Source organism: Schistocerca americana, chromosome 4 (genome assembly GCF_021461395.2).
Source record: "Schistocerca americana isolate TAMUIC-IGC-003095 chromosome 4, iqSchAmer2.1, whole genome shotgun sequence".
NCBI classification, from domain to species: domain Eukaryota; kingdom Metazoa; phylum Arthropoda; class Insecta; order Orthoptera; family Acrididae; genus Schistocerca; species Schistocerca americana.
In genome coordinates, this window is record NC_060122.1 from 625,957,592 (window position 1) to 626,029,680 (window position 72,089).

The 72,089-nt window shown below is 41.7% G+C and overlaps 1 protein-coding gene across 1 annotated transcript; it reads left to right on the forward strand.

Moving 5' to 3' along the window:
• The first annotated feature begins 12,582 nt into the window (after positions 1-12,582).
• On the forward strand, positions 12,583-30,192 carry LOC124613665. Its single transcript, XM_047142381.1, has 4 exons — positions 12,583-12,602; positions 26,109-26,245; positions 27,313-27,749; positions 30,127-30,192. The coding sequence occupies exons 1-4, from the start codon at positions 12,583-12,585 to the stop codon at positions 30,190-30,192; spliced, it is 660 nt and encodes a 219-aa protein (XP_046998337.1).
• The last annotated feature ends 41,897 nt before the right edge of the window (positions 30,193-72,089 follow it).

Genomic DNA, 72,089 nt, shown 5'->3' on the forward strand with positions numbered 1-72,089 from the left:
AAAGTCTTGCAGATGTAAACCAAGAACAACGACAAGGAAGACTGCGTGAGGTGATGCTATTCCGCGATAATACCTGACCTCATACTGCTGTATTGACAAAAAACACTATACAGGAGTTGGGTTGGGAAGTCATCCTACATCCACTTCGTTCACTTGATTTTGCGGTCTCAGATTTTCACCTTCTCCCCTCTCTATCGAACAACCTTAAAGGACTTCCTTTCCCGCATAAAATTCGCCCGAACGTTACTGACGAGTTCTTCACCTCGGGACCACTTGATTTGTACAGGCGCGAAATCGAAAGGTTTCCCCAGCGTTTGCAGACTGTTGTAAATAGTGCAGAAGAATATAATATTGACGACTTAAGTGCAAGTTATGGGTCTCTTGTGTTTATTAAACTCACGGAAAAACGCTACGAACAAACTCACCAACCCAAATGATGCAGGCCTGTAATGTATCCACAATCAATCTAAACAGGATTGTTTCCGACACGAAATTATAATGTTGAGAGGACTATATACATTCCATCAACATTAGGCAGTTGTGACACATGTGGTGGATATGACGAACGTGGCGGACGTGTTTGAATATGAGCATACGTGTTCGGCTATGATGCAATTTGGAACTTAGGAAGTAAGTGCGGAACGGTAGTATTGTTCAAAGAAGGTGTACTTGACCCTGTAACATATCTTAGACCCTGGAACATATCTTAGAGTAATCCTTTTTATGCCTCATCGAAATGTACAATGACCTCAGGGGGTTAATAACAACCAACACTACAGCAAACATACTAAAGCAAAAATCACATCCTTAATGCGACAATGTACCCAGCGGAAATGTTCGAACGCGTTCTCCTATTGAATTGATGCAGGAAAATACGAAGACTATTCGATTATTAACCTCCGATCGGTCACAAAATGATACCCACAGAGAAAATCAAAAATGGTTTATTTCCACATTTATCTTCCAGTTACTTCTCTAAAATCAAATATCTTTTATTTGCAACCTTTATCTACCAGTTACTTATTTATATAGTCGCCGCTCCTACTTAGAAATTTGTTCTAGCTTTGTTCCAATTTTCCAATGCACTTGCTATAGAAGACAGTCACCTGTGCTTTTCGCCAATTTTCTACGCTGGTCTGCAGCTCTCCCTCGATACCAAAATGTTCTTTTCATAGTCCACTATTCTTGTGAGCAGAGATGAAACTTACAGGGAGACAAGCCTGGGCTATATGGTGTGTGATCAAACTCTTCCCACTGAAAACTCTGCAGGAACATCTTGCTTATCCCAACAATGTCCGGCTGCGAAATATCATGAAGAAGAGAATACGACAGTTACGTTATGGTGGCTGCATAAAATCAGGCTAAATCTCTCACCAGACAGCCTTACTTTGCAGAGGCACTATTATCTAGCATATATACGAAATCACTGTGCGCTCAGAACTGGAAAGTACAACGTGATGCGATCGATGGACATACTAGAGGTCCTGCCTAACACATGTGGTCATTGGATTTCCACTGTGGTTTCCATCTCGCGACCGGTCAGACCTTAATAAACGAATAACGCTCTTATGTGAGTAGACTACAAAACCAGGGAAAAAAATGCTGGCAATCAAGAGTTACTCCACACTCTCAGAGGCGAATCAGGGCACGAATATGATCAACAAAGAAGAACTAAAAAAGCTACTCTTACAGTGTTATCCGGATACTTACGCCGATTTGGCAACTGATTCGTTGGCAAGTGAACCCCCTTTATCCTATATTCAACACTTACTCAACCAGAATGGCATTGCTGACCCAGTAGCCTACATCAGCCATGAAGACGTCCGCCCCTGGTAGCTGAGTGGTCAGCGCGACGGACTGTCATACCTAACGGCCCGGGTTCGATTCCCGGATGGGTCAAAGATTTTCCGCGTTCAGGGACTGGGTGTAGTGTTGTCCTTATAATCATCATTTCATCCCCATCGACACGAAAGTCGCCGCAGTGGCGCCAACTCGAAGGACTTGCACTAGGCGAACGGTCTACCCGACCGGAGGCCCTAGCCACACGACGTTTCCATTTCCATTACCCATGAAGACGTATATACCACAATCAAAAAATCTGTTACAATAGACTCACCGATAGCCACGTGCGCGCTAGTCACAGATCAAATGCGCTCAGCAAATGATATGGGTGGCGTGCCAGGCGGCCTGAATGTCCATAGTAGCTGAATACTGATCTGGTTCCCTCGTTCTGCGTCAGTTACGCATTTCATAAACATATAGGAAACTTTCGCTCCCTTGTACACGAATAACACTGTACACAGACAATTGGGATATACATATTCGTTACTATGTGGTGGGGGGAGTGGAGAGGGGGGCTAAATGGAGTGGCGACAGGAAGGGCAGCCGGCCACCTGTTAACGATGCAAAATCCGTATATAGACATGCTGATCTTGTGCCGATGCAGGACAAAGGCGCAAGGAAAAGAAGAAGAAATCACCTAAAATATCATTTGAATAAAAAACAGTTTTAACGTTTTATGTTTCCAAGTCACACTAAAAGTTTGGACCAAAAGGTATAAAATAACCTCTCGTGGCACGTACAGATTCTTAACCACACACTTATAGTTCTGAATGCTTATACTTCTGAATTTTTAATAGCAATGACAATAACTGTAAGACATATAACGAAAAATGTTGGGGGAATGCAATACAATATTGATGCTTCTATAGTTCACCTCCTGTTATTTAATGCATGGGCCCCTTGTTTTCCAGTATAAATTTTACAAATGTTGTCATAGTTCTTACAAATTCACAAGCACAAATTTCCGATACTATCTACATGAGGTTAGGAATATGTACGCAGCAAAGATAAATTATTTTGTATGTTTTAGTCTCATTTGAAACTGTGTTACATTAAAAATTTTGTTTTCTTTAAATAGTTATTGCTGAAACAATGGAAGAAGCACGGGAGCAAATCCTTGAACTAAAGAAACAAGCAGCTAAAATAGGTCTTCACAAAATCTAAGATATTGACAAACACCAAGCACTCATGTAAATACCACAAAGTTGAAGAACAGACGATTGAAATAGTAAAAGAATTCAAATATCTTGGAGAATGGATTAGTTGGAATACTGGGGAAAGCAAAGCAATGGAATCCAGAAAAAATGAACTTGAATTGGCCTTCCAACTAACAAAAAATACATACAACAAAAAATCCCTTTCATGGGGGTCCAAAATTACACATTACAAGACAGTGATTAAGCTAGAAGCGCTGTATGCAGCAGAAACACTTAACATGAATTTCAAAGGCCAAATGGAGAAACTTGATCTAAAGGAATGAAAAAATTTAAGAAAAATCATTGGGCCAAAATTTCAAGACGATAAGATTATAAACATCAAAAATGAAACTCTCTACAAGAAAATTGAAAAATTTTCAGATTATCTGCGAAAAAGGAGAATAAATTTTTATTGTCATCGTGTCAGAATGAATTCAAATAGATTAACTTAACCAATCTTTGACTTCTTCCGTAACCGCAAAACGAAACCCAACTGGTTTAAAGAAACTGATAAACACCTAGTAGAATTAAAGATTTCAGAAAATTCACTTATTGATCGAACAGCTAAATTAATTACTAAAGATGAAAACATAAAATTCCAAGATAAATCTAGACAAAAGTCCAATCCCTTCATCTCGGAAGAAGATCAGAATGAATTAAGAAATACTGGGCCCTAAGGAAAGAACAACGCACAAAGAAATGATTGATCCAGCGTACCCCAAAGAGGGTGAAACGAAAGAAGAAGAAGAAAGTTATTTGCTCATCTTTAGTATTATGTGTATGAAATCCCGCAATGTATTTTTAAAAAACTTTTATGAGATTACTTTATTTCTTTTTTTAAGCAATTCTTTATATTTACGCCACCATTTTGATTGTCCAGCACATATGGGTGTCATGTGGACGACACGGGTTTGATTCCAAGTACTGCCAATGCCTTTTCCTTGCTAAGAGGACTGGTTAAGTGTACACTCATCCTTATCTGTCAAAACAGAGGAGCTACGTGATCGAATTGTAACGGCTCCACAACCTGGAAAATCTGTTAAACGGCTGGGAGAGCGGTGTGCTTACCGCATGCTGCTGCATACTGCATTCGTATGATGCTGCAAGGCGAGTATGATATGGTGGCCGGTACACATCTCCTGGGCTTGCACAGCGTGGCGAGGTGCTCTTTTTTTAATTATATATATTATGCATACATATGGGAAATGGTGTTCGGAGTGCAGCACTACCGGCTGTATGTACTGCAGGCTGCTAAAGAGCCGTAGATATGTTCATTAATCGGTGTGCTCATGGAGGTTGCTGAAGAAGTAATAGTTCCACTTTCTGCCACTAGGTGAAAATATGGCGCTGCAAGGAGTCAGAATTTTATGTTGGTGCAGGAAAAGGGCAGGAACGATCAAACACATGATACGGTAATTTAGGATCTGTTCTCTAGCTACAATATGTGTCCAATACGGTCTCGCAACTCAGCACCACGCAGCACCCGTGGTCGACAGTTGTTCGCAATAAATGTGATGTTAATCAGGGTGATATGTTGTCGTATGTCATCTTCAGATCAGGAAGGGTCCAGATACATCCTTGATCTTTCAGATATCGCAGGCAGGTTACATGACTTAGAGCGGGGGATCTGGAGAGCCGTGCATCATGAAACTGCTTAAAGATGATGGCATCATATCCGAAGGTTTCTCGAAAGAAATCTTTCATATGGGAAGTGACATGCTGAATTTTCTTGAAAATAGTGGTGTGGACACAGTTGCATTTTTGCAAAGCTGGAATCAATGGTTAACAAAGAGCTCCTTACAACGTGCACATCACTGTACACCTAATAGGCCCACGAGGTATCGTATCCGGAAAGAAAAATGGACTGAGGATGAAGGAGCTTGTTAAATCAGAACACACTATCACTTAAGCTGAGTGCTGTGGGTGTTCCTGCACAACATGTGTGGGAGTGGAACTCCATATGTGACGGTTCTTTGCATTTACGGCATCATGCAGAGCAAAATGTGCCTCGTCCACCCAAAGAATATTCTTCATCCATGTGTCACCTACTTCCACGTGCACCAGAAACTATCTTCGTGCTTGATTTGATGTATACTCTGAATGTTCTAGGGATACCAGTGCTAAATTATTTGATCTGTTGAGCAGCATAGAAACCATTCCCATGACACAGTTGAAGCACCAGCTGCAGAATTTGACGTATGTGCTGTATGGTTGGCTGCAGCTAAGGCATCTTAATCAACAACGCCATGGAACTGGCTACTTCCATCACCCATCTGGATCACCTAATTCGCTGGTTTCCTCAAACTTCTTGATCATATTTTTTAGCTGATTTATTGACATGTGGCGCTCTTCAGCTGTTGCCATCGGAGATACTTCCGCAACGCACTGTTGCTGTTGCTGCTGTTCTGATAAAACTTTTCCAGCACTGCAGAGCATTCCTTCTTAATATGTATTGCGTTTCGAATGAAAAGCTTCTACCTTTTAACCCTTGACATCAACACTCACTTCAGAAAAGAAATCAAAGTGCATCGTCAAGCAACAATCCGCGTACTAACGTCAAGAAAGGAAACGTTTCACGTTCTAGCTGCTAACAGCGCCATTGTTTCACCTGACGGTAGAAAATGGACCTATAAATATTTCAGTGTACTCCGCGAGCGCAAGAATTAATTAACACACGTATGATTTTTCAGCGTCCTGCGATGTATACAGCCCACAATACAGCGTTCTGTACACCGAGAGTTTAGCTTTAACCGCCCATTATATGCCAGCTTTTTACCTATGGCTTCACCTAGGTGTACGTGTGTCGCAGCTCCTCTTCCACTCTCATTCTGCTCAAGCATGCCATTCCGCATACATAGCAACTGGAACGCACTCCGAAACTACCAACACAACCTGACTGTGCTGCAGTGTAACAAGATGTCATGCATACCAATAATTTTCATCCAGAGCCCCGCCTCTACCGAACAGATTGACAAGATTGTGAGTCATCCTCTTGTGAGATAAATACAATAGTTCAGGTCTCTATTTAGTTAAAATTCATTGAAAAAATTGAACCAAACACACAGAGATACAAGAAAGTGACCCAATATAAGTGTTAAACATCTGGATTAGAAGGCTTCATTTTGGAACACCGTAGTAACGGAGTTAACCTAAATTTGCAATGAATTATAGGGGACTGGCAGCTGCCACCTCCTTTTATGGAAGGAGCTGTTTCCCTGATCCTGAAGAAAATACGTGGTTCGACTCTAAGGGATTTCCAAGGAATGATACATCACAACTCAAATGGGACAGATTATAAATTATCAGCTAGTCATAAACGACAAAATGAAATTGATAATTATAAAATTAGCTCCTCGTTATCAAATGAGTATGGTCCTAGGGAGCTTGCGGATCCGTTACAAATGCCTCAGGTGAATACGGGGGCATTATTTACCATGGATATCACTCAATAAGATAGGCCGTGCTACTTATCAGAACACTCATTTGTGCGACATCACATTTGAAGATTTTGACGTACATTTTGTTTTCTAGAAACTTAAGGAACAAAGTTATTATTATTTTCTTCGTTGCATTGTGTAGCTTAAGTTATTATCCAAACTTTTGCTCAGAATATAATCACATGAGAATGTTTATATGTATTATTTTTATTTATCATCAAGACAGTTTTCCCTCATTTAGTGGTCTAGGGTTAATGTTGGCCACAAATGAGACATGGTTTCTTGTTGTTTTCAAAATGGAACGAATAGTTCAACTTTCTATTTCTTGGAATATGTGTACTTACAGTTTATTTCGATGGTTTAACGTTTGATATATTCACTGTCATTTACACAGACCCATATTAATTAGAAATATCAGTGTCCTGTAATCTTGAGTAGAAATAGAGATACAATCTGATTCGGAAAGAAAGATTTTTTCTTCTTCACTTCGGTGTTAATATTACTACATTTTCTTCATTGGTGATTCTAGGTGGAATGAAAGGTTAGCACAGTCTACCTTGATCAGCTGTTGGCCTCATAAGTAATGGACTTCACGCTTCCGGAACTCTTCAATGGAATCTTCGTTCCAGGTTGGCAATTTTTCCTGCCAGCTTATCTCTTCAGACGAATCGTTCTCTCCTGACGTCCGAATATTGTTACGTTGAAGGTCAAAATGAGGATCTTCTATGCTGTCGTCGCTATGAAAAAGGAGTTTATAGTTATTGTTCTTTGGCTGGAACACTATCTTCTGTTTTAGAATTTGACTAGAGGAGAAGAGAATCAAGTTCTGCTCACTGACAGACCACAAGTTTTGAGATTACTGGTAACTGCATGAGTGCCACACATTCCCACTATCAATGAGCCTCTTAAAAATAAAGCAAGTATGCTTAATAGACCTTTTTTGCTTGGTTGCGTTTGTTTCTTTCATCTTCAGCAGTCGTTCTGGTTCTCTATGGAACTCAGTGTTTTGTCAAAAGAAAGTGTATACTTACAGAGACCATACTAGTTTTTAATCTATGATGTATATGTGCAGACAGAAGTGAGGTATGAAGATTGGTACCAAGAACGGGTTACCTACCAAAGTCTTCTTTCACTAGGCAGATGTGCCAACCACTACGCCAGCCTAACACAGTGGCTTTGCACAGCTGTACAGTCTACATTAGCACACCTCCGTCCTCAATCCAAAGTCCAATGCACGCCTCTGCCCAGTTGGTACTGCTCCCGAACTCGAACATCACTGCAGAAGATCTCTATGTGGGAACAGCAGCTCAGAATCAATCTAAAATCTAGGCACGGTTGCTTTAATCAAAGGAAACTACTTCAAAAGCTGTCTATAACCATATGGTTTCATTTGATTAAAGCACTTATGCCTTGGTTTGAAACCTAGGTGAAGGTGCTTTAATCAATTAATTCAGTAACTCAATTAATCAATAATTGCGCTACTAAGGATCTTTAGAGTGTCACCACAGTATTAGTTTACAGTAGTCACTTAAAATTTATATTTTTTTGGATGTCTTGCTACTTGTGCCTGCGTACGATATGTAAATATACCGTCACTCTGATGTTTTCAGACCTTGACAACGCATTTCACCGGACAAACCATTAATTTCTGCTGAACATAATGCGAACGATGAGATTCACTAATTCCTTAGTACAGATCATACATCAACGTATATTTCTAGTAAGCAAAGTTAATCACCAGCTGACTTAACCAGTCCCGATTAAACAATCTGCGACAGGTTTTCCCCCTTTCTGTGACTCTGTACGCAATCGATTTTAGCCATTAGTGTTAAAATTATACTAATGATAAGGGGTACAGATTCATGTTACCAAAATTGCAAGATATCCTTACGCCGATCACATTAGTGTAACATTTAACTCGCTCGAGTATGTCCAAATTGTATTTCTGGAATTTATGTTCAAGATATCCCACAGCAATTTAACACCAGGAAGACCTATTGCTACTTCATGAGAATACACAGACAAAATCCAGTGGAGGAGATATACAACGATAAACTAGAAAAATATTAACAACCCCCTACTCCTGTAAAACGTAATATGCACATAATATGAGACGGTAAATGAGAAGATCCCCACTGGTGAAAAACTGCCCAAGAGTAAATCAAATCAGAGTCCTTACTGCGATCACTGTCATATCGTCAACACTCTGGCACATACCCATATATACTGAGATTAATTCCAAGTATGGAACTGTAATATAAAAATTTCATGAGCATTACAAGCACTTCAGAGATTACTATAACACTTAAAGACGTAATTCAGCCAAGTTTTGTTTCTTCCTAGGACCAAAGAACTACAGCTAACCCTGGATTATAAGCCAATTCGAGTATTTTGCAACTAAGACTGAAGAAGGGAGTATAGATCAGTATGCACAATACAAAATGGAGGCGCAACTTAACTTTCGAAGCGTCCAAATTAAAAAGCATTGGTTCAAAATTTTTTATTTCACGCTATACCAAAAGAAGCGATAAATGTAGATTTGGACCTTTCAATTAAGAGTGTTGACAAGAAGGGCGTAATATTTTAATTACTTGGGTCGAAAAAATCTGTTTTTGAAAATCTTTCATACCTAAGAAGAATTCTAATTTCAGCAGCAGTTAAAAAATTAAAATAAATGAATAAATAAATAAATTTGCCTTAGGAATTTTATGCCTTTTGTTAAGAAAAGAAGATTTTTTTTTTAGTCGGTACAGCACTTCCCCACGAGAGGCAAAGGTTCCGTGTTCGATTCCCGTTCCAAGAGGAAGTTCTAATCAGTCCTAATATCTCAGATCATTGCACGCACTTCTGTAGAGTGAAAATCCACTCCGGGAACATTAATATTACGGAAATGTGACCTATAGTTTGAAACGTTGTGCGGTATTCTTAACGAGGAACCACTTCGTCAGTTATTAACGTTTATAGTTATTTATTTATGTACCTACTGCACATACCATACGTTTTAAGCTTTTACTGGGGACGTTTCGAGGCTGGTGGTGTTTGATCCTGGTTTTTCCTTTTTTATTTATTTATTTTTGGTTTCACATCTTCTCAGCCGCGCACTTGCGACTGGGAGCAACGTTAATTCGTAAGTGGTGAAGTTGGGGAAACCATGGCCCGAACAAGAGGACTGGAGCTATTTCTAATTTAATTCTGGGACAATAGGTCCAAGACTAATATTTGAATACTTGCGTATTTGACTATCTGTTTTGTGTGTACGAGATTCCAGATGACGTTTTCCTCACGTGCTATGTACATATTCGTGTGAATAAGTGTACTTCGTAATTTTAGTTAATTTTTTTTTCATTTTCTGCACAAAGACGTAAAGCGGGCTTCCTGAGTTCTGACTCATTGTACAGCATGGTCTTTCTAGTCGCATACCACGCTAGCTTCTATCCAGTGTGGAAGGCGGGTTTCGAGTTGCAAATAAATTCGAACGGGAGGAATTGACGCTTCAATCCTTCTGCAACTGCTGCAATTAGTTTAAAACTGCCTACGCAGTCCTTACAGGAACAGGATCTAGGGGTAGAAGTGTGCCCAGATTTCTAACTAAATATTGGTTCTTGAAATTATGTGAGTAGATTTTCGCGGCATAGTTGATGTCTTTCTTCAATATCTGCCACATGTGATATATATTCGTCCGATTGATGATATCTGAATAATCGTTTCTTATCACTGCTACTTGTTATAATCAGGGCAAGACTTTGTAGTCACCTTGTATTTTAGGTCATATTTATGTTAATATGAATCAGTAAAATGGCTTGGACTGTTGGTATATTTTATTTCTACAACTACAAAATAAGAGGCAATAACAAGTTATTGCCTTTCATTTAGTATAAAACAAAGATTGAGAAAAGTTCTCTAATGGACTGTCATCCTTGTGACTGAGGAGGTTCTGCTGATGCTTCTTCTTCCTGTCTGCATGAAGCTTTCGAAATAGTTATTAAAGTATGTTTTACTAGGGGAAGGTAAAGGCCAGCACAAGGGATGTAGTGTGGAAGGGGAACGCAAGAGTAGCACAATAGCAACACCATCCACAATTAAGAATTTTTAATAGAAAACGTATTTAAAAATGGCAAGCTTAATTTGCTATAGCAATCTGAACTAATTTCATGTATTTATTATAATGAAATCTCAAGAAGGAGAAAAACAGTTATTTTCAGATCTCACTCACCTTGAACAGATATAATTGAAGTAATACTCTCTTAAAAAGTGTTATAAGTAATGGTTTTATTAAAGAAGGAAAAAATTTCTTAAACATTGTTATCATATATAGCTTTCATAAATCCCAAGGAAATATTCAGAATAATGGTGTTTTAAGTAAAATGTTTGCTTTCATATCTAGCAATCAGCATATTGAACTACTAGCAACTGCCTGAATTCGTGCCAAAACATAAGACTAACAAATACTGTCGTTAAGAAAATGACTGGTTAAATTTGTAACATCAAGAATACCAACAAAAATAAGGCCATTAGCCACTTGTTTTCAGAAACAATCATTTCACAAGACAAACAGACAGCTAAAATCGTAAAACCAACATTCAGTAACTGCCTCTTAATAATTTACAGATATTAAAACATGATTACAAGAATTTCACTCACTCGCACAGAATGTAAGAAAATACTGCTCGCCACACACTTAAACACAGTTCAGTTGCCAAGGGGCAAGCAAATTTAGCGATGCACTTTAAGAGGAACCTTTAAACATAATAACTTTAACACATCTATTATGAATATAGCTTAGTCCATAATAGTTTAAGAGCTAGGCGTCAACCGCTTCTCGTTTGTCACAGTAATATTACAAGTATGGTTACTGTACTGGGCAGTTTCCTTCCCCCGTCATGGCAAGCACGACACAGCAAGGAAGTGTTTACAAACTAGTCCAGATAAGTCAGCTGACCAAACTAAACCACGAAGTCAAATGAAAACGTTTGCTTGACTCTACTATGCTTATGACACTTTTAACCAGCGCGCAAAATTCCAAGCCTTAAGCTCGATTCATGTGAAACATTCAAAACCAGCTTGTGATCCAACTCGCAACTTTATAAACATTTGTTACACTCATATTTGTCTGAAGTGCACCAAGGCTTACCGTTTACAGTCGCCGGAATTCGTCACATCGAAAAAATCTGTTTTTGAAAATCTTTCATACCTAAGAAGAATGGCTATAATTGTCTTCCGCCGAGTTTGTCCATGGTGGAATTTGGTGGAATGAGGAAATCGATACTCTGTCATAATACCTGGCTGCCCTAAAGTTACTGAAGCATACCGCAGATTTATTACCCTGTTGACACAGACTAGTTCACCACTGTTCAGTTCTATGAAGTTGCAAATCGAAACATCTGATACTGCAAAATGTGAGTGAAGATCTTGCTACTTTTAATGTTAACACGAATGAGCAGCAAATAAAACCACGTGCAGTAATACAACACAAGCCCGAATTTTACAAATTTTTGTTAGACGATTTCTCTAAAATGAGTTTATAGATTAATTTATAATATTGACTTTTAAAGGTACTTTAACTATGTTACATCACTTCAGGATTATTCGCCAAATTAGGTATCAAAATAAAACTTCTGTTATAGTCTATATTTTATACTTACTGTTTTATACATATATTAAAAATACTACAAACAATTTTCTTACTCCGTTACTTCATATTTTCAGTATTTCTCTTTATTTATTTCCTTGCAGAACTTCCAGCTTAACAACCTCTCTTCAGTATCCATCTGTATCCAACCACAATACTTTCTTTCTTTGGTAGAAGGGTTCTCCTCGCTCTTCACCATAATGTTCCAAATTTTTACGGAAATAAAAGAATGTGAGTGAAGGTAGTGGACTTATACACTCGTTTTACAATCTGCTGTCTTGAAATTTCCAGCCTTGTTTTGACAAAATTCTTGTAAATTATGTGTTTTTTACGCTAGAAACTTTTCATTGACAGATCTCAAGAGAGTTCCTGTATATCTTTCTCTAACATTCATTGCATTCACAAATTCATGAGTGTTGTCGATCTGTGACTTCGAGGATCAACAAAAGTTCCCTCTTTCAAGTTTTGTTGACCGATCATGGGAAATTCCATAGAAAGGTACTTGGAAAAGGATCTTGTGGAACAGGTTTAACAATCGAATTCCTCAAGCCCAGATTCCTCTATAGTGCTGGAAACTATATTTTTGTGGTCTATAAGCCGTTCATTCAAGATGTTTTTAGTTGTAGACACAAAATTCTCCAGTTCGGTCGAACTTTCACAGTATATTGCTTGAGCCCTGTCCATCTACTCCACTTACACATGAAGCAGGGCATAATCACGTTTCTAGTCTGTGTCATAACAAAATTGATTCAACTAAAAATAAAATAAACTCTATTCAGTTATAAAACACTCACTCGAAAGAGGTGTACTAGAAATAATTTCAGTAATCTACATAATAAAGGTTATTAATAACACGTATTTATTTTCAATAACTTGATATTCGTATGTATAGAATATATTCCTTAAATTAATTAGTCAATGGACACCTGTCGCTGATGCCGAGTTGCTTCTTAAGGGACTGTTAGAAACGGGTTACATGGAGCAGCAATTCCTCTCATGACTAATTGCAATTCTGAAATCAGTCATCTGGTAAACAGAGACCAACACATGAGTATCTCTGATCATGGTGTATCAAGGTACGCCAGATTGTCACATCGACGCCATAATTTAAACATTTCATGACAGAAACGTTATTTAAAACGAGAAATAAATTTCTGTACCAGTAAGAACTCATAGCACAGAGGATATGCTATATGGGGTAAGGCTTTATTACTGTGGAGGAATGTAATGAATATAAAAACTGTACTATAATAAACATCTAACGGCCGTGTATCTTTCAACTACTATTTTATTTTGATATGTAGGTTTTTGAATTTCATTACTTCGGGATGCTCTGTTGGCCTGTACGCGATAGGGTTGAAACTCCTGTAATATCCAGCCGTTAAAAAAATAAGAAAAGTTTATCGCCAACAGAACATAAAAGCCCATAGTCAAGCAGCGTTACGTGGCCCCTGCTCTTGTTCCCTATTTTCTGATGTGCAATAATACTTAACTTGTGTTGGCTATGTTGTGAGGTTGCACAACATTTCGGAACATGATATAAACCTTTTGATATATACTGCGGTACCCGAAACAGACGATGCCGTCAGTGTGCAGTACTGACAACATCCACACCGGTCATTCGAAATTCTCTCTTGGCTTCTTTGTGTTCGTTGTTCCGTTAAGAACCAAAATGAGTTCGGAACAAGAATAAAGATAGTCCACAGTAGAATCTACCGAAATTTACAAATTATCTGCAATATGATGGAATGTCAGCACGGTTGATTGTATATTACAGCCGGAAAATTTAGAATGATTCTTATGAGTTGTTGCTCAACAAACATACAGACGGTTAAGTTATAGCTACGAGGAAGGAATTCGTTTCTCAATACTTCATCGACCAGCTTTTGTAGAAATTTTTGACACGCCTTACAGCAACTATTCACTGATCTTTCTGACTTCCGCTTGAAATGAAGTAGAGCAATTCCCACATCAATAGCGTCTTGGTCGTCCAGAATTTCGAGTGAGACCGAATACCGAACATTGTTAGTGAGCTGTCTATGAAGAACGTCAATAGTATTACGCAAGACAGTCGTATAGTAATACTGCGCTAATGTTCTAGGCCCTGCTTTAGAATGCCCACGTTCGTAGTACTTAGCAGTGAGTCACCATGCACTGTAGTCGTGGTAAAGAGCTAAGTACGTACACGTGTTGATTCCTCTGGTAACCGGACAGAGTATGACAGTACCTAGCCATAACATGAAGTCGAGCATTCGTAGTAGGACCAATCAGCCAATCTAACATTTACACTCTCAGATTTTTTATTGGTGCCTCGCGGCACACAGCCTGGGTAACAGCGTCATCCTATCTGTGTTCAATCGTATTTGTTTGTAATTATTCTAATGAAATGCATAGTAAGACGGTAATACTATATGTAGGGCAAGACTGATTCTTTCCACCCGATCAATCGTTTTTCAGTAGCCCTAACAGCTACAGATCCAATCGCAACGTACATGAGGTACTGCAAACACAGTACCGTCAGCGCGGCCTTGTTTTATTTTCGTACAGTATCTGTTAAACAATATAGGATTACATCACGACCTCTCTTATTGTTACGGCGTGTGGAATTTTAGAAAAAGTCGGAAAAAAGTTCTTCGGTACACAGCTATTCTGGAACACGCTTTCAGCAAAGAGAGTCGCACGTGCTTTTACAGCTTTTCATCCACTGCAGCGCACCTGCAAGCGATTTTTGTCCTCACAAAACTATCCTCTGTAGATTTTCGTTCCCAAGATCTGATACCGGTGGAAATAACACAAAGAGGTATAGAAAACATACTAGGAGGTCCTGGGTTGCGCCTAGTAACCTGGAAACACATTCGTGAAAGAGAACACAAAACGTAAAAGATATTGTGTTGACCTAGTTACGTGTATTCTTACTGTGGGGACTAAAAGGAATGAATAAAAAGATGAACTAGAAAAGATGCGATAGAAGATGTCACACGACTATTTCACAACTATAGAACATTAGAACGAGATATGTATACGTCCTCAGTCGCTACTGCACACAAAACTGCAGAGTGCCTTACGAACAATGAAGTCAAAGAGATTCACACATAGGTGCCTACGCATCACTACTGTTCTATGTATATATGTGACTCGCATAATTAACCTCTAGCTTAAGAAAATAGACTCAGTTTGTTGTAGAGCAGTAATCCTTAGCAGAGCAGGTATCCCAGAAACGCTGAACTACCAGGTGGTTACAATTAGAATATAGCCACTAAGAGAGGTCCAGTGCACGTTGTAAGTATCGTATAGCACAGAAAGTTGGCAGATATTCTAATATGGAAATGCAGAAGTGACTGACACTGAAAAAAAAATTTGTTGGAATTATGGCCACTAGGTACAAATCTAGCGCTGTAAAGCATCTCCTCGACGTCATATTGGATAAACCGTGTATGCCGTGATTAATAATAAAATTAAAATTATTCCTTTCTCACTTGTTTCACCTTTCCTGCACACGTTCAGTTTCTAGTCCATTACATAAGGAAATAATTATACGTCTTTATCTCATAATAATTACACGTTTTTCTTGCACTCACAGCGCCAGATTTGCCACTGGTGGCCAAATTTGGAATTATTTTTTCCCTCCTAAATCGGTTCCGCCTTAACATATTACAATATCTAAAATGTTTCGATGCCGTACGATAACTGCAGCCCATGCTGCACCCCTATGAGGAGCTGTACTTTCATTATAAACAGCTGGTACCTTGTTATCACTACGACCATAAAACAATGACCGAAAATTTTGCGTATTGGCTATATCTGCACCTTATGTGAGTAACTTCGACTACTTTGTCCGTTGTATATTAGAAAAGGAAGAAACAACTCATCCTTTTGCCAAAGCTGGTAGTCTACTTGTCTTTCTGAAACTGGTGTAAATTCGCTAGTGATGTCATAACATTTCTCGTTCTTGCAGCCTTGAATATGTACTGTCATCCAAAGCATCTTCAGTATTGTAGCAGGAAGTTTACGTCTTTAAAAGTACCGATAATTGCTTACGACAAAGGAAAGCTGCCACATGGTAATTTTCACTTGGTAATACAGTTCTATCAGCACCGGCATTTAACTGACGTCGGATCAGAGGAGCGTGCTACTCCCAGATTTGCTGGAGCGGTACTGTTTTCGCGCGAAAACCCTTTCTTCAGTACTGATTATTAGTGGAACAACACTTCAAACAGCCGGGACGACTTAGTGCATTTGTGAATTGTCACGAACAATACCTACAGAAGTAATGCGCGCTAGCAGTTAGTTGTGGTGTGCCGGCACTCGGCAGCAGTGAAATGCCGGTATTTTTTGTGTGCTCAGGAGCAATTCCTCGTTATTTATTTATCGCTTATTGTGCACGAATAGTACATGTGTGTGTTTTCTTGGTTGAGGACTATAGTCGCGGATTTGGGGTGGCACACTGTTTTGCGACTGCTGTTTTGTTACTTTTACCAGCGCCAACGTTGTGACTAAAATAACAGGGGTTATTCTGAAACTTCAAGTATGTCATCTAATAGTCTGCCTAAGCATGGATATCTGAGCCATGTGTAGTAGCAATTAATTTCAGACATTTTACAGAACTCTGGAATCCACATGGATTGTCATCTCAGCATAAATGAGGCCAATAACGTGGACACAGAGGAAACAACTATAAGGAAGTGTTTTCTTACAAATTCCCATCGTTTTCTACCTGCCTACTCACTGTAGGGTCTAAGTCTTGCCCATTAGTAGTTGTTTCTTTAAGGATGGTTCCACATCCAACACATCCTTACAACGGATACAATCGTTTCTTCTTCCACCAAGGTTGCATTATTCTCAAGGACGCCATTTTTGTTCTTCAGTACAAATAAACGTTGTGAGTGCACTAACTTTCTGTGTGAATAAAAACAGATTATGTGAATTTACGAGTATATGATTCTGTACAAGACTTGACTGTCTGCCTTCTGTCGCTCCTACTCGTGATACGTTGTTGTAATCTCCTCGCCATACGTACACTGATTCCTAGATGCACGTAATATTTGTCATAAAAGCAGATTGCTCCGCTTTTCTCTGAAGTTCTATACCCCAGTTAAATCCTCTGCATGGATCTCACGTTTCATAATCACAAATGAACTACTGTAAATAAATGAATTAAACTGAATTCCAGCATCAGCCAAATTTCCTTCTTATAAACTGTTTACCACATAGTGATACAGTGTGGAGGCACTCCGTTATCAACATATAATTTCAGAATGTAGCTGTCCTTTCACCAGTCCGGAAAACAAATTCCATCATCACATTAATTAAATTGATTTTCTCAGCCTTGTTTTCATGAACGGTAAGAAGGAGCACCTGGGCGACACTCGGCTGTGCCAGTTTTGATCTAGGGCAAGTTTTAAATCGTCACAAGACACTGAATGAGAGCGTTGACCATAATACTGGGACGTAACGGGTGTCATCAATATGGGATAGTGGCTTAAGATTGACTTGTTTAAATTTTACATCAGTTCAGAAAGAGATCAAGAATTTCGGGCACACATTTCTCACATCTTGGTTCATTAGACAATTCATCAGGAAAAGCGGCGTTTTTTTGTGTTTCAATAATTCTGGTATTCATCTTTCTGTAAGATATTTGAATCTTTCAGATTTAGGTTCTTACGATAATCTTTGGCTTTCTTTAACAGGTGAATTGCCCAGCCCGTCAAAAACTGAACACAGGTCAAGTATGAAAACAGAAAAAAGGTGCAGTCATCGTGGTTGCATGTTTACGATGTTGAACTGCAATCTCCCAATTTTTCTTTTTTTTTTCACAGAATTATGAACTTTCTGTATGGTCAGTAGACTTAGCAATAGTTGCACAGTTATAGAATAAGAGTCATATGAGAAAAATGTATTACCGTCGTTAGTAAGTGTGATGAACAGTGATAGCAGGCGAGATGCCGTATGGGTCTCTCAAAGAAATGAAAAAAAAGAATAAACGGGTGCGAACCATGTCACAACAAAGGATTTAAAGAGATGGAACATAAAATATGGAACGCAAGAGTCGTAACAAGCGGTACTTTTGTAGAACAAAAAGGCGGTACGTACGTCTGGAGGTCCCTGTCTTGTACCCTGTTGTTGTAAAGGGAAGTTACTAGGCGACACAAAATTAAATTTGAACACAGTGAACAGTGTAATGTTACCACCGTCCACCTTAAATGACAAACGATGCTAACGTTATACCTCTGCGAGGAATTTTTGAAAAGTTGACCGTGAGAGAACCTAATGGAAACAGAACAATGAAACTAGGAATCCTTTCCGAAACACCCCAGGAGAGTATAATCAGTAGTAAATGGTGGGTCTGGAACAGACGTTGTCCCAGCATAAAAGGGAGCTGTAACATTACATGATAAGCCCTGTCGCCAACCTAATTAATTCTTCTTGTGTCAAGCAAAATGATAAAGGAGAAGGTATTGCTGAGGCTAACCTAACCTTCCTTCACACACACACACACTAAACTTTTCCCTTATATCTGTCACACTATGACACAATAACTCAACCTTGCAGATAAATTTGTTACTAACTAGTAACAGATAAAAAAATGACCAGTGAGGTAATAAACAGCAAGGTATGCCTCTCAACAACATGTACCTTAAACGAGCTAGGTGCAGCCGTTAATAAAACCAGTTACCGACACACATGAATCTAGTAGCAATACTGAACATGGAAACGCTTGAAATGATTCCGAATTAAAATCAGGGGTCTGCTAATGGTCATGATCTACAAATTCATTGCTTAGCACAGGGTCTTTATGCCTGTGCATTAACCATCGTGCTTTAGAACAGAAAACACAATAAGTAGTTCTTTCAGAAAATTGTGTTGAAGCAACTAAACAGAATGCAGAGCCACCCACACTGGCTCTGAAGGAGCTTTTGCATTTCTTCATTAACTAACTAGCGTAACTCATGAGAAACCTTAAACTTTCACGATTTCAAGAGTCATGCTCATTAACAAAACTACACCAGTATGTATGAGAAATTGTAAGTATTCTTATCACTACTTATTAATTACGTATATCACTACAAGCTATAACTCATTAAATTACAAATGTTCTTTCATAAGCAGTCTTTCGACCAACTCAAAAATATAATTGGCTGTCCAAATGACAACATAACGTTAAATTCAAGTTCAACCACTTTCTCATAACATATTAGGACACTCGTAATTAAATTAACTAGAATAGGATTCCTTTCCAGGTTTCTGATTTGGGATAATCACGCGTGCAAGAGTTTTCAGCAACACCACGATTATTACTATAAAATCGACCAAATTTCTCGAACACCTGGTTCATTTACAGAGTTCCTAATATAAACAATTTAGTGGAAGGCTGGTGACACTGGTGGTGCAATTTGTAGTGGCAATTAGCTTGGAGGCGATGCAGTCATGGCAGTACCGTTTGCCTTGCCCTGTTACATATCTTCTTGGCGTCGGAACTGTGTTTATGGGGCCAACAACCATGCCATTATAATGGTATACCATATGCAGCATGCGAGGCCAATAAATACTGTCCTTAAGCTCTTCTGACCTCAAAATCTTAGGAATGTGAGCCACAATGATCCACTATTGTTAGCAAGGTGTTAACTACAGCACTGCTCAGCCCGGACTCCTTACCCGTCGCAAAGGACGCGTTGCCACTTGCGCGCCAACCATACCTTTTCCACTCCACCAGGATACTTCCATATCTGCGGGATTTCCCCACATCTTTCGCATTCAACCCTATGTTCAATAACTATGAACCTGCTTATTTACAGTATGAGATTGTCCACCCCTTGTATCTGCGCAGCGAGTGGACTGATGTGTACAAACTTAGCTTACCACTTGGCGTACAAATGGACAAAACATCTGAACTGTCTTCTGAAGCCCAGGGTGTTAAGCAGACATTCTAAGTAAATATGAACCAGTAATGCATCCAATATCAGGTGCGGATCGTAACAGAATTGATGAGAAATGCTGCTGTAACCTAACTAGAACGCATGAATTGATAAAAGTGAGAGTTTGGTGTTTATTCTAGAAATACAAAACAGCTACTCCTTTTTTTTCTACATATAATTTACCAACTGTCCTTTCAGGTGTCAAGTGATACACAACAATCATATTCAATTACTTTCACCTCTCAATTGCAAAATACTTAACTCTTGGACATTCTAACTGACGATTATTAAAATCGTTATCTCTACATATGAAAAAATTTTTATCACAGGAAAAAACGATTGAAATCTTCAATTGTTCATTTACATCTACGATGTCATAGCTGGTCAATGCTCTCAGTTGGTGGAGAACAAAACCTCTCATTTGCTCAATGTGAGGGTACGTTAGTATCCTAGCTATCGGTATTCAATGGTCAAAGCTCACGCAAGTTGGTGTTATGAGAGTTATCAAAACCAAGCTAACTAACCAAATTTCGTTGTCTTTTTCATCACTTCTTGACCAGCTTAAATTTCTGAATAATCAATTTTTTGTAGTTCTGGTTCTAAAAATATTCTTTAACTATTACTCCATTATAATCTCTTACTTACCACTGCAGAAGAGCATCACCAGCTTGAACAGTACACTGCTGACGTGCAGGATTGATCAATTCATGAGGTTGTCCTCATACCTGTACATATGCATTCACTCGATGCAATTTGAAATGAGACTCATGTCACCAAGCAACAAAAACAGAATTATTCATTTATTTATAAAAGTCTTTTTCAATACAATTGTTTGCTATCAATCTTATTTACCTATTTATGTTCTCATACTCTTTACCCAATTAGATTGTTCAATGTTTTAAATTTTTACTGTTATCCTCATTGCTAGGGGCAGAACTGAGGGTCAAACACTAACTCATCACTTAGAGCTCATGGATTTGTTATTTTCGCCATCTCCCCTTATCCCACTCATGCGGGCCTTAACCTCCTGTCCAGTCTAGATATTCTGTAGCAGGAAGTACACTGACATAAGCCACTCCGCAATTGTATATGGACCATCTGAAATGCATAAAAAGTTTGCTGTGGAACCTTGACTTCCTGCTGTAATTCGTTTGAGTTTAAATTTCATTTGTAAAGGTATTTGTTCCAGCAACTTACTGCCAGTTTGGATGATAATCTTTGAACCAACTATCCAATATTTTGCCATATTGCAAATTTTCACGATGTTTATCTTAATGTTAAATTTTTGGAGGGCACAGTCATTGAGTAAGTGCTGGTTATTATAAATTGAAATTCATGAAATGTACACATGCTCTCACTGTGCTCTGGGTAGTTTCCGCAGTATCCAGTTCAGCATCTGGAGGGTCTGCCAGTAACCAGCCGGAGGGCACAGACGATAACAAGATCCAGACTTGCTGCATCCGTCGAAACATTGATAGGCTATACGAAAACTGTAACCTTCCACCACGCCAGTATTCCTGCTCACGCGGATCCGGCTAGAGTTCCGTCTTCGCCAGCCAGTGTCTGATGTACTGTCTCATCACCGTATGGACACCACTTTGCAGCGGACGCGGCTTTCGCCTCCCGGACGACAGAGCACCCGCGACCTGTTGTCTGAACCCTGGTGACCTGTGCCGTGGACATGTCGTGCTGCTCATGAGATAGAACTTTGAATTTGTACTTTGGTTTGAAGACAGACTTTTCGTTGCCAAGGGAACGTTATCTATGCTCTCAAGAATCTGTCTTCGTTTCGTTGTAGGACATTTGTTTTCCGACGAGCTTTTCCTTCGCATTACTAAGAAGAATTTCTATAGAACGTTTATTTCCTTTTGTTAAACTGCATCAGAAATAGGAGACTGCTTGTGTTCGAAGTTTACCTGTTCAAATATAGGAAGCTCAATGACATCTACTTGTGATCTTGTGTGGGCCAGCCGCGGTGGCTGTGCGGTTCGAGGCGCTTCAGTCCGGAACCGTCCTACTGCTACAGTCGCAGGTTCGAATCCTGCCTCGGGCATGGATGTGTGTGATGACCTTAGGTTGGTTAGGTTTATGTAGTTCTAAGTTCTAGGGGACTGATGACCTCAGACGTTAAGTCCCACAGTGCTCAGAGCCATTTGAATTTTGTGATCTTGTGGAAGCATTCCCAGTCAAGAATATTTCAGAGCCCTTGCCATATCCTGTTGAAAAACGGTGAAGCTTCGTTGCCTTTCACTCAGTCCCTTAAAAGACTAATAGACGATTGCAAATTGTTTTGCTCATCTATTTCAATGTTACCTCTATCAGTAATAAATGTTGTCCAGTTATTCTGTCGCCACTATCTGCACCCCACACTCCTCTTTTCTGATCGTGAAGGGGTTCCTCATGAATCAGAATAGGTCTATCGGCGCACCAATGTGGCAGTTTTGGGAATTAACATACCAGTGTAAATTGAACGAAACCACGTCTGATAAGGGAATGAGGTAAAGGATCCATTTCACTGTCATAGACTAGTGTCAAAACCGATTCCCCAAACCTAATCCTATGCCTGGAATCACCGGGTTTAGGTTCTTGAACTACTGTTAGTTTATAGGGCCTTAACTTAAATAACATAGCAGCTCTCTGCACAAATGTGCAAGAAATTTGCGTTTGCTGTGAGAGACCACTAAGAGGCATTTTAGAAGAATTTTCCAGGCGGCATGCAGTGTCATCGATATGAGCTTCTATGGGCATCATTTACACTTCTTGCCAAGAATACTTCCAATTCACGAAATGTGTTCACTGATTGGTGAGCTGCATTGCGAATCCGTATTCGAACACTTGGAAACTTCTTTTCAGACCATCTTCGAAAAATGCGAGAGTTTCGCAGTCTACAATGCTACACTCTTGATGTTTGTTTCACCGTTCGAATGACACTGGCCGAAAAGGCGCGTAGTTCGGCATTAACTGGGGGTATGCGGGACCCGTTCGACGGGCTTACGCAGCACAACTTGGAATAACAACCGCGAGCCTGCGGTCATCAGGTAAGTGGAATATTCTTATATTTAATGGGGGAATAGCATTAGAAAAAAACGTCTCGAAGAATTCGTGACTGACTTTCTTCACATTTCTATATAATACCCTAATAAACATTCGGTTATACATAGTGAAATGTCAGTGGACGCCCCAGGATAACAAAACCACTAAACGGGCCTGGGAAGGATTCAGGACATTTATCGCAAGTCATTTATTACTTCACAGAAATTCAACAATATTTTATAGCACAGACACCAAAAACACAAATAAAATATAAAGATTCAGGCAATTACTCCAAAATTTCTTGAGTTGAGCCAATTGGCGTTTAATTAGTTAATGTAAATGAATAAAGGGCAACAATTTATGATGGACTAACAACCAAGTAATACACTTAAATGTAACTCGAACACGAGCTTAGCGCTGGTTGAACAATGATAGCAATGATGCTAAAGATGACAATTCCAACATTCGGCTGGCCAAAGCGGGTGCTTGACATTAATGAATATAACTTACAAGAAGTGTAGCAACATAAAATTACACAAGCCTGTTATCAACACAAATATCTGATATTTGATCAATCAGAGAAGCCCCTTGGGCATAATCGAGATACTGACGCGGAAAAATGATGAAATACTGTTTAAGAAATTGAGCACCACGCCAATATTAGAACTATTATGTTAAAACCAAACTTCCAACAGGGAAAACATGGAAGGGGCTGGTACAGAAGGCCAGATCTAAATAAGATGGTTTAAGATAATTGGCACTACTTGTTAAATTAACGCCCAATTGCTACGAGATAGAAACTCAACTTATTGAGGGATGCCGTAGCAAGCAAGGAGGCCGCAAAGTATACAGGCTATGCCCATTGAACCGGGTGGTAAAAGGCAACACTCCGTCTCAGTGCTCCAAATACTACGAACACCTCTAAAACCCGAGGTCAAACAACCAAACGTTTAACTCATGCTTAGTAATGAAAGAAAATATGAAATCGCTCACACCTAGAAACTCAATGTGGCCGTGGCCTCAGGCCCCAACCAAACATTACGTATTACAATACGAATACTACTCCCTAATGATTACTGAAAGGATTAACCAGCTAATCTTAAGAAAAAAATGCAACAAGTTAATGTAATAACCAAGTAATTTCAGATTATTCAAGCACATTAACTTGAGTGATTTAAAAGGTAACGGGCAAATCTTGTGGGCTTAGCTTATCACATGGTTAACACCGACCTTAGTTTCATTTTGATTATTAAGTGAATACATCTGAAAAGTTATACGATTTGAAGCTTGAAGTCTTTCGGTGGAATGCTTATTACTTTATAATGTTAATATTGTGCCATAATGTTTTGTCTGACGTTAACCCATAAAAGTATGTTCCTGAGAGACAGAGGTGGAGTTTTATCTTGTCAGATCGACAATACCGTTCCCGCCACTGGCGGGAATGACTCTGTAGCTCCAGACAACTTCTGTCTCACTTTTGTGGTGGGAATAATCGTTGATGGTGAGAGTTACACCTTGTTTTATCACATGTTATTTGTCTGTGGAACAAAAGTTTCCAGCAGCGCCAGTTTTTTTGCGTGTCTTTCAGATACATATTTTCCAAAGTGCTACTTAATTTATGTTGAGTAGAACTTGATGCAGCTGACTGCCTTTTCTTTTAGTCATTTATTTAAATTACAAGATGTAACATTTTTGTAATTTATTATGCAGGTGAAAAAATGAAGCCGTATCCATCTACATCACGAAAAAGAAGACGTACCGAAGTATTGAGATGGGATAATTTCAATTTGGGATGATCTCAATTGGGGATGATCTCAGTTTGGGAAGGAACTTGCAAGGCTGTAGTCAGAAGTAGATGGAAAGAAATGAATGTAGATTATTCAATTTCAGCCAGTTCCGATTGTGATTCTTCATTTTCTCCTCAAGGAGAAACCTCCAGGTCTTTCTCTAATGAATAAGATCAGGTGTTGATTTTCCCTGCATAGATGACCAAGCAAATAACATTTCAGTTCTCTTTCTTTAGAAAGGAAAAATTAGATTTTTTTGGGGCATCAGAAAAACTAACTACAGCTAGAAGACTGACTCTTGATACCATAATGCGGGGAATACAAGGCTGTTCACAACTGAGGTGCCGCCCGCTGTGGCCGAGCTGTTCTAGGCCCTTCAGTCCGGAACCGCGCTGCTGCTACGGTTGGAGGTACGAATCCTGCCTCGGGCACGGATGTGTGTGATGTCCCTTAGGTTAGTCAGGTTTAAGTAGTTCTAAGTCTAGGGGACTGATGACCTGAGATGTTATGTCCCACAGTGCTTAGAGCAATTTTTGAGTTAGCTACACCCTCCAGCTACTTCTCTGCATAGTCACCGCTCCGACTTAGACATCTGTCGTAGCGTTGTAGCAACTTTCCAATATACTCTTCATAGAAGGCAGCCGCCTGTGCTTTCCTCCAATTCTCTACGCCCTACTACAGTTCGCTGTCTGTGTAAAAATGTTGCCTTCTCATACAGCGGTTCGTGTGGGCCGAGTTGAAACTCAGGACGAACCAATTACGCGCTGTGGTGTGGATGATCAATCACTTTCCATCGAAAACGCTACAGAAGCGGCACGATATCAGGTGAAATACTTCACCACGTCCTCATATTTGGAGGAGACTCAATTTCCTAGGCATCTTTACTTGCACACTGTGCGCTCAGAATTGAAAACAGCGACGTGCCACGATCGACGGGCATACGAAAGACAATATCCAACATATCCGCGTAAAACTTCATCGCGACCGATGGGAACTTACTTCTTTTCCAAATAGGGCGGGTGCACACGGGAGACTTATTGTCCCGCAACTGCCTCGTCTTTTCCATAGAGTCTGTACAATCATATGTAAGAGGGCACACGGAGCGACGCGATAGTGACACAACTTTTCAGTTGCTCTGGTCACCGACAGAAGGGCGACGCAACTGTCTCCTCCCATAGGCTGTACGTGCGCCCGTACACTGGCGACAGTGTAGTTGCCGTCTCTGTTATCTGCAGTTGGAAACGTTAAGGTTCGTAAAACGCTATTGTGAGGGATGAAGACATCGTTAGTGAATTGCTCATAAATGAAGTAGAAAGGAGTCCTGTATTGTTCAATAAAACTTTAAATGATTATTGTGACGCTAATTTGAAAAGTAAACTATGGGAAGAAGAGTGTGTAAACATATGGAGTACGATCTGTGGACAACTCTCTACAGAATAATATAAAACACTCAGGGAAGTTATTATATTACGAAGTTGCTTTTATGGGCACATTTTTCACATCGTTCCTATATTAGACTTCTTAATAATGTTTTGTGGATAGAATAAGTAGGTTTTTCAGTGTTGTTGAGTTGTAGGGAAATCAGAGTCCATCGTACTGTCACGGCACAGATCCTCCAGGGGCGTAGAATAGGTTGCAAAATAGTTGCGTATACTGAAAGCAGATGCACTTCTAGTCTGATGTTCAATGTCTATACTCTGCTGTGGACATTCATAAGCCATATCTGTAAAGTTGATTCCATCTCTTCTGCGAACAAAATGGTGGAGCACACCACATATTTTGATTACTGTATCGCAGAAATCGATGGTAACATTAAGAGAGCTGAGGAAAATAAGTCATTTGTTCTTCAGTATGCCAAATTTGCATTCAACCATACGAAGAGTAGTTATATGCCTACGGTTGAAAATTTTCTTTAATGAGGTTAGAGTTTTTTTAGAAAATGGGCGCAAAATGTGCGTCAATAATCCGAATGCTTCATCAGAAACCAAACAAAAAGGCAATGTTTTGAAGGCAAATTGATATTCAGCATCGACCCATACCATCAGCACCACATAAAAGAAATTTTTATAATTAAAAAATTCTGAGCCAGAACTTTGTGTTATTCGAATTTGCTTTCCGTCTACAGCATCTATGATGTACGGGAAATTGATGTTTTTATAGAACTGGTCAGCATTGTGATACCGCTTTTCTTCACATTTCTCTGGCATAATCATAGGTTGCAAAACATTCCATGTTTCAGTGCATGTTGTTTTCACCATTTTGCGAATTGTACTTGCACCAACCAAGTAGTTGTATGAAAGATCGTTGAAACTGCATCGATTTGCTAGGTACCTGAAAAGAAATTGTAATAGTTTATGAAGTTTCGTAAATGATTTAAAGTAACTGAATTATAATAGTTTTCATTTTTATTTCATGATGATAAATTAAAATCTACAACAATGTCAAGTATTTCAATTTATTGTCTTTGTTTCCTAGGAACGCTGGCACAACGAAGATGGAAAAATCTTAGGACATGCTTTGCAAGAGAATTGCGTGAGAAAATATCAGCCCAGTCAGGGCAACTAGCCGGAAAGCGCCGAAAGTACAAATTTTACTATGAACTTTTATTTCTTCTACCAACCGTAGAAGTACGTGCAACAAGTGGAAATCCTGAACCAGTGGTAAGCTATGAGGAATCTGAGGAAACAGAGAAAGTTCAAAGGCCACCCATTGTTTATTCTCCACGTACCTCCTACAATACACGTATGAAGAAGGAGAGTTATGAAGAAACCTTTCTAGTTATACTTCGAGAGAAGAAAGAATGTGCTTCACCAATGGATGACGTTGCAACACATTTTATATTGTCTGTTATACCTATGCAGAAAGCAATACCCACACACAGAATGATCGACGCAGAAACTGAGATTCTTCAGGTAATAAGATGTTTCCAGAACACGTATCTACCAAATGACATACGTGATAATCTCAGTGGTGGCGTTAGGTATTCTAGCTTCTCCACCCCTGCGCGAGTGTTTACTGCAACATCTATGTCTGATAATCAACTTACCGCTGGAAACAGCTCGTACACCGTACTTACTTCTCCTCATGATTGCGAAGTGTAAACTCATACATGACTAATTTTTCTGTGCCTTCAGATGGATCAGAAACTATGTACGATGTCACTACATGCAACAGTGTATAAATGCATAACTGTTTACCTGCTCTCATTTTCTGCCGTTTCAGTCAGTTGCTTTAGACATATTTTAAACAAAATATAACGATTACTGTTATTAACTAGTTTTGTCGAATAATAAATAATATCAAACTAAATAAAAAATGTGTAATTACATGCAACCTACCTTAATGTAACATCGAGCCTCTTTTCTGGTGGAATCGACAGTCGAATATATGTATTTTGGTAGGTATTGGCAGGTCCCAGAATTGTCAATAGCTCGTCAAATGACGTAACACTCGTGCCGAAGTAACTGAAGAATTTCTCTGAATGACATATTAGCTCCAGAAATATTAAAGTGAATTTCTCTTTATTTAGTCTTTCAGACATAAGCAGGTGAATCCAATACTTCCTTTCCCGTTGTTTTGTCCTTTGTCCAATGATACGAGCACAAACCACTGCAGTATCAAAACAATCCATCTCTTTGTACTGGTCGACTGCACTACAAAAACCCTAGAAAATGGATCCGCTGTCAGGAAACAGTTGCTCATCGTGCGCGAGCTCTAAAAAACCGAAGCAATAGGAAAGCAACAATGACGAAATGGTTGATTGGGGTTCTGATAGTACTACACTGAACAAATAAGATAGAGTACTTCGTAGGCTGAACAAATAAGAGAGGGAAATTGGTGTTGCTACGATTTTAGGCATTTAGTTCCTCGATTAGTGCAGTGGATCATAAACAGTCACAGTAATGTAACACATAGAAATTGCTTTCCCTCCGTCGAACCACGCAGACAAATTCAGAGCAAGGGGTTAACCTACATAAGTACAACGAATAAAAAACAAAAAACAGAAATTCCAACCGAATTCTTGTCTTTTAAGAATAGTGCTGTCGGCTGTTCACGTTATGGATTCAGTAATAGAATTATTCTATTGTAAATAGTTAAAGTGAACAAAGCAGTAATATACCGTCCAGTTTGCTTTTCTCAAAAGGTGTGGATGAAATGGCAAGGAAACCTGAAATTGTGTCCTTCTAACAGAGGGACAAGGGTGGATTAGACAACTGGACCAAAAATGTGCAAATTACTCATCTCACAGGAAAAGTAGACGATAGCCTCTTGCAATGTTTTTTACATTAATAAATATCAGTACAGTGAGCTGCTGTGTACACTACTTCTGCTTTAGCAACAGTAAAAGTGTCTCCAGATGCAGATTCGTCCAAGAACAGTCTCTAAATCTACTGAGATACCATCTAGAAAATAGGCTGCCTATCTTCTATTTGAGGGAGATTTGGAGATAATAATTCTAAATTTTCTTGGGAGTGACTCAAAGGATGAGGAATAAGAGCAAGTTGTGGTGGAGAGCGACAAGCTGGAAAGAAAGAGGAAGTGTAGTCTTTGTCGTTACCAGAACAACAGGAATTATGATTGACCTGTAACAATGGAATGTTTCTGAGAAACGCTAATTAAGTGTTTAATGGATCAATTAACTACAAATTTATGAGTTTGAAGCTTGTCGCTGACGTTTCTTTACACGATTCCTGTAGTTTTTGAGTTCCGTTATATTAGTATTCGTGAGAGTAACACATATTGTATTCATTACTTGAGGGGGATTCTTAGGGAACTATTGTTCAGTTCGTTCATTTTACTACTACATTAACATGTTCTTTTGCCAGAAAAGCAATATTTATTTGATTTGTTTCTTACCTTGTCTGTCAGACACATATTTCCGGGTAACTACCCGAGCTCATTTTTCCTATTAAGGTTCAAATGGCTCTGAGCACTATGGGACTTAACTGCTGAGGTCATCAGTCCCCGAGAACTTAGAACTACTTAAACCTAACTAAACTAAGGACATCACACACATCCATGTCCGAGACAGGATTCGAACCTGCGGCCGTAGCGATCGCGCGGTTGTAGACTGTAGCGCCTAGAACCGCTAGGCCACCACGAGCGGCTCCTATTAAGGGTTAACCGATGTAATAATGTACAATTTTTCATGGGTAGAACTCCAAAACAGAGAACCACTGTTCTAAGACAGGACCTATAAAGTTTTCTTACAGATAGAAGTGGACGTTCGAGAAAAGTATCTTCGATACCAGGACATTTTAATGTTTACCATATTTATTTTCATTTCAGTTAAATAATGTGTCGGTACGAAGCTTGAAGCAACAGCATTTAGAAGGTTATTGTAAAGTACACTAAGATGACAAAAGTCATGGGATACCTCATAATATCGTGTCGGACCTCTTTTTGTCCGGCGTAGTGCAGCAGCTCGATATGGCATGGAGTCAACAAGTCGCTGGAAGTCCCATGCAGAAATAGGGACGAGCTATGCTGCCTCTACAGCCGGCCATCATTCCGAAAGTGTTGCCGGTGCCGGATTTTGTGGAAGAACTGACCTCTCGATTATGCCCTATAAATATTCGATCGTTTTCATTTCGACTGATTTGGGTGAGCAAATAAATCGATTGTCCAGACTGTTCTTAAAACCAGTCGCGAACAATTATGGCCATTTTCACGTGGCGCATACACTTCCATAAAAACCCCATCGGTGGTTGACGAAATGCTGTTCATGAATGGTTGAAAGTTTTCTCCAGGTACCTGAACATGACCATTTCTAGTCAAAAGTTGGGCCATATGACTCAGTCCATTCCATGTAAACTCAGCCCACACATTATGGTGTCACCACCAGCCTGCATAGTGCCTTGTAGACAACTTGGCTCCATTGATTCGTGAAGTCTTAGCCACATACACGAACCCTACCATCAGCTCTTAGTAACTTTAATCGGGACTAAACTGACCAGGGCACGGTTTTACAGTCATCTAGGATCCAACTGGCATGATCACGAGCCCATGAGAGACGCTGCAGACGATGTCGTGCTCCTAGCAAACGCCCTCCCATCAGTCGTCTGCTGCCATAGTCCATTAGAACCAAATTTCACTGTCCTAACGGATTCGTTCGTCGTATGTCCCACATTGATTATCTGACGCAGTGTTGCTTATCTGTTAGCATTGCTCTCGGTGCTAAAGTGAAGGCTGCTGGCCTCAGCATTATCCTTGGTAAGAAGTAATGCCTCAAATTTGGTATTCTCGGTACACCGTTGACACTGCGGGTCTCGCAGTACTGAATTAGCTAACGATTTTCTATTTCCAACGCCGACCGTGGTGGCAGAGAGGTTCTAGGAGCTTCAGTCTTGAACCGCGCAACTGCTAAGGCCGCTGGTTCGAATTCTGCTTCGGGCATGGATGTGTGTGATGTCCTTAGGTTGGTTCCGTATGAGTAGTTCTGACTTCTAGGGAACTGATGACCTCAGATGTTAAGTCCCATAGTGCTCAGAGCTAATTTGAACCTATTTTCAACTACCATACTGCGTTCAGAATACGTTAATTCCATTCGTGCGGCCATAACCACGTCAGATGCCTTTTGACATGAATCACTCCGCCAATGCAAAGCCTTTCGTACTTCTGTATGTCATACCACCGCCATCTGTATATGTACATATCGCTATCCAATGACTTTTGTCCTTCTTCGTTATTTCAGTCATGAATGAAAGGTAGCTCACTATTGGCTATTAATGGTCACACAAGAGACGAATTTTGTAGGTTAAAGAACTTGACGAACATTTTTTCTTCTGTTTTTCTACGATGGAATGTAATTGTTTCTGCTTTAAGTGTATTTGGAATGTTTCAAGGGAATATTTCGAATATTATCCTCTTTGTAACCAGTAGCGGTGGTGGTGGTGGTTAGTGTTTAACGTCCCGTCGACAACGAGGTCATTAGAGACGGAGCGCAAGCTCGGGTTAGGGAAGGATTGGGAAGGAAATCGGCCGTGCCCTTTCAAAGGAACCATCCCGGTATTTGCCTGAAACGATTTAGGGAAATCACGGAAAACCTAAATCAGGATGGCCGGAGACGGGATTGAACCGTCGTCCTCCCGAATACGAGTCCAGTGTGCTAACCACTGCGCCACCTCGCTCGGTAACCAGTAGCGTTATTTGATTAAAGTGTAATGTAAACTTGAATATAATGGAAAGATTGTACAATTCATGGTAGGGGTACTGGTGATTTCCTGTCCTGCTGCAGTCTAGGATTCAGGGAGGGGAAAGGACCGTCTATTTGACACTGCACATATCGAAATCTCTTATTATCAGCCTTATTCACAGCATCCCTACACTAGGCATGCTGTGAAGGCAGTAGACTTGTTGCACGGTGTTCTTTGAGTGAAGGGTATCTAAGTAAGTGAAACATGCTTAAGGATTCCCATTTCAGTTCCCTAACCGTCACTGTTTCGCTATCCTATGGTCTGTATCGAACTATGACGATCATAGCAGCTCTTCTCAAAATTCATTCGATGTCTGTCGTCATTCCCATATGAAAATTATTCCATTTACTCGCGGAATGCTCCAGAAATTATAGCACTAGCGTCTTGTGTGCGATTTCCCTTAAAGTGCTACTATACTTTCCCCGAACCCTTTCTACAAACCCAAGTTTTCCATTCGCTTCCCTCTGTGATAAGTCTACGTATTCGTCCCATTTCATCTCGCTTCTTTACATTATTCCTAAATACTTATAGGCTGGCAATGTCAGACACTCAAGACGTTCACCATATTTGAAGCCAACTCCCTCCAGTATATCGATCGGAAATTTAGTCCATGTCTTTCTGCATTTACTTATGGTCGTCTAACGGCGATGCAACAGAGTCGTCAGCCAACATTCTTATAGTGCTGCTGATCGTGTCTGATAAATCTTTTATTTATTTTACGCAATTCCAGTACTGTGTTGGTAACAGGATCCGCTACACAATATATATGTAATTTATTAATTAAGGCTTCCGTCTGTAATTTTTATGAGTGATTAGTTTAGAACTTTATGTTCATTCTAAAACCATTACGAGCAATAGAAGATATAATGTTATCAACAAAACTTTAGATAAAAAATTTGCGGTGTACAGATTACGTCAGTACAATGAATTTTTTGTGACATACCTACATTGTTAATGTGGAAACATGTTACAGCAACGAAAAATAATTGGTTTAGAGTACTGAAATTTCGGGAATACACTTGTCTAGGCAACATATTTAAGTAATTAACAATGCAGGATCACATGTCAATGTAAGCGCGGCATAAGCTACTGAAAATGAGAAATGCTGGTACATTAATAACGGGTGAAACGGCCAGAATGTTAAATGCAAGCATACAAACGTGCATCCATTGTGTTGTTCATGTGCTGACTGTCAGTTCGTAGGATACAATTCCATGCCCGTTATACTTGGTCAGTGAATGCAGAAACGGTTTGTGTTATTTGCCGATGACGCTGAAGTTGTCGTCTGATGAAGTCCCACATGAGCTCGGTTGAGGACAGGTCTACTGATGGAGCAGGCCAAGGCAACATACCGACACACTGTAGAGCGTGTTGGGTTACAGTAGCGGTATGTGGGTGAGCGTTATCCTCCTGGAAAACACTCCCTTGAATGCTGTTCATGAATGCCTGCACAGCAGGTCGAATCAGCAGACTGATGTACAAATTTGCAGTCAAGGTGCATGGGATACCCACAACAAGGCTCCTGACCTCATACGAAATCGCGCCCAAGACTGTAACTCTAGGTATGGGCCCAGTGTGGTTGGTTTTTAGCGAACGTACATTCTCGTGAGCACTGCTGCCAGAAATCATTTACAGTGGCTATATACCTGCCACACCTTTCTGCAGTATCGCAGAAGGAACTTCAGCGTCTTCCAGCCCTATTACACGACCACGTTGAAAGTCGGTGAGGTGTTTATAACGCCGTGTTCGTCATCTTAAAGGCATTCTTGAATAACATCAATTTACCACGTCCAATCCCAAAGGTAATTGATGCTCACGACCGTTACAGTGTGTATTTAAACCAAAACCTGTTAGCGTCACTCTTACGCGACTAGCACGAAAGTTGAGTAGAGGTAATTTTTTAGATAGTGCGACAGTGTAACAACTATTGAACTATATGAAAAAAATGTAAATTAGTTACAATCTACGCTGTATACAGACTTTATTCAACATCTAAACGTCACTAAAGGTATTCGGATTTATGTTACGTCGTGTTCGATATGCCTGCCGTCATTTCCGATAAAAGCGAAATTTGTTTCACATAATTCTATAATTGTCATCCTGTATCAAGATGACAATATGCAGCCAAGTAACATTTGTTGTATTGATATGATGTAAAAACAAATGTCTTAAGTGCAGTGAAGAATTACAAATGCAGATACGTCACAAAAATATTTATTCCACTGCTGAAATGTGTGCTCATAAAATGTTTGAAAACACTGGTATTCATATTTTGTTGATGAGGTTGTCTCATGTAATAGAGGTAAAAGTTTAACAATAAACGAAAATTTCTGTTCTTGTCACTCAGTAAAAGTATTATTTGCAACTCCGACGGAAACCTTGATAAAAAATTACGAATCTGTTTACTTTGTGGAGGTTAGAGGTCTTAAGACACTTGCTTAGCGAACACTCGATGCTAATTTCGTTTCCAGCTGGACATCTGCGACGGGGACAGCGTCTTTCTACCATTACCTGTGCTTTTCCCCAATCTCTACGGGGTCGGAATGTCAATCTAGGTTTGGCAGTGTTAGTGGTATAGGGCGGCCAGATGTGTTTCTTGTAGCCAACACTTCACCACCCCTCCTCCCTCCACCCTCACTACTCCCACACCAACTTGAGTTGGACACTGAATTCCTCATCTTTTCGATTTGAGTGTTAGCATGTGAACGTGTTTCGAAATGCTTGCAAATAGTGTAACCGAGGCGGGACGTGCCTACCAGCTCGATATTCACCCAGTCGGATGCGGACAAGTGCCTAAAAATTACATGCAGGCTGTCCGACACACCAGCCCGCGTCGTTAATTCACCGGCTTGATTCGATTGATAGCTAATGTCTCCCGAATCCCGAAAGTGGTGTGCTAACGCGTGCTTCTATCCGACGCGTCTCGTCGCGTTTAAAGTTCTGCGTCTTTCAGACAAAATATATGCAGCCAAATAATTACTTATCTGCGAAGGTTCGTAGTCGAAAAAGTCTCGCCGAATGATATAAGTAGATATTATGGCAGTTTCCGTATCTAGATAGATATCTAGCTAACAGTGGCAGACTGTGCTCCTTCCACGCTGCAGGTTTGGAAGAGATACGTCAACAAATACTACCTGTCCATGGATGTGGTGTGCGTGCCACGAATGTAATTCCGTCGGCAAAGTGAGGAGAGAACGCACGGTCCGCAGTCCAATACTTGGCTACGTCAAAAGGATCTCTCAATGTCAAATCAGCCCTTCCCATGAGCACCTCCAGTGCGCGCATGTGATCAAGGTGAGCCATTTTTTGTTGAATGCATTGTCACTATATCATGTGCTTAATAAACGTTACTTTGTTTCAAAACCACAACATTAGAGAATAAATTAGATGAAATCGAATGTTATAAGACTGACAGAGGTTTAGATAATTTGTATGTGGCTCCTCCATCTGCTTGTATAACACACCACGCTTGTTCGTCTGATTGATTACCTGTCTCTTTCGGATCAAGAGTGGAATCATTTCCGAAATGGTTAAGTTTGTAAACTGTTATCGTGCCGCCTTCTTTAGGTATACTGTGCTTGACAAAACGGCGCTATCGAAAATAGGCGCCGAGTCTACTGTCCTGCACTACTAGTAATCGATTGTATAGGTGAAACACGGCTGTGGAGATATGTTCGGGCGAATGACCGTGCAGCTGTTAAGCAACTGACCGCCTAGAAGAATCGAGGGCATGTTTCTGCTGAACTCCATTAAGCGAACATTGGTGCATATGGGCCTCTGCAGCAGGCGCTTCGTTCATGCACCCATGCTGACTGCCGCTCATCGGCGACGAAGGCTGGAATTGGCACGCCAAAACCGCAACAGTACGTCCATTGAGTGGCGACAGATTGCTTTTTCGAATTAATCACGCTTTTTGCTAGATCAGACACATGGCCGTTTGCGAACACGGCGTGAAACGTTTGAAAGCAAGCACATTGCAACAGTTACGATCTGGGTAATGTTCAAATGGTTCAAATGGCTCTGAGCACTGTGGGACTCAACTGCTGAGGTCATTAGTCCCCTAGAACTTAGAACTAGTTAAACCTAACTAACCTAAGGACATCACAAACATCCATGCCCGAGGCAGGATTCGAACCGGCGATCGTAGCCGTCTTGCGGTTCCAGACTGCAGCGCCTTTAACCGCACGGCCACTTCGGCCGGCTCTGGGCAATGTGTACGTGGCACTCATAAGATGATTTTGTCATTCTGTAAGGCACATTGGATCAAAAGAAGTGTGCACCTATCGTTAGGGACCATGTATACCCCTACGTCCAGTGCGTTTTTCCTTGGTACGGTTGCATCTAGCAGCAGGACAGTGCAAAGCGTCACTCAGCTCGCTGTGTACGTGCGTGGTTCGAAGAGCACCAAGATGAGTCACTCTACTCTCATGGCCACCAAACTACCCAGATGTAAACCCAGCCGAGAAACTGTCGAACCACCTCCATCGGGCTATTCGCGCCTTGGATTATCCACGCAGACGAGAAACCTAGCGAAGGGAGCTAGCCTAGCTCCGCATCCCGGCTGGTCTGTTCCAGAACCTCAGTGACTTTCTCCCTGTACGTCATGCAGAGATCCACGCTGCAAAAGGAGGTTATAAGTGCTTTTGACAGGCGGTCACAGCATTGTGACTGGACAGTGGAGAGTCAGACGGAATTAAAAGAGATAACTGATTAAAGTAATTCTCCCGTCACATTTAGGTGACTACAGGTGATGTTAAATTCAATTACATTGCGTTAGTTCCAGATGGAGTTAAATCCATTAAATTATTCAAGTCTCGAAGAATATCGTAGTTATATAATTTGGGAAAACATTATAGCTATAGAGCGAAATAATCTATAGCCCTATTTGAATATACCGTCTGAATGACTGTCTTGGTTGATTTAGTACATCATTAAAATGGCGGTTATGTGTGCCAGCTGCTGCTTAAGGAACAAGCAGCGAACCAAAATAAAATAACTGCAAGAAAACAAGTAAAAACGACATACGAAATAATGTTTGAATTAGCACAGTCATCTTTTCTAGGCTTTTACTTTCCTCCATCGGAACACAATCCCTACGCTTGGGGATCGCAATTATTTAAAGCAACGCTAGGTGCCGTGATCACATATACATTTGCAAGCAGCTATAATCGATCTCTCAAAACGTTTAATCCTGAAGAAACCGTCCAGCAACACAATTAAAAATATTAAATTTTACAATGTGGTTTAGAAATTACAGATTTTGTTACGTGTGCATATCACTTATTAAGAATATAGCTGTACGGAACATTGCACTAAATGAACCAGCCTTGGGAAACCTGGCATAAGAAGCGACCGATATTTGATAGTCTTTCCTCACGTAAAATGTAATACAGTGTTATAGACGATGATGACTTTCACCTAACGAAATAATATATGTCATATACATTACACAATACTCGTTCTTTCTTTTACAACGGTTCTACGTAAATAGAGTGTGTATTTTCAATCGATGTTAATTCCCTCTAGAGGCAGCTTTTTGAAACACTCGATGGTCTTTAAACGTCTCCTGCGGCACCAGCTACCTTGGCATCACAGACAGGCGTTTGGCTACTAATGAAAATGTATCACAATACCAGATAAAAATATAGCCAATTTTAAATTTCTTCTCTTATCCGATAAATGGACAGTGTATAGTTATACGGCAGTTATAATAAATGAATAAAACAGCTGAGAGGATTTATTTTCGAATTTATTCACCAGAATTCAAACAGAAACATCAATAAAATCTAATTAGGAGTGATAAATAGATAACAATACTAACGAAATGGAAAAGGTTCCCATATACGACAAAGTGTACGTATTCTCTTGACATGAAAATGACCCGTTACACTAGCTATTTAGCTCCATAGTCTCTGCCTATTAAGCTTCTACACACTGAATAAACGGCAACACTTGTATAGAAAACCAGACTGTTTCAGTACCAAATTCACTCACTAGCACGGATTACTCGTAGGCTACCTCTCAGTATTCGTACTGCAACAAATAACTCGATTGATTACAAAGTACCGCAGCCTCTCAGTTTTGAAATACAATTCGAAACACCATCTCCACTCCAGACTGCAAATTACTTCACAGCCGTGCGAGGGCTGCTAACCGACTTCTCAGTTTCGCGAGCTGAAATATGCTGCCTACATTATGTACCAAATAGGTCTTTTTGCCAGTCAGAGTCACCACCAGAATAAAGGCGCCGTTTCCAGCTCTCTATGACAGAACTTCTGTAGGGTGATGTTTACTGGCAGGACCTTTAGAAGTTTTTCTCTAACTGTCGTCGGGAAAGTCCGTCCATCGTGCGACCTTATGGCCGGGCCATCAACATAACCATATGAATGATAGAAGGACCTGCACCAAGTGACATACCAATAAACAACAGCAGCCATAGGATCACATAAATTAATTACAAGTGTCACATAACAGATAATGAATTGATCAGTTCGATACAGAAGCGGCCAGAGTTGCAAGATTTACTTTTTATTTAATCGATGACTAGTTTCAGGTTACCTCAACCATTTTCAAATCAACCATCTATAAAATCCAAAAATCCAAAACAGCATATAACCCAATAGAATATTATACGTAAATTTATAACAAAGTCACGTTTAATGTAGAATAGTCGACTGTACAAACAAGTGTTCAGATGCACCGAAAGCGGTCATCAATTAAATGAAAAGTGACTCTCGCAACTTAAGATGTTGTTAAATGGAACTAGTTAACATGAGTTGCCGTCCTGCAATTAATCAAGCATGCTGGAAATTCATTAATAAACTGAGTTTATTAAACAGTGGTGGGCCTAGCGTATGTGAAACATGGTTGCTTTAACTTGCAAAATAATAAAAATGGTGGATTCAGCAAATTACTGAATAAAGCAAAGCTCACTCTAAAACCTGTGAGCGTACAAGCTGTGAGGGTAGGTAGAGCGGCAGTTCTCCACCGCTGGCGGTTGCTACGGGCCTGTGGTGAGCGGCTAGCGATTACACAGCCTTGGAAAAACCTGAGCGGAAGCTTGGCAAGAGCGCATAAGGCCGTGTTTGAGCGCTTGGCGGAATCTATATGCCAGAGAAAATTTGATAAAAACCGAAATAAGAGTGACACGGAGGTACGAGCTGGCACTTAATGGACAGAAAAGTATGTGAAGCTGAATTATCTAGACGTGCCACAAAAATATATAATAGTTTAAAAGTTATTGTTTTTTAAAAAATGTATATTGATGAAAGTTCAAAAGTTAATATCTCGGCAATGCTTTGGCCGATTAACATGAACAAAGTTTTTACGGCTGCAGCTAAGAGAGCTGCATCGAGCAATGATAGCCGATATGTACCATTTTTGAATGAGAGCTCAGAATATGGGATTCAACTGAGAGGAAATGTGGTTTTGGTAATAAATACATTTAAAGACACCAAACTAGCGGCAGCATTCTGTAGTGTAAAGAGGTAGGCGAGTCATGATACCAAACCTTGGACCTTAAATTGTAATTGCCCGAAAAATATCCATGTTTTTCAATCTATCATACGTGTTTTCTTTTTTAGTTTTAGAATATTCGCAATTTTTTTGTCAAACACTATTTTTAATTAGGCGGTAGTTTCGAGGGTGTATAGTGCGGCCATCTTACAGGACTTGAAAGTTGAAACGGAGCGACGTTAAGAGCCGGACATGCCGCCCATCTGGTGGAGAGTGTTAGGTTGGTAGCCACGATCGGAGGCAAGTAAGTATGTAGCGACGTTCGAAAACGATCAAGTTGAGCGCAATATAGTGGTTTAGGACAGCAGACAACAGTGTATTTTGTGAACTGTGAACAGACTGTCGAGTGCCGTGATCACGGCATATGAGTTTTATAGTGAAGTGTAGTAGCATCAATTACTAACAGCCGCGCTTACTTAAAAGCCCCTCAGGCAGCATTTTAAGTTTAGTCAATATATTGAAGACTATTCGTGGAAAATCGAAATAAACTACTTGTTCAAGTTATAAATCAACGCGAGTGATTCAATATTTCAAATTTCACTGCAATATCTGCCTGCATTGTATTTTTTATACTTTATTTCAAACTGAAAAGTGAGTTTACGACGGGTGTGAGCTGTGCACCCTATGATGAAAAACCTAGGCAAACATTGAGACCAGCCTCATCTCTGCAGCACTCAACTAAGCTGAGTGTTGAGTGTAACAAATATATATATTTTCGTGCCGTAGCACATGGGGGCTCGAGATAAATATTCAGTCTAAACTAACTGTTCATCAGTAATCGGCGAACAGCGCCAACACCACATAAATAAATATTTTCATAGTTTTCAGCGAATTTAACAGCACGTAGTGCACAGTACCGCCGTAAAACTTATTTATTACAAGACTTTGCGAACATCAGATTAAACACATATCCACTAATACAGGAGACAGTTACCTTCAGTGGCTATTGATGAATTTTAATCACAGAAGAAGGAAGAAACTACAGAAGGAATCACACATGCACTTACTATCTTGATTTAGCGTAGGCTGAGCTCGCGATTGATAATAAGCGTACTTGAATTGATAATGTGAGAGTCTTCACATGCCTCTACAACTCGGTTTCCGAGCTCTGACGCTGCTTACTTACTTAGGGTTACCGGTGTCCACGAGTGGCTGCTGTTTTAGTGAGAGCAAAATCCTGTTATCCACCCTGCACTGAAAGCTGCTCTCACATAAATCCTGAAATCGAAGTTCCTTTCGTGTCTGACGCATTAACAGTTGATTCTCGGAAAGAAGTTGTGCTACAGAGCTCTGCCCTCTAGAAACTGAATTTTTTGGCTTCATTTTTTAGTGTAAACTTTATACATGATATTTATCGCCAATGACAGTGATTCATCTGACTATCGATCAATATTCACTCTGATAAGGCACCAGTATCCCTTCCATACTCGGTTTTAATCTAATTAATCAATCGTGTGTATGCCGGCTGGGGTGGCCGAGCGTATCTAGGCGCTGCAGTCTGGAACCACGTGACCGCTATAGTCGCGGGTTCGAATCCTGTCTCAGGCATAGATGTGTGTGATGTCCTTTGGTTAGTTAGGTTTAAGTAGTTCTATGTTATAGGGGACTGATGACTACAGAAGTTAAGTCCCATAGTGCTCAGAGCCATTTGAACCATTTGAACCAATCGTGTGTGTTCTTAGCGCTGGAGCCCAGAAACCGGCAACTTATAACTACCACGATCTGTCCTCTTAACGTTTTTCAGCCAATAAGGCCATCTCCACATACGGATAGGGGAATTCTGTTCTCCGACTGAAGAAGTTATTTATATTTTCCAATAGTAAGTGCTAATACTGCTTCATAGCAGGTTAACAACAATTCGATTAGCTTGGCGGCTTCTTGATGACTTTGGTTGCCACGCTCTGGTATATAGAAGAGAAGGCTTGTCTCATCTCTTTCAACGGAACCACCATGTACGCAGCGATTCCCAGAGTAGGGCCTCCTGCAGGGCACAGTGCAGTACAATATGGCACGCCCTGGAGCCCTGTGTTCGTGACAACCGATTTTGATTATAAGTTTCTCGCTATTCAGTGAATCTTAGCAGTGATATTCTTTCAGCCTGAATTTAAGTCCCACTCTTGAACCCTACCTTTATTTCTATGATGTACAATTTGACCGGTAGGGATGAAAGCATGCATCCCTGTCTTACACTCATTTTATTCCGCGAACCTCCTTGTTGGTCTTCCAAAGGTTGCTATCCCCTCATGACTGTTGCACAGTCGGCCGTGGTGGCCGAACTGTTCTAGGCGCTTCATTCCGGAACCACGCGGCTCCTGCGGTCGCAGGTTCGAAACCTGCCTCGGGCATGGATGCGTGTGATTTCCTTAGGTTAGTTACGTTTAAGTAGTTGTAAGTCTAGGGCACTGATGACCTCTGATGTTAAGTCTCATACTACTTAGAGCCAATTCTTTTTACTGTTGTACATATTGCGTACCACCCGTCGTTCCGTGTGGTTTACTCCTCACAGTTTCGGACATCCTCCACCATTTCACATTGTCAATTGTTCTTTATAGATCCACAAATCCTATGAATATGTCTTGATGTTTTTTCAGTCTTGCTACAATTACTCAGCGCAATTTCAGTGCCTTCACCTTTCCTAAAGCCAAATGAATCGCCATCTAACGTACCCTTAGTTTTGATTTCCATTCTTTAGTATACACTACTGGCCATTAAAATTGCTACATCACGAAGATGACTTGGTACAGACGCGAAATTAAACCGACAGGAAGAAGATGCTGTGATATGCAAATGATTAGCTTTTCAGAGCATTCACACAAGGTCGGCGCCGGTGGCGACACCTACAACGTGCTGACACGAGGAAAGTTTCCAACCGATTTCTCATACAGAAACAGCAGTTGACCGGCGTTGCCTGGTGAAACGTTGTTGTGATGCGTCGTGTAACGAGGAGAAATGGTTACCATCACGTTTTCGACTATGATAAATGTCGCTTTGTAGCCTATCGCGATTGCGGTTTATCGTATCGCGGCATTGTTGCTCGCGTTGGCGGAGATCCAATGACTGTTAGCAGAATATGGAATCGTTGGGTTCAGGAGGGTAATACGGAAGCCGTGCTGAATCCCAACGGCCTCGTATCACTAGCAGTCGAGATGACAGGCATCTTATCCGCATGGGTGCTGTAACGGATCGTGCAACCACGTCTCGATCCCTGAGTCAATGGATGGGGACGTTTGCAAGACAACAAACATCTGCACGAACAGGTCGACGACGTTTGCAGCAGCATGGACTATCAGCCCGGAGACCATGGCTGCGGTTACCCTTGACGCTGCATCACAGACAAGAGCGCCTGCGATGGTGTACTCAACGACGAACCTGGGTGCACGAATGGCAAAACGTCATTTTTTCGGACGAATCCAGGTTCTGTTTATAGCATCAAGATGGTCGCATCCGTGTTTGGTGACATCGCGGTGAACGCACATTGGAAGCGTGTATTCGTCATCGCCATACTGACATATCACCCAGAGTGATAGTATGTGGTGCCATTGGTTACACGTCTCGGTCACCTCTTGTTGGCATTGACGGCACATTGAACAGTGGACGTTACATTTCAGATGTGATACGATCCGTGGCCGATGGACTGCCACGTTACTGACAGTCTTTCATTACACACTAGCTCTACGTCGTTCACAACGCAAACATAGACGGCACATGTTCCGCGGAGCTCAACTAAAACCCATTATAATGAGCGCAGTGCTTCTACCCAGCTTCCCCTTCCGCCCTTCCCTCCCCCCTCCCCCGCAGTAGTAGTACTCGTCTTTTAAAAAGCACAGCGCCACATAATCGCCCGACGCTGTCTCTCTCTTCCCTGATCCGCTAGTCGGTTCTCAACAGGCATTTAACAGGATGCACAACCACTCTTTTACACAGTCCTCCATCAAAGGAAATTAATGTGTAACTTTAGTAGTCAGATATGGCACTCGCTAACTTAATTAAATTTATTTATTAGATGGGCTTCTCAGTTTAATGGTTATGTGGCAGTTTTGACAAAACTATTCAGTTAACATTCATGATAAATGATAGACCTTTTCGTCAACCATGTATGGTCTGTCCCTATGTCATTTAGGAGGATTAGGGAAATACTATACCAGTCACCTCCAGGCTGGAAAAAATCTCTTTATCCCAGAAATGGCTCTAGCACACGCAGCAGTCAGATGATGAGGACACGAGAACATAGCCACCCGTTAAATTTATTAAACAATAAACAGGTACTCTTTCAGCTCTGTGAGTCATATTCACGTTGTTTGTAACGCAACTGCACTTGTTTAAACGTGAGATATCGTTTGTCGGTGGGCTATCACCATCTCTGCACGTTGTAGACTGGCCAATAAAGGGGCGAGTGAGCAAGTTAGCTGGACAAGGGAGACCATTATCGGCAATCATGTGAAGCAGCAACTTAAACGGGGCGCCACGTTAAACTTTTTGTTTCGATATCTAAGTTAAAGTCCGATCTAAGCTCCTATCTTCGTTCATATAGAAAATATAGTTAAATCGGATGATCGATCAATTGTTTTGATACACGCTGTACCATTGAACAGGCGAGAGGAAGAAAAGTGAGCTCTGATATGGTTTTTGTTAATTGAAAAGCCTTCACGCGATGCGTGACAGATTGTTGCATCCTAGCGTCTCCAGATAATTCCAATACTTCGATTGTTACTTTTAATGTTGTTTGTTCTTGTGCTCTTCAGTTCAAAAAAGCTTTGAAGCAATTCTTCAAACTAGTCTCAGCTCCACAAGCCTCCTCTTGTCTGCATAACGACTCCAACCTATATCCTTCCTGCTTTCTGTAATCAAGCCTTGTTCTCCCTCTACAGGTTTTACCCACTCCCTAACTCTCCCTCCCCTAACACATTTTCCTCCATTAAGATATCGACGATTCCTTCACGTCTCTGGATGCAATTTTTACGCCATCCACCTACTCTCTCCTCCTCTTTCCGCCCCCCCCCCCCCCCCCCCGCTACACGCACACACAAATTAGCAAATGGATGATTCCTTGACTCCTCTTAGCCTAAGGAGGGCTATGCGTGAAGCCTTCAGTGAATTCGAAAGTAAAATTCTATGTACCGACTTGTCAGGATATCTTAGGAAGTTCTAGTCTTACGTTAAATCAGTAAGTGGCTCGAAACAGCATATCCAGACACTCCGGGATGATGATGACATTGAAACAGAGGATGATACGCATAAGGCTGAAATACTAAACACCTTTTTCCAAAGCTGTTTCACAGAGGAAGACCGCACTGCAGTTCCTTCTCTAAATCCTCGCACAAACGAGAAAATGGCTGACATCGAAATAAGTGTCCAAGGAATAGAAAAGCAACTGGAATCACTCAACAGAGGAGAGTCCAGTGGACCTGACGGGATACCATTTCGATTCTACACAGAGTACGCGAAAGAACTTGCCCCCCTTCTAACAGCCGTGTACCGCAAGTCTCTAGAGGAACGGAGGCTTACAAATGATTGGAAAAGAGCACAGGTAGTCCCAGTCTTCAAGAAGGGTCGTCGAGCAGATGCGCAAAACTATAGACCTATATCTCTGACGTCGATCTGTTGTATAATTTTAGAACATGTTTGTTGCTCGCGTATCATGTCGTTTTTGGAAACCCAGAATCAACTCTGTAGGAGTCAACATGGCTTCCGGAAACAGCGATCGTGTGAGACCCAACTCGCTTTATTTGTTCATGAGACCCAGAAAATATTACATACAGACTCCCAGGTAGATGCTATTTCCCTTTACTTCTGGAAGGCGTTCGATACAGTTCCGCACTGTCGCCTGATAAACACAGTAAGAGCCTACGGAATATCGGACCAGCTGTGTGGCTGGACTGAAGAGCTTTTAGCAAACAGAACACAGCATGTTGTTATCAATGGAGAGGCGTCTACAGACGTTAAAGTAACCTCTGGCGTGCCACAGGGGAGTGTTATGGGACCATTGCTTTTCACAATATACACTCCTGGAAATGGAAAAAAGAACACATTGACACAGGTGTGTCAGACCCACCATACTTGCTCCGGACACTGCGAGAGGGCTGTACAAGCAATGATCACACGCACGGCACAGCGGACACACCAGGAACCGCGGTGTTGGCCGTCGAATGGCGCTAGCTGCGCAGCATTTGTGCACCGCCGCCGTCAGTGTCAGCCAGTTTGCCGTGGCATACGGAGCTCCATCGCAGTCTTTAACACTGGTAGCATGCCGCGACAGCGTGGACGTGAACCGTATGTGCAGTTGACGGACTTTGAGCGAGGGCGTATAGTGGGCATGCGGGAGGCCGGGTGGACGTACCGCCGAATTGCTCAACACGTGGGGCTTGAGGTCTCCACAGTACATCGATGTTGTCGCCAGTGGGCGGCGGAAGGTGCACGTGCCCGTCGACCTGGGACCGGACCGCAGCGACGCACGGATGCACGCCAAGACCGTAGGATCCTACGCAGTGCCGTAGGGGACCGCACCGCCACTTCCCAGCAAATTAGGGACACTGTTGCTCCTGGGGTATCGGCGAGGACCATTCGCAACCGTCTCCATGAAGCTGGGCTACGGTCCCGCACACCGTTAGGCCGTCTTCCGCTCACGCCCCAACATCATACAGCCCGCCTCCAGTGGTGTCGCGACAGGCGTGAATGGAGGGACGAATGGAGACGTGTCGTCTTCAGCGATGAGAGTCGCTTCTGCCTTGGTGCCAATGATGGTCGTTTGCGTGTTTGGCGCCGTGCAGGTGAGCGCCACAATCAGGACTGCATACGACCGAGGCACACAGGGCCAACACCCGGCATCGTGGTCTGGGGAGCGATCTCCTACACTGGCCGTACACCACTGGTGATCGTCGAGGGGACACTAAATAGTGCACGGTACATCCAAACCGTCATCAAACCCATCGTTCTACCATTCCTAGACCGGCAAGGGAACTTGCTGTTCCAACAGGACAATGCACGTCCGCATGTATCCCGTGCCACCCAACGTGCTCCAGAAGGTGTAAGTCAACTACCCTGGCCAGCAAGATCTCCGGATCTGTCCCCCATTGAGCATGTTTGGGACTGGATGAAGCGTCGTCTCACGCGGTCTGCACGTCCAGCACGAACGCTGGTCCAACTGAGGCGCCAGGTGGAAATGGCATGGCAATCCGTTCCACAGGACTACATCCAGCATCTCTACGATCGTCTCCATGGGAGAATAGCAGCCTGCATTGCTGCGAAAGGTGGATATACACTGTACTAGTGCCGACATTGTGCATGCTCTGTTGCCTGTGTCTATGTGCCTGTGGTTCTCTCAGTGTGATCATGTGATGTATCTGACCCTAGGAATGTGTCAATAAAGTTTCCCCTTCCTGGGACAATGAATTCACGGTGTTCTTATTTCAATTTCCAGGAGTGTATATATAAATGACCTAGTAGATAGTGTCGTAAGTTCCATGCGGCTTTTCGCGGATGATGCTGTAGTATACAGAGAAGTTGCAGCATTAGAAAATTGTAGCGAAATGCAGGAAGATCTGCTGCAGATAGGCACTTTTTGCAGGGAGTGGCAACTGACCCTTAACATAGACAAATGTAATGTATTGCGAATACATAGAAAGAAGGATCCTTTATTGTATGATTATATGATAGCGGAACGAACACTGGTAGTAGTTACTTCTGTAAAATATCTGGGAGTATGCGTACGGAACGAATTGAAGTGGAATGATCATATAAAATTAATTGTTGGTAAGGCGGGTACTGGGTTGAGATTCATTGGGAGACTCCTTAGAAAATGTAGTCCATCAGCAAAGGAGGTGGCTTACAAAACACTCGTTCGACCTATACTTGAGTATTGCTCATCATTGGGGGATCCGTACCAGATCGGGGTGACGGAGAAGATAGAGATGATCCAAAGAAGAACGGCGCGTTGCGTCACAGGGTTATTTGGTAAGCGTGATAGCGTTACGGAGATGTTTAACAAACTCAAGTGGCAGACACTGCAAGAGAGGCGCTCTGCATCGCGGTGTAGCTTGCTCGCCAGGTTTCGAGAGGGTGCGTTTCTGGATGAGGTACCGAATATATTGCTTCCCCCTACTCATGCCTCCCGAGGAGATCACGAATCTAAAATCAGAGAGATTCGAGCGCGCACGGAGGCCTTCCGACAGTCGTTCTTCCCGCGAACCATGCGCGACTGGAATAGAAAAGGGAGGTAATGACAGTGGCACGTAAAGTGCCCTCCGCCACACACCGTTGGGTGGCTTGCGGAGTATAAATGTAGATGTAGATGTAGACGACTTCAATCAACATATCCCTTACATAAGATTTTCACTCAGAAGCGTAGTGTGCGCTCATATGAAACTTACTGGCAGCTTAAAACTGTGCGCAGGACTTAAAGTCGAATTCGGGACCTTCGCTTTTTGCGGGAAAGTGCTCACTCATCTCAGGTAACGAAGCACGACTCATGACCAAAAGCGCACGAAGTTTTAATCTGCCAGGAAATTTCAACCGAGCCCCTGGTTTAGCCACGGTGTATCAAATTTACCTTTCTTCCTCAATTCGATTCAGCACTTCCTCGTTATTTACTTCATCCATCGATCTAATTGTTAACATTCTTCTGTAGCAATACATGACAGAAGTTTCTATTCATTTCTTCTCTGAACCGTTTATCGTCCACTTTATACTCCCGTACAGGGCTATACTCCGTAGGAATATCTCCAGGAAAGACATTTTAAAACCTCTGTTTGTAAAGAATATTAACAAATTTATCAAATCAGAGTCGTTGTTCATGCTGTTGCCAGTATGCATTTTATATAGTGCCTCCCAATGTGCGTTCTATCAAACTCTTCTAAAACTGCATCAAAAATTTGCAAGCACCGTTTTGAAGTAGATTTTGTGGACTTTGAGCTGCAGGATGATATTTAAGACTTAGTAAATCCTTCCATCAGTTCGCGGCCTCGTAATGTTTTATGCAGTACAGGTAATGGACTTGTGATTATTTTATCGTATAACGGGAGTTGCCCGAATTGCTGATAATTCTTTAAAGAATCGCAACTTTACTTGAATGCTGAAATGTTGATAATAAGACCGTTAATCTGTCGTTGCGTATACAATTAATTCAAACGTGTAAAATAAACGATTAACTTAGTAAACTATATGCTTATCGTGTCGTGGACAATTATTTTCCTTCAGCCCAATCCTGCTTGAAATTTAAGGAACTTCTTAGAAATGTCTGCAGAATAACCGGGTAATGCGACTATTGTGTGGCTCGCCCTAGATACATACGGGGCCAACTTTAAAACCGGCCGCACGAATATAGTTACGTTAAACGGTTGTGAACACTATATCTGTAGCTCTTCCATTACCTTCTTTTCGAGTTTTCCTGGATTCCGTAATTCATCTCCACACTACTGCGTTCCAGACGTAGAATTACTGAAACATACTTGAATTAACACCCTTGTTTGATATTAGTACACTGACGTGACAAAAGTCACCGGATGGCGATATGTGCATATACAAATGGCAGTAGTATTGCATCCACAAGGTATAAAAGGGCAATGCATTGGTTGAGCTGTCGCTTGTACTTAGTTCGTCCACTAGATATTGCAGCAGCAACACTTTCGCAATTAGTATATAAGCTCTTTGGAGCCGGCGTGTGTGTTTACTCATTGTGCTCGTAAATGTGGGTGTTTTCTCGTGGAAAAACAATTTATTAAGGCAGTATTGTAGCTTACATAAGTAAATTCGTATCTATTGTGATCTGTATATTGAAGGTTTCGCATTTACTTGTATAGTTTTCGTGGAAAGGTAACTGTTGTAAAGTGGAAGCCTTTGGCGTGGGTTTGTTTTCGTTATTGACCTCAGTAAGTTATATGATTATTCTACAAGTTCCGGGTAGTGCCTGTGTAGCTTTATTGTGGAGAGTATCGTACGTATATAGTTTGCATTCGGTTCGTATTTTCTGTGTTTCTATACTTCCGTACAGTTAATTTTCCATATTGTGCAGTAAAGTCGTTAAGTGGTGTTTCTGTTTCCATTAGAGAATTTATACATAATTCAGTGATAGCGCCTGTTCAAATATGTCTTTATAAAATATCGAGCCTCTTCAGTTTCTGACTCGTTTCGTGATTTCCGCCACTATAACCTACGCCAGAAATTAACTTCACGCTGTTTATATTCGCCTGCTGCTACATTCGCCTGACGTCCAGAAGTTCTCAGCTCATCTCACCGCAAGCTAAGTTACTTTCTGCTAATTATTAATTGGTGTAGGGAATTGTTAGTAGTGTAATTTGTAATGTTTTTGTTTATGCCGTTTGTTTGTAGTTTAATTTGTATTGTTTAATCTGGCGTCATGTGTGACAAATGTGGATGTAGTCGTAGGTTAGTGAACACAAAAGTGAAATGTCAGGATTGTGGGTTGGGGAGATTGTCGCGGGAAAGCTGTTATAGTGCCAGATGAGGCTCGCCAATGGAATTGTAGACTATGTAGCAGTGACAAGAATATCATGGAACAGGGAAAAAATATTTATGCCCTTCAGGCTGAACTAGAAATGGCGTAATTTGAATTAGACAGGTTGAAGTGGGAAAGAGACAATGGGAGCTAGGAGTAGGTAACAAGTCGAAGTCAGAAGGAGAAAACCTCAGAAATCACTTCTCTGATTCCAGTGAGCAATCAGTTTGATTTGTTACATGAAGAAGAAGAGCCTCAAACAGTTTTTGAGCAAAGTAGAGTGCAGCAGACTCATAGTAATAAACGTAATGCTAGGTCGAGGGTAAAGTCAAGCAGAAAGAAAAGAGTCCTGCTGTTAGCTAGCAGTCACTGGAGAGGTGTAGGCCAGTTGCTACAGGATAGGCTAGGAGTCCAGTAATAGGTCACAAGCATTGTGAAACCTAGTGCTAAGCTTAGCCACGTTACAGAAAACCTAGCGATATTGTGCAAAGATTTTGTTGCCGAGGACCATGTTCTTATAGTAGGAGGAGCAGGAAACAGCCTGGCTAGCAATTCGGACTATAGTATTAGGTGTGACCTGGATGTAATAGGTGCAGCAACAGCTCACACTCGTGTGGGGTTTGTGGATGTTTCGCTGCGCCATGACCAGACCTGGGTTAATACGGCTGTCAACCTTGTTAACAGAGAGCTGGGGAGGTTACTGTTAGTGGAAACTAAATCACATATCTGTTCTGTGCCTGTTGATGCAATTGAGAGGTGGGGTTACACTAGTCATGGCCTGCACCTGAATAGGAGGAGGAAGGACAGATGAGTTGATCTTCTTCCAGAAAATGTAAGGGGGGCGACTTGCACACAAGACAAACTACCTGTGATAACTGGAGTCAGAGGGACACATTTTTAAGGTTAGAGTCAGGTTACAGACAGAGAATATTGAAAGAGATTAAAACAGAACAGTGCCATAATATCTGTAGCAGTATCCAAAGAAATAAAATTTGTGTGTTTCATCGAGGCATTAGAGGACTGAGAAATAAGATAGATGAGCTTCTTGTATGCCTAGAAAATGGGGTAGATTCTGAAGGTACAGATGTTTTGTGTCTCTCTGAACACCATGTAACCACAGGGATGGAGAAGTTAAGTTCAAAGCATTACAGATTAGCATCTTATTCATGTACAGTCAACATGGAGAAAGGAGGATTCTGAAGGTACAGATGTTTTGTGTCTCTCTGAACACCATGTAACCACAGGGATGGAGAAGTTAAGTTCAAAGCATTACAGATTAGCATCTTATTCATGTACAGTCAACATGGAGAAAGGAGGAGTAGCTACTTATGTAAAAACTGGACACAAAGTACAAAATGTTGAAACAAATAGTTTTTGTGTGGATCAGATCCTTGAAGCATGTGCTTGGAGTTGCTACTGCAATGTACTTCTATAGTAATTGTAACAATCTACAGATACCCTCAAGGTAACTCTCAGCTATTCATGGAAAATCTTGAGGCATTACTGAGTTACCAGTCACAGAAAGAGAAGCAGTTAGTGGTTTGTGGTGATTTTAATGTAGATACTTTAAAAGATTCAGATAGGAAAAATGAGCTAAAATCTTTGTGTGGTTGTTTCAATCTAGTATCTGTTGTAAATTTTCCAACCCGTGTGCAGCAGGATAGTGGGTCACTTATCGATATCATTTTCAAAGACAGTGCTCAGGCAGAAACAATTAATGTGTACCCAGGTGTTTATGGGCTATCTGATCAAGATGTACAGTTAATGGAAATAGCACATATAGCACCTTTCAGGATTCAGGCAGATTCATACAAGGCAGGAGGCTTATTAATGCCAACGGGATACAGAGCTTTAAGTGCAGCCTAGAAGAGGTAGAATGGGATGAAGTATACACAGAATATGATACTGTTGACAGATTTAATTTATTCCACCGTAAATTTGTCTCAATATTTGAGAGTTGCTCTCCTGAAACGTTATCCAAAAAAGCCATTACAAAGTCAGGTAAGCCATGGTTTGCTTACGAAATTAAGATATCGTGTAAGAGGAAGAGGGAAATATGTGGACAGGTCAGAATAAGTCAGGATCCGACGTTACTTTCTTACTACACAAAATACTGTAATATTTTAAGGAAAGTCATTAAGAAGTCGAGAAGCTTATGTGTTCTGACAGAAATCAATAATGTGAATAGTAAAATTAAAACTATATGCAATATTGTCAAACGGGAAATGGGGCAGCCTGATAGTGCACAGCATACCATAGCAATAAAGCTAAATGATGATGTTGTGAGTGATAATTAACAAGTTGCAAGTATTTTTAAAAATCACTTTCTGAATGTAGCAGCAAAAATAGGGTTAAAGGGTTCAGTTGAAGAAGCAAAAAGATTGTTAAAAATGTCATTCCCTAGGACTTTAGGCCTTTACAAATAGCACCAACATCCCCCACTGAAATGAAGGGAATTATAAATATACTGAAACAAAAAGAGCTCATGTGGTGTTGACTTTAGGACTTCAGAAATATCACCAACATCCTCACTGATATTAAGGGAATTATAAATATAATGAAAAACAAGACCTCATGTGGCGTTGATGGAGTCTCTAAAAGAATTTTGGAGTGTCCTTCTAACTTAATAAGTGGAGTCCTTACCGATATATGTAATGCTTCGCTGGCACAGGGAATTTTTCCAGGCAGATTGAAGTATACAATTGTCAGACCTCTTCATAAGAAAGGGGACAAGAGTGATTTAAGTAGTTACAGACCAATCTCATTGCTGACTTCATTTCCTAAAATGTTGAAAAAAGCTATGTATTCAAGAGTAGTCTGACATTTATGTGAAAATCGTTTACTCAGCATGTCACACTTCGGATTCCAGAAGAGTTACTCGACTGAGAATGCTGTTTACATATTTACCCATCTAATAGTACAAGCCCTAAATAACAAACCATCGCCAGCTGGTATTTTTTGTGATGTCTCTTGGCTCAGGTTTTATGGAATTGAAGGCTATACCCACAGCAGATTTGAATCGTACTTAATGAAGAGAAAGCAAAAAGTCGTGGTGAATAGTACAAATAGTGTGGGGAGGGTGGTAAATTCTAGTGAATGGGGAGTTATCACAAAGGGAGTCCCACAGGTTTCTACTTTAGGCCCTCTGCTGTTCCTTGTTCATGTGAAAGACCTCCCACTTAACGTTCAGAAAGCTGAAATAGTACTTTATGCAGATGAAACGAGTGTTATATTAAATCATATTCCAGAAAAAGCAGCTGAAGATATTGTTAAGGATGCCTTTCAAATAATTATTAAGGGGTTCTCGGAAAATGGACTGTCTCTTAATTTTGAAAAAACTCACTATAAGCAGTTCTGTACACCGAATAGACTCATACTGACAATTGAGGTAGAAAATGAACAGGGCTCAGTTAACAGGGTAGATTTCTCCAAATTTTTGGGTGTTCACATTGATGACAACTTGATATGGAAGAAGCATATTACAGAGCTTCTGAGACAACTAACATCAGCTTCTTTTGCTCTTCGTATAATCACTAGTCTTGGTAATAAACAGATCAGCCTCCTAACGTACTATGCATATTTCCACTCAATAATGTCTTATTGAATAGTTTTCTGGGGTAACTCACCACTTAGACATAATGTATTGATTCCACAAAAGAGAGCAGTGAGAACGATTAGTGGTGTTCAACCAAGGACGTCATGTAGGCACCTTTTCTAGGAGTTATGTATTTCAACTGCATCATCAGAGTACATATATTCGCTATTGAAATTCGTTACAAATTATCCATCTCAGTTCGCGAAGAACAGTGATGTTCATACGTACAACACAAGAGGGAAAGATCACCTTTCCTACCCGTTATTTAAGCTGTCACTTGCTCAAAAAGGAGTACATTATTCAGCAACTAAAATCTTTGATCATTTGCCCAAAAACATAAAATGTCTGGCACATAGCAGATCAAGTTTTAAATCTAGCTTAAAATTATTTCTTGTGGACAACTCCTGCTACTCCATGGACGAATTTCTGTTTTAGAAATGGTAAAAAAAAGTACCTGTAAATGTAGTTGCATGTGTAGAACCAAAAATATCAGTAATATTAATATTTGCACTATTCATGTGTGTACATAGACCTTGTAATCTGACTTGTTCCACATCATGCCGATAAAATAATCGGGAAAATGATCTATGGAACATAACATAACGAAAACTAAAGTAAAACTAAACTACGGATGGCTATAGCGACAGCATATCTCCAAATTTCTGCAGGTGACTTCCAACGATTTGTTGATTCCGCCGGCCGTTGTGGCTGAACGGTTCTAGGCGCTACAGTCAGGAACCGCGCGACTGCTACGGTCGCAGGTTCGAATCCTGCCTCGGGTATGGATGTGTGTGTTGTCCTTAGGTTAGTTAGGTTTAAGTAGTTCTAAGTTCTAGGGGAATGATGACCTCAGAGCCATTTGAACCACATTGTTGAGTCCATGCCACGTCGGGCTGCTGCACTACGCCGCTCAAAAGAAGGTCCTACACAGTATTATGAGATATTCCGTCACTTTTGTTATCTCAGTGTAGATTTCTATTGTCGAGCAATGCTCTTTTTTCTGTTTGTCGGATTCTTGTGTCTTCCTTGTTGCATTCGTCGGGCCTTACTTTCCTTCCGTGAGAGCCGAGCTTCTTCACTTCGTCTAACGCATGATTTCAATTGTGATATCAAATTAATCAACAATCATATATCTGCTACTTCTAAATACTTTTTTCCAAGGTTTCCTCTCAAACCGCACTTTGTTCTAAGTAGAGTGTATATTGCAATACACAGATCCTGAAATTTTTCCTCAGTTTCGTTGCGGGTAGCAGTATCATCACCGATTCCTATCACTGAAAGTTCCTGGCAGGTTAAAAGTGTGTGTCGGACTGGGACTCGAACAAGAACCTTGCCATTCACAAACATTGGCCTGATTGCAGATTAGATTCCCAGTCGGACACACAGCTTTATTTATTTATTTTTTTTCTACCAAGACACTTAGCAAGAGCGCACATTCAGCAACTGTGTGAAATATGAATTCTTCATTCTGGTCAATGATATGTTTCACTTTCATTTGAAGTCACACTTGTGAAGTTTTCTTTTGTTTCTTACGCTGGTTTTCTGAGATATAGGGGTATAGAAAAAAGCAGAGGAGAGAGACTGTGTCCCTTATTAATGACAGCTCTTATCTCTTCGCCTTCCGTCCTACTTGCTTCTCATTGCCTCTTATACGTGTTGTATATTTCCCATCTTTCCCTGTAGCTTAAACCTATGATCATCCTGATTTTTAACAGCTCGCTCAACTTTAAGTTTTCGAACGGTTTACTACGTCGACGAATCCTATGAAAGTGTGTTGATTACGTAGAACTTGAGTATATCCCGGTGTTTAAAATGTTGAAACAATTTACTGGACTGCAGCTGGGTGACTTCGACAACCGCTGATGTTACGATAGGTCGGTATCCGACGTTTTCGAACACAACTACAACGCTAGACGATCGTGTCAGGGAATTTCGGTAGAAGGATCGCCGGTGACCAAGAGCCATAGTACAGGATATGCGGAAAAACGACACCGTAAATAATTAGCGCCAAGAAACAACCACAGATGACCAATGTGAGAAATTACTGAAGAATATTAGTTACCAACAGCTGTGAAAATAAGCATTGTTAGACTATGAGAGAACAAGATTCCAAGCTGAATTTAAGAACAAATCTCAGTCTCTATCTGTGATATCATCTGCTAATTTAATCGAAGCTGCTTCCTCAATAGTAGTAATCCAATACTAGAAGGTGCTCAAACGAATCTAAGTGCTGCTCTATTCCGTAGGATGGCTGATACGAACGCAATGTTTGGCAACTGCACGTTCGCTACGTTGTTGTAAGCCGAGCTGTGTGACGCTTATGTTGCATACGCCGGTCCTCCACGGTCCTGGTGATATGACCAGTATATGACATAGCATAACTGCATGGGATACGATAGACACCTGCCTTGCACAAACCAAAATCATTCTTTACAAACACTAAACGAGGTCTAATCTTTGATGATGAGCAAAAAACACATTTCGCATCGAGTTTCCGTCCAATTGCAAATGCTACTTGTGTAGGACAAATATGAAGTTGATTTCGCCACCACGTCGCTGTTTTCATCACTCATCTGATTCACGGTTGGTCGACAGCGCCACATGCGCCTCATCTGTCTCTCACTATAAACATTCAGGCGAATGGTTGATGATGATCAAGTTTGGTTTGTGGGGCGCTCAACTGCGAGGTCATCAGCGTCCATACAAAGTCACAATTTTGACACAATCAAATTTTTTACGCAGTTCAATCTACCCACTGTCACGTATGATGATGATGATGATGAAATGATGAGGACAACACCAACACGCAGTACCCGGGCAGAGGAAATCCCCAACCATTCCGGGAGTCAAACCCATGACCTCGTGATCCAGAGGCAGCATCGCTATTCACTGGACCAGGCGAATGGTTACTTCCAAATGAACTAACTCAGCTGACAAACTTCTAGGTTGTGAGGTGCAATGGGCCCGATGAAGCAAAGTTTGAAGTACCCTTTCACGCTTAGCCGGTTAGTGGCAACTACCAGCCTTGGCGTTTGTAACCAGGGGCTCCTCTAGAGCACCTCTAGACAAAAGGTGAGGAACCGCAATGTCTCATGGATCGCGGCCACAATAACTAGCACACTTATCTGCCTGTCATTCTGCATTCTTCATTTAGGACATTTGTATGGCTTCAGTTTTGCGCCCATTATGAAGCACAATGTCAGATCCATCTCCTCTCGAGCCTTTACATTCCAAAAGCCAAACTCATGTCCATACAACACATCCTCTATTTTCTTTACCTTTTGTGTCTGTATCATTCTGTTCTAAATTTCTAAAATAATATTTTTTGTTTAAAGCAAATCCGAAAGTGAGTTTGATGGTGGAATCAAATAAATAACCATTCCGTTTTTGTTTTATAGGTTCAAATTCACAACCAAGTTCTTGCGATTATGAGCCAATCTTCAGGTACACAAGACTGCAATAGGAAAATGAAGAAACTGTAGTAAGTTATGGTACAACATTTAACACTTGTTTGTTATAATATTAGTGGTGCTTCACTGTCCAAGCGTAAATATGAAGTCGATACGGTCGGGTTAGTTACAATGGAACGTGGGTGTCGCACCAGATTGTCAACAAAAGAATCTGAGAAAAGTGAACGGTCAGAAGAAGAAAGAAACTGAGGCAACACTAATACATCTACGATCTAAAATAACCTACATCGTGAATCAGGTGGCCACTGCACACTGTGAACACCAGGCTGGGGACAGGTGGCAGCCGAGCGTGAAGCCGAGATGAGAAACGACGCGGAGGTAAAGGCAGCCGCGCACGTTAACTAGCGACCGTCATATTACAAGGGAAATTACAGCCATCTAGCGACGAATAGCATAAGAGGTTACTGACCAGCCGATCGTTAAAAGGTAGTGAATACATAATACGTAACTGAATAAAAGATGGTTAGTTGTATATCGTCAAAATGTAAAAATAATGGAAAGATTAGGTACTTGGGCATAAGTCCTGAGAGCACCCAACTATCGGTTTAAAATTAAATAAAAAGTAAAATTTTAAGAAAAGCCTTAAACAAGCCAATAATGGCAAGCTGGATAAACATAAAATAAATATAGTGACAACTGAGTTTCCATTAAAGAGAACTACACTGACGGAAAAAAAATCTCAACAAGAAGGAGATGTTGTGTGAGATAAACCCAAATTGTTAGGCGTGTTTCTACATCTGAAAGATGATGCACGTTGAAATTTCACACCAGTCGCATGGGAGTGGCGCTAGTAACGCCACTGTGAGGATGCAAATCAAGTTTGTGCTAAATACAAGCTGCAACGATCGTGAGTGTCAGATTGGATATGGTGAATTGAGGTTAGTCAAGAACACAAAGAAACCATTATCAGAATTCAGCTTCTTTTTCTTCCGGTAAACAAATTAAACGGCATGTCTGGCACCAAAGTACCATACGTAACCTTTGCTAGTAGCCCTGTACTTTCCGTTATACTCCATGTCTTCCAAGCTAAAATGTTTGCATCAGGGAAAGCTTCAACGCCACCATAATGAGCGTGATTCCCCCATACAACAGCCAAGGTCAGCCATGTACTCCCTCCAAATACAGCTTGAACATCACACGTGAACTCAACCTCAGTCCACGAAAAACATTAGGACCACCAATTAGTTGCTGTATACCAAATTGTCCATCAAGATCAATCTCTATTGCCCTCAGCGACTTATACACAGGAACACTGCGCCACCATCGGCGACGAGATACACTTCGGACAGGCACTTGTTTTAACGTACCTCTACAATGCCCGTGCGACGTGTTTCTCGTGGCCGATGGCGGCTCAGTGTTCCTAAGTATAAGTGGCTGAAGGCCATAGAGATTGATCTTGGTGGACAATTTGGTAAACAGCAACCAATTGGTGGTCCTAAACTTTTTTCGTGGACTGAGGTTGTCGTTCACGTGTGATGTTCAAGCTGTATTTGGAGGGAGTACATGGCTGACATTGGCTGTTGTATGAGGGAATAACGCTCATTATGGTGGCCTTGAAGCTTTCCTTGATGCAAACATTTTGGCTTGGAAGACATGGACTATAACGTAAAATACAGGGTTGCTACCAAAGATTCCTTATGGTACTTTGGTGCTAGATAATCCGTTTAATTTGTTTACCTGAAGAAAGAAGAAGCTGAATGCTGACGAGTATTTGTTTGTACGAGACAAAGTAGGCAATAACAATTGTAAAATAAAGATTACTGGGGACTGTATGTTGTATTATAGACAATAAAAATTCCTTATCTCCTTTCCTTATGTCTCCTATGCTTTTTAAAAAAATATTCATTCACTTAGTTACGCTCTAGCGCATGGTTACGCGGTAAGCATGGTGTGATCTTGAATGGGACTTAGCCGAGTTTGAACGAGGTCGTGTAACAGGTCTTCGAGAAGCTGCATGTTTCTTCTACGATATCGCAGAGAGGCTTGGCAGGAATGTAGCCACTGTACGTGATTACTGGCAGCGGTGGTCACGATAATGTATGGTCTCAAGCAGGTGTATTACCGTGAGGGGAAGACCATCGTGTTCGGCGTATGCCTCTAGTGCATCGTACGGCAACTGCAGTACTTTGAGCAGCAGTTGGCCCCACATTGTCACAATGAACTGTTACAGAATCGATTACTTCATGGACAGCTCCCAGCTACACGGCCTGTAGCGTGAATTCCATTGACACCAAACCTCCGCCATTTGCGACTTCAGTGGAGTCTGTCGAAAGCTCATTAGATGGCAGAATGGAGGTCTGCTGTCCATTTCGATGAAAGCTCGTTATACCTCGGTGGTAGTGATGGCCAGCTGAGGGCTTGCAACCAACCTGTCTGCGTGCTAGACTCTCTAAAGCTGCACCTGGATTTGTGTTGTAGGGTGCCATCTCATATGACAGCGGGAGCACTCTCGTGGTTATCCTACGCACCCTGATCGCAAATTTGTACTCCAGCCTGTTGATTCGACCTGCTGTGCAGTCATTCACAAACAGCATTTCCAGGCATGCTTTCCAACACGATAACGCTCGCCCACATATCGGTGTTACAATCCAACATGCTGTACGGATGTTGACATGTTGCCTTGGCCTGCTCGATCACCAGATCTATCTGCTGTCGAGCACATATAGGACATCGTCGGACGAAAACTCCAGCGTCATCAGAAGCCAAAGATAACCGTCCCTGTATTCATCGATCTAGTGCAAGAGGCGTCGACCTCCATCCAACAAACTGATACGAGGCACCTTACAACCCAATGCATGCACGTTTGCATGCTTGCATTGAACATTCTGGCGTTTACACCAGTTATTAAAGTATCACAATTTCACACTTGCAGTGGCTTTTCTCGCACTTGCATTAACATGTGCTCTTTAAATTTAATGAATTACATACTTTAACTAGGTAAATGTGATCCCGAAATTTCATTACTGTACATCAATTATACTCGTATTTTGGTCTAGCGATAATTGGCCGGCCGCGGTGACCGAGCTGTTCTACGCGCTACAGTACAGAACCACACGGCTGCTACGTCCGCAGGTTCGAATCCTGACTAGGACATGGATGTGTGTGATGTCATTAGGCTAGTTAGGTTTAAGTAGTTCTAAGTTCTAGGGGAATGATGACCTCAGCTATTAAGTCCCATAGTAAATAGAGCAATTTGAACGGTTTTTGCGTCAATGTAGTACCAATTAGCGACTAACTTTAAACGGATGAAAAGGATATTACAACTCCTTTTACAGGAATGTTGATGAGGTTGAGAGCTATTTCAAAAAGGAATAATTATTTCGAAGATATATGTGCTTCAGTGTGGTTTGTTCGTTGAGGATAGTTGAAGGGTTCTTGTTAAAGCGGTTCATTAACTTCTATTTTCTCTAGTGGTTTAGGGACGTTGAAGGATACGGAAACTAATATTTTTGTCAGCAGTAGATTTGATTATAAAATAAATACTTTATTGCAAGTTTGACGCCGTTTCAACATTTTGAAAGGAATGTTGCCGTGCTGAAAATAGAAAGAACTGCGTAATTGTGGAGGAAAGCACTGAAACGCAGAGCAGTCGTTTTACCGTTTAGCTTCCAGTTACACTGTGTTTGTTTATTTATTTATAGACAGTCGCCCCGTTAATAACGGTTAGTGTAGTTCATTAACAGTATCAAGGAACGCCTCGCCGCCGGCAGCAGGAGTGGCGTCCACACAGCGTCTGACTGCAGCTCTGGATGTTTGTTGACTCTGCCAGCCGGCCTGGGGGAAGTGCGGTCGCCCGCCAAACACCACGGCGTGGCCTGCCCGCCACCCCACTCCCTTCCACACAGCACAGCGGCAAATGGAAAGCGGCAGAGCACCGCGGGACAGCCGGCCTAGCAGGGGCAAGCGCGCCGCTTTCCCCTCGGCCTAGCAAGCTGGAGCCGGGCTTCCAATTACTGGGCCGCTGATGGCTCGCGCCCGCCCCAAATTTACGGCTTTCAATTGGAGGTCCATTGCGGCCTCTAAAGGGAATGCGTCGCCCGCATAAACAGCTGGGCGTGGCGCACTGTGGCGGCCTTGGCCGGTGGCCAAAGAGTTCTGTGGAGGTCCTGTAACCAGAGGCGCCGCCAGACATTGTGTCTAAACACCAGCACCTGTCTGACCAATAAGAGCTCGTTGTTCTTCTGCATGTCAGGCACAGTCACTTCTAAATAGGATTATTACTGCCTAGGACCTACATGAAATGTAAGCCGAAAGCAAACATAATGACGTATCTCGAACAGATAAACCTCCTCTATGCTTATGGGCATAGTTTACAGGAACATTGGTCAAATGAAACAAAACTCGTACTTTTATCACTTCAAATCTTGGAAACTATGAATAGTCAGGTAGATTTAAATAGGTTCAGCTTTTCTGGACTTCCAAAACACACTTGACTGGTATGAACGAAAGTACCAATATACGGCGTATCTGGCAGAACTTGTTCCTGGAAGCAACTAGAGTCGTATTTATTCAAGAATAAAGAACGACAAATGGCCATCTGTGTTCAGAGGAATCATCCCAGCGTTTATTAGATCGATTCAGGAAAACCACAGAAAACCTTAATCTAGATGGTCGGAGGTCCATTTGAATCATACCCATCCCGTATGTGATCCCAGTGTGTTAACCACTGCGCTGTTTCGCTCAGTTTAATTGTGATGAGGATTTCCTGGTAGAAGGGTGAAGTGTATTATCTTGGCTGTAGAGTCGTAAACAGACGTAGAACTGACATCTGCTGTGCGTCTCGGAAATGTTTTGAGACCGTTCCTATTTGTTATATAGGATGTAACGGACATCGGTGGAGATACACTACTGGGCATTAAAACTGCTACACCAAGAAGAAATGAAAATGATAAACGGGTATACATTGGACAAATATATTACACTGGAACTGACATGTGGTTACATTTTCAAGCAATCTGGGCGCATAGATCCTCAGAAATCAGTACCCAGAATAACCACCTCTGGCCGTAATAACGGCCTTGATACGCCTGGGCATTGTGTCAAACAGAGCTGGGATGGCGTGTACAGGTACAGCTGCCCTTGCAGCTTCAACACTATACCACAGTTTATCAAAGGTAGTGACTGGCTTATTGCGACGAGGCAGTTGCTCGGCCACCATTGACCAGACGTCTTCAATTGGTGAGAGATGTGGAGAATGTGCTGGCCAGGGCAGCAGTCGGACATTTTCTGTATCCAGAAAGGCCCGCACAGGACCTGCAACATGCGGTCGTGCATTAGCCTGCTGAAATGTAGGATTTCGCAGGAATAGAATGAATGGTAGAGCTACGGGTCGTAACACATCTGAAATGTAACGTCCACTGTTCAAAGTGCCGTCAATGCGAACAAGCGGTGACCGAGAAGTGTAACCAATGGCACCCCATACCATCACGCCAGGTGATACGCCAGTATGTCAATGACGAATACACGCTTCCAACGAGTGTTCACCGTGATGTCACGAAACACGGATGCGACCATCACGATATTATAAACAGAACCTGGATTCATCCGATAAAAATGACGTTTTGCCATTCGTGCACCCAGGTTCGTCGTTGAGTACACCCTCGCAGGCAGTCCTGTCTGTGATGCAGCGTCAAGGGTAACCGCAGCCATTACCATAAATAACCATCTTTTCGTGCATATTGTCACATAAATAATTTTTTTGTAGAGAGGATATAAAATGTAGACTGGCAATGGCAATGAAAGCGTTTCTGAAGAAGAAAACTTAGTTAACATCGAGTATAGATTAAAGTGTCGGGAAGTCATATCTGAAGCTTTTTGTATGGAGTGTAGCCATGTATGGGAGTGAAACAAGGACAATAAACACACTCCTGGAAATTGAAGTAAGAACACCGTGAATTCATTGTCCCAGGAAGGGGAAACTTTATTGACACATTCCTGGGGTCAGATACATCACATGATCACACTGACAGAACCACAGGCACATAGACACAGGCAACAGAGCATGCACAATGTCGGCACTAGTACAGTGTATATCCACCTTTCGCAGCAATGCGGGCTGCTATTCTCCCATGGAGACGATCGTAGAGATGCTGGATGTAGTCCTGTGGAACGGCTTGCCATGCCATTTCCACCTGGCGCCTCAGTGGGACCAGCGTTCGTGCTGGACGTGCAGACCGCGTGAGACGACGCTTCATTCCAGTCCCAAACATGCTCAATGGGGGACAGATCCGGAGATCTTGCTGGCCAGGGTAGTTGACTTACACCTTCTAGAGCACGTTGGGTGGCACGGGATACATGCGGACGTGCATTGTCCTGTTGGAACAGCAAGTTCCCTTGCCGGTCTAGGAATGGTAGAACGATGGGTTCGATGACGGTTTGGATGTACCGTGCACTATTCAGTGTCCCCTCGACGATCACCAGTGGTGTACGGCCAGTGTAGGAGATCGCTCCCCACACCATGATGCCGGGTGTAGGCCCTGTGTGCCTCGGTCGTATGCAGTCCTGATTGTGGCGCTCACCTGCACGGCGCCAAACACGCATACGACCATCATTGGCACCAAGGCAGAAGCGACTCTCATTGCTGAAGACGACACGTCTACATTCGTCCCTCCATTCACGCCTGTCGCGACACCACTGGAGGCGGGCTGCACGATGTTGGGGCGTGAGCGGAAGACGGCCTAACGGTGTGCGGGACCGTAGCCCAGCTTCATGGGGACGGTTGCGAATGGTCCTCGCCGATACCCCAGGAGCAACAGTGTCCCTAATTTTCTGGGAAGTGGCGGTGCGGTCCCCTACGGCACTGCGTAGGATCCTACGGTCTTGGCGTGCATCCGTGCGTCGCTGCGGTCCGGTCCCAGGTCGACGGGCACGTGCACCTTCCGCCGACCACTGGCGACAACATCGATGTACTGTGGAGACCTCACGCCCCACGTGTTGATCAATTCGGCGGTACGTCCACCCGGCCTCCCGCATGCCCACTATACGCCCTCGCTCAAAGTCCGTCAACTGCACATACGGTTCACGTCCACGCTGTCGCGGCATGCTACCAGTGTTAAAGACTGCGATGGAGCTCCGTATGCCACGGCAAACTGGCTGACACTGACGGCGGCGGTGCACAAATGCTGCGCAGCTAGCGCCATTCGATGGCCAACACCGCGGTTCCTGGTGTGTCCGCTGTGCCGTGCGTGTGATCATTGCTTGTACAGCCCTCTCGCAGTGTCCGGAGCAAGTATGGTGGGTCTGACACACCGGTGTCAATGTGTTCTTTTTTCCATTTCCAGGAGTGTAGTTTGGACAAGAAGAGAATAGAAGCTCATGAAATGTGGTGCTCAGAAGAATGCTGCAGATTAGAGCGGTAGATCACATAACTAATAAGGAGGTATTGAACAGAATTGGGGAGAAGAGAAATTTGTGGCACATCTTGACTAGATGAAGGGATCGGTTAGTAGGACATGTTCTGAGGCATCAAGGGATCACCAGTTTAGTATTGGAGGGCAGCTTGGAGAGTAAAAATTGTAGAGGAAGACCAAGAAATGAATATACTAAGCAGATTCAGAATGATGTAGGTTGCAGTAGGTACTGGGAGATGAAGAATCTTGCACAGGATAGAGTAACATGGAGAGCTGAACCAAACCAGTCTCCGGACTGAAGACCACAACAACAACAGGTCGTTATCCAAGTAGTATCCATCCTTTCCCTTTGTACAAACCAAGATAATCAGAAAATGAACTGAAAATGAAGTGAACATTAATTTATTAAATTATCAAAACATAATTTTTCCTACTTTTGGACAATTACGTAATAATGAAATCTTCGGCTGTAGTATTAATACTGACAGAAACAGAATGATGCGACAGCGAGTACTAGTTCATTTGCTAAAAATTGAGTGACTTCGATAATAAAAAATTGGTAATAAGACTTCACGTAACTCTGACACTGATTTTAACTGCTAAGGCATAGATTTTAATTCGTAGCTTGTGGCATAATTTATAACATTTATTACGTAGAGATATCAGAGTAACTGCTAGAAACTGACAGTCTTTACCTGTGAGTAAATTCAAACAATCGTTCTGCTTGCTACTATTACGACAGTCAGTATTATGCTAAGTAACGTAACAAAAAGATACTGTCCACAGTACGTAAACAATCGTACTTTAATTGATCTTTGCAAACTAATATCATATGTTACATTTGTTTGTTATCTGATTATTATCTGAGTACTGTGACGTGTGTGGTGCGTAGTACTTGAAAGTGTACGTCAGGTATTTTTCCTACGGCATGACACTACTAACTATTAACACCTAACATAGCTTACGAGTATTAAGTTCAATTTCAATTTAATTCTTCTTGATCCGGTGGGGAACTTGCTACCGTTGGTTATTTTCATTAATGACTTACTTTGAAAACCCTTTTTCCAAATTTTCCACTAACTACTGGTAATTTAAAATTAGTTTACATAGTAAAAATACACACTTCAAAAAAGTAATGCATCACCCCGGTTCCGAGAACTCCTGAAGATAGACGTTGGCTATGGATATTGCATAACAGACACAGTCCGTTTTACTGTTTATAGATGTCGCTAAACCAGCCCAAACCATCGTGAGCAGCGCCTATTAGACGGAGGGAATCGGAGAGACGATCATTTCCAGTCATTCCACCAGGAAGGACGTACACGGCTCATGCTGTCTGTAGTTCAACCATGCCTAGACGGCCAATACCGCTATTCGATCTCATTCAAATGTTCAAATGTGTGTGAAATCTTATGGGACGTAACTGCTAAGGTCATCAGTCCCTAAGCTTACACACTACTTAACCTAAATTATCCTAAGGACAAACACCACCCATTCCCGACAGAGGAATGACTGCAGTGCCTGAGACCGCTCGGCTAATCCCGCACTTCGATCTCGTTCGCATTGTTCCTATGTACCACTAAGGACTCTCAACAAGGGAAGTGTCCAGTCGTCGCGGAGTGAACCAAAGTAATGTTCGGACATGGATGAGATACAGAGAGACAGGAACTCTCGATGACATGCCTCGCTCGGACCAAAAGGATACTACCTACGGATGATAGCTTGGAGGAACCCTGACATCAACGCCACCATGTTGAATAATGCTTTTCGTGCAGCCACAGGCTGCCGTGTTACGACTCAAACTGTACTCAGTTGGCTGCATGATGCGCAACTTCACTCCCTATGACCAGGGCGAGGTCCCTCTTTGCAACCATGGCACTATGCTGCGCAGTACAGATGGACCCAACAACATGCCGAATGAACCGCTCAGGATTGGCTCCACGATCTTTTCACCGATGAGTGTCGCCTTCAACCAGACAATCGTCGGAGACGTGTTTGGAGGCAACCCGGTCAGGCTGAACGCCTTAGACACACTGTGCAGCGAGTGCAGCAAGGTGGAGGTTCCTTTCTGTTTTGGGGTGGGATTATGTGGGGCCGACGTACGCCGCTGGTTTTCATGGAAGGCGCCGTAACGGCTGTACGTTACGTGAATGCCATCCTCCGACCAATAGTGCAACCGTATCGGCAGCATTTCGGCGAGGCATTCGTCTACATGGACGACAATTCGAACCCCCATCGTGTACATCTTGTGAATTACATCCTTCAAGAGAACGACATCGCTCGACTAGAGTGGCCAGCATGTTCTCCAGAAATGAACCCTATCGAACATGCCTGGGATAGATTAAAAAGGGCTAGTTATGGACGACGTGACCCACCAACAACTATGAGGGATGTACGCCGAATCGCCGTAGAGGTGAGGGACAATCTGGACCAAAAGTGCCTTGATGAATTTGTGGATAGTATGCCACGACAAAAACAGGCATGCATCAATGCTAGAGGACATGCTACTGGATATTAAAGGTACCGGTGTGTACAGCAGTCTGAATCACCAACTATAAAGGTCTCTCTGTTTGATGGTACGACATGGATTGTGTGGTTTTCATGAGCAATAAAAAGGGCGTAAATGATGTTTATGTTGATCTCTATTCCAAATTTTTGTACAGGTTCCAGAACTCTCGGAACCGAGTTGAGGGAAAACTTTTTTTGATTTGTGTATATATAGTTAACCGATCGTTGTTTCTAATCGCCACTGCGTGAGTACTAAGCAGTTGCGGTTCGGTTATAACTTCATCCACTCCTTTCTTCGGAGTAGATCCCTTTTCCCCATGGATTTAGGACTTCAGGTACATGGTCATATGAAAAAGCCTAATTAACCGGAGAGGTAGGAGTGTTATACTACCGTGTGTATATTTATCTCTTGTTCTGTCGTGTGGGTAGTTGGCGGCACCACTCCGGGCGATTCCTGTCTTCTTGTGAGCTGTTCTTCCTCTAGCTAATAGACACTTTCGAGTGACCGTATTACTATGTACTATCGTATTATTGGCCTACTACGGCCCGTTCCTCGTCCAAAACGTCACTCTGCCAACGTTTAAAGGAGAAAAACAGATCTGTATTCCCTCGAAGAATCTAGAGTTTTGGTATGTGACTACGTGCGAAATAAGTTTATAAACTTTGATGTCTCTTGTTCTCAAAAGTATGGCATCGCTTTGGGAGCCTCTGTACTGCATAGCAGTCAATAGTTTTACCATTATATCTTTCATGGATTTTTATTGTTCATATCGTATGCTACTGCACAAAGAGCCTATTAGTTCTGGTCGATTTAAATAATTTTTAAAACAACCATCATCGTATTTCATTCATGTTATGCTTGCATAAAATTTTCTCCAGACTGTGTCATTGGTAAAGAGACGAGTAATTAAAAATTATTATGCTAAATGCCTGGCCACATTTCTTTTAACGCACTCGTCTGCCGCTTGAATACTAATTGCAAGCTCACAAATTCCGGATACAATTTGCAGCTTTAGGTCTCAAAAGTTTTCAGTGGCCATCGGCGGCAACAGTAGCGACGCAGAACACTGTATCCTGGCCTCTCGAATTATTTACAAAGGTTAGGGCTCAACATTGAGCCATTCTTTTTAGTGTTACCCGCTCTGTGCCAACCATGGCAACTTAAACAGATTTGTAAACATGACGCTGGCAGGAATTTTCCAGTACAGACACCGCCGCTGTATCACGCGGGCAGAGATCCTGATTTACGGCAGGTGCAACCTACAACCGGCTGATTGCGACGGTATCCAGGGCGAGTTTTGTCATCACTATTATTTATTCTCTTTTGTCATAAATTGCTACTCTGAGTCCGGCATACCGAATTTCCTTCGATCCAGGGGAAAAAAGAGAAAAATCTCTTATTTATGTTTCAGCTTTTGGTATTAACACTCGCGAAAGGATAAAGAGCTACATTGTGAAAGTGGAAGCTGAATTTTTCACTGGCTGTAATTAACTTTGATTGAAAATTGTAAATATTGAAATTCTTCTTTGTGACACATTATTAGCTAATGCTGATGAAAGTTTATTTCTTAATTTAGTTTATAAGAATATTCAGTCTAGCGTCTTAGTGTCCGGAACGTTTTCAAAAACAAAGGTAAGGTTTTTCTACTAAAACAAGTGTTGTCTCCATTGTTCGCTTCGGAAAATGTTTTTCGGTGGAGATGAGTAGCTTTGCAGCAAATGTTTAAGAAACATGAGCGGAACTGATATAAGGTATGCTAGTAATGACTAGCATATGAGAATTAAGTAAATGTGTTCTCAATCCCAAGTATGGTTCCAAAACTGCGATGTCCTAATGAAAATCGTTCTCTCCTGTCTTTCTTTCACGTTTGAATTGATATACGGAGCAACCGATAGTGGGGGTAAGAGTTTGACATTGACTTCGAACCCCGATGAAGCTCGGCATTTTTCGTATTAATGAATCATCTTCAGTGACAGAAAAATCCTGAGACCCAATGAGAACTTAGCTCCGGACATTTATATTGTAATCTGGCGTTGACACAGTGTGTTGATGAGCCACACATAGATCCCAAAGTAACGTACGAACGGAAGTTACTCTCATCCTTGAGCTTGGAGGAACACCCTTTTCCACAAAAAAGCAGCTAAATTTAAATACTTACACTGATAGCCCTTCAAATCTGTACCACTAGAAGAACAGAACTAAATTTTGCAGCACTTATTTTGTGTATGAAATATAGTAGAAAGGACACATGATTAAATTTTTCAGTGAATTTTAGGTATATAGATAGCGAAATTTAGTATACTGGCCCTAACATGTCTGCAAAGCGAGTCGAGCAGAGCATGTATGATGGGTACTTGTACATCATTCCATGCTGCTTCAGCAGTATACTGCTCTATCTCTCATAGTGGTTTAAAGCGTTTTTGTGTCAGTCTCCTGGCAACCCATCGGTACATGTTTTAAATGGACGAAAAATCTTGAGAAAGTGCTGTCCAGGGCAACAGTTGAACACCCTCTCAGTCTCAATGTATGTCCAGGCAGCACGATCAACATGTAAACTTGCGTTAGCTCAGAGGTAACGTGACAGAGAATTCGAAGGTGTGGTACTGGGACCATCGTTTACTCGTCTGAAGTGTTACACCTGCTAACCTCGTAACTGTCCTTGCGTAGTAGAGGTGATCGTCTTGTGTGCCAAATGGCACTGCATCCGTCACGGCAGACGACTGGACCTCGCGGCCTCCACACAAATCATTGAGTTCTTGTATGTCTATCCTTCTGATTGGAGATTTGACGGACTTCGGCTGTTCACTTATCTAACAAAATAGAACCATCATGGTTGTAGACATAACATCTTTGTTACAGGTAGTCTGCGAAAACCAGCTCATAGAAGTTAACCACTGATGCATCGTAAATCCCTTCAGTTAAGGCCTGAAGATGTTGCATTGAAGCACCGAAACTGGTAGACATGGAATAAGTCACACCATAAGGACGACTCTGCATGATCGCATCACTGAGATTTTGTTCGCGGAAAAGAGGAGTTGCGCCATCCTTGTATCTTTTGTTATCGTTGGACTTCACTACAGGCCCGCCTGTGTTAGCTGCATAGCCAAGGGACGCTGCAACAGTTGCCACAGACAACCTACTGTGGTCTAGATGCCGTTTCACTGCCGCTGTGGATACTTTACTTGCAGCGAGCAAGTCGAACACTTGAATACAATTAGCTGAACATTCCTGCATAGCCGAGCGAATTCCGTAAACGTCTGTCCTTTCCGGCAGTAGTCACGTAGGGTCGTTTTTTGTATGACGCTCCTGGACATACAGATTCCATATTCATACGTCAGTCGTAGTTTCCGGACCATCGACAAGAGCAGTACTGCATCGCGCAACTATTGACCACAAGCTCTTAGCACTATGGGACTTTACATCTGAGGTCGTCAGTCCCCTAGACATATAACTACAAGTACTTAAACGTAACTAACCTAAGGACATCACACACAGCCATGCCCGAGGCAGGATTCGAACCTGAGACCGTAGCAGCAGCGCGGTTCCGGACTGAAGCGCCTAGAACGGCGCGGCCACAATGGCCGGCGCATGAGTTATGAACTGTTGTAAAGCTGTTATTGTCTTCCGTTACTTTAGTTTCATTTTTGAAGTTATCTGATCCATGTGTTATGTCTGACCATGTGACTAATACGAACACTTGTCTCATACACTATTAAAAAACTGAAGTTTTCCAGTTGAAATACGGATAACGGTACACACCAGAGAACGTTGTTCAGTTGTCCCTTTAGTACGTAACAGACATCCCTAACGACGCCTAATCTCATCCAGTGCTGTGCTAACCATTATGCTTGTTTCACATTAACACTCAAAATAACCGTTGCTACGTGGCATTTTCACATTAATTTAAACAGGAATACTGATCACGGAAACCATTTCATTTCATCTTTTACTATTAGTAATTTCTCCTCGAAATTTATTGAATCAGAAAGACGACAATGTTTAAAACGTAAACCACGTAGTTAACCTCGCTCGCGTTGCTCACACACGTTTCTCCAACTAACCGACATAACGCTTTAAACACTTAGAAGTATTTTCAACCAATTCCTTCATACAATGTCTCTCCTTGCGCACACCCAGACCGCGCATGACAAATATCACAGTAGCGGTGTGGCCATTTTGTAGGAAGACTATGCACTCTACACGGAAAAGGAGCGCTCGGCTCTGAAAGTTCTAGAAGCCAGCGATATGTAAGGAGTGCAATAGTGATACATTACGTCAACGACAGCAGTACTCCTTACACCATTAGTCGTATTAGTGCGCAACTGTTTCCCAGTCTGAGACATGTTTCACGAAAATCAATAACGTGAGTGACAGGGTACAAGTAGTATATTGATAAGAGGTATAATGTGTTAAAGTATGGTAGTTATTTTCCAGATATGATCCGTATGATTCCACGCGTGGCTGCATTCTCCCCAAACATCTTCTAATCATTTCCACATACTATGATTTCTGTGATGCACCGCAGGAGTCCTACAAAAACATGCCTCTACTGACCTGCAAGTCCACCGCCATGCAGTACAACGATTGTAATGAAATCCTTTACAACGTGTGGATAGTCCATGGGTGAAACATTCGCTCCTAATACGCCTCGAGAAAAATATGGAAACACCAAAAGAGTAACGCATTACATACGATGTAGAAAAACAATTGTCCAAAATTGCTTCCAGTCGTCTCAGAATAGGCGAATACAAATCTTGTATGGTTTTCAATGGTAGCTTATATCATTCTTCCTGCAAAATATTGGCAAATTCATGTAACGATGATGAAGGTGGATAGTGACCACGCAACCTTGTCTCCAAAGTATTCCATAAACAACAGATATTACTGTAACCTGGTGACTGTTGTGATAAGAGCCGTCACGAGAGATTCGACAATTCATCCTCGCAGTCACAGTCACAGTTCCAGGCGATGAAAACTTCTTTGACAGATGCCCTGTCGTCCTGGAACACAGTATCATCATTGGAGAACAAAGTCTACACCGTGGCAGTAACGCGATCTGGAGAAGTAGCGGTGGGGGCACAGACACTATCAGAAGTTGGAGACACTGTGAAACAAGACTCATTGGACTGAATGACATTCTGCCATTGCTCCATAGTCCAGGTTTTAAG

What these genes read in the sequence shown, in the direction of transcription:
- LOC124613665 (XM_047142381.1), top strand. Translation starts at nt 12,583, where the DNA reads ATGGGAAATTCCATAGAAAG. An exon ending in AGAGTGTGTAAACATATGGA is followed by an intron (nt 26,246 to 27,312) that starts GTACGATCTGTG and finishes TTTGTTTCCTAG; the next exon opens with GAACGCTGGCACAACGAAGA. An exon ending in CAGAAACTGAGATTCTTCAG is followed by an intron (nt 27,750 to 30,126) that starts GTAATAAGATGT and finishes TTTTCATTTCAG; the next exon opens with TTAAATAATGTGTCGGTACG.